Source organism: Arachis ipaensis, chromosome B3 (assembly GCF_059453495.1).
Source record: "Arachis ipaensis isolate K30076 ecotype BB chromosome B3, ASM5945349v1, whole genome shotgun sequence".
NCBI lineage: Eukaryota > Viridiplantae > Streptophyta > Magnoliopsida > Fabales > Fabaceae > Arachis > Arachis ipaensis.
In genome coordinates, this window is record NC_142438.1 from 146,785,942 (window position 1) to 146,837,010 (window position 51,069).

General features: G+C 33.8%; 7 protein-coding genes across 16 annotated transcripts; 6 read left to right on the forward strand and 1 right to left on the reverse strand.

Annotated features, from left to right (window-relative positions):
• Nucleotides 1-355: 355 nt before the first annotated feature.
• Nucleotides 356-4,889, forward strand: LOC107632014 (uncharacterized). 2 transcript variants are annotated; one of them, XM_016335636.3, is made up of 7 exons: nucleotides 356-719; nucleotides 1,444-1,618; nucleotides 1,719-1,855; nucleotides 2,466-2,818; nucleotides 3,177-3,273; nucleotides 3,357-3,638; nucleotides 3,757-4,889. In XM_016335636.3, the coding sequence occupies exons 2-7, from the start codon at nucleotides 1,483-1,485 to the stop codon at nucleotides 4,744-4,746; spliced, it is 1,995 nt and encodes a 664-aa protein (XP_016191122.1). In that variant the 5' UTR covers nucleotides 356-719; nucleotides 1,444-1,482; the 3' UTR covers nucleotides 4,747-4,889. The 2 variants fall into 2 exon arrangements, with proteins under 2 accessions (XP_016191122.1, XP_020975661.1); XM_021120002.2 differs by having other exon boundaries at nucleotides 417-719; nucleotides 2,483-2,818.
• Nucleotides 4,890-12,180: 7,291 nt separating this feature from the next.
• LOC107632013 (uncharacterized) lies at nucleotides 12,181-15,743 on the forward strand. 2 transcript variants are annotated; one of them, XM_016335635.3, is made up of 3 exons: nucleotides 12,308-12,570; nucleotides 12,948-13,651; nucleotides 14,334-15,743. In XM_016335635.3, the coding sequence occupies exons 2-3, from the start codon at nucleotides 12,962-12,964 to the stop codon at nucleotides 15,570-15,572; spliced, it is 1,929 nt and encodes a 642-aa protein (XP_016191121.1). In that variant the 5' UTR covers nucleotides 12,308-12,570; nucleotides 12,948-12,961; the 3' UTR covers nucleotides 15,573-15,743. The 2 variants fall into 2 exon arrangements, with proteins under 2 accessions (XP_088364332.1, XP_016191121.1); XM_088508206.1 differs by having other exon boundaries at nucleotides 12,181-13,651.
• Nucleotides 15,744-16,699: 956 nt separating this feature from the next.
• Nucleotides 16,700-20,517, forward strand: LOC107634810 (Transmembrane amino acid transporter family protein). Its single transcript, XM_088508819.1, has 7 exons — nucleotides 16,700-16,795; nucleotides 18,806-19,189; nucleotides 19,348-19,741; nucleotides 19,837-19,942; nucleotides 20,035-20,126; nucleotides 20,254-20,322; nucleotides 20,419-20,517. Exons 1-7 carry the CDS (start codon nucleotides 16,743-16,745, stop codon nucleotides 20,515-20,517), a joined length of 1,197 nt encoding a protein of 398 aa, XP_088364945.1. The 5' UTR covers nucleotides 16,700-16,742.
• A 383-nt stretch (nucleotides 20,518-20,900) lies between these two features.
• LOC107632011 (3-oxoacyl-[acyl-carrier-protein] reductase 4) lies at nucleotides 20,901-23,748 on the reverse strand. Of its 2 annotated transcripts, none has more exons than XM_016335631.3 (11): nucleotides 23,470-23,748; nucleotides 23,244-23,392; nucleotides 23,023-23,076; nucleotides 22,651-22,731; nucleotides 22,535-22,580; nucleotides 22,328-22,422; nucleotides 22,214-22,246; nucleotides 21,753-21,887; nucleotides 21,569-21,662; nucleotides 21,386-21,468; nucleotides 20,901-21,229 (listed from the first exon to the last, which is right to left on the reverse strand). In XM_016335631.3, exons 1-11 carry the CDS (start codon nucleotides 23,636-23,638, stop codon nucleotides 21,197-21,199), a joined length of 972 nt encoding a protein of 323 aa, XP_016191117.1. In that variant the 5' UTR covers nucleotides 23,639-23,748; the 3' UTR covers nucleotides 20,901-21,196. The 2 variants fall into 2 exon arrangements, with proteins under 2 accessions (XP_016191117.1, XP_016191118.1); XM_016335632.3 differs by having other exon boundaries at nucleotides 23,244-23,389; nucleotides 23,470-23,745.
• Nucleotides 23,749-33,955: 10,207 nt separating this feature from the next.
• On the forward strand, nucleotides 33,956-39,362 carry LOC107634003 (uncharacterized). 3 transcript variants are annotated; one of them, XM_088507737.1, is made up of 7 exons: nucleotides 33,956-34,095; nucleotides 34,467-34,713; nucleotides 34,805-34,913; nucleotides 35,137-35,257; nucleotides 35,397-35,948; nucleotides 36,603-38,397; nucleotides 38,564-39,362. In XM_088507737.1, the coding sequence occupies exons 2-7, from the start codon at nucleotides 34,512-34,514 to the stop codon at nucleotides 38,998-39,000; spliced, it is 3,216 nt and encodes a 1,071-aa protein (XP_088363863.1). In that variant the 5' UTR covers nucleotides 33,956-34,095; nucleotides 34,467-34,511; the 3' UTR covers nucleotides 39,001-39,362. The 3 variants fall into 3 exon arrangements, with proteins under 3 accessions (XP_088363863.1, XP_088363864.1, XP_088363865.1); XM_088507738.1 differs by lacking the exon at nucleotides 33,956-34,095 and adding an exon at nucleotides 34,302-34,405 and having other exon boundaries at nucleotides 34,508-34,713; XM_088507739.1 differs by lacking the exon at nucleotides 33,956-34,095 and having other exon boundaries at nucleotides 34,656-34,713; nucleotides 34,813-34,913.
• An 804-nt stretch (nucleotides 39,363-40,166) lies between these two features.
• On the forward strand, nucleotides 40,167-47,386 carry LOC107632010 (DEAD/DEAH box RNA helicase family protein). The gene is made up of 20 exons (XM_088510063.1): nucleotides 40,167-40,348; nucleotides 40,438-41,856; nucleotides 41,949-42,002; nucleotides 42,221-42,333; nucleotides 42,420-42,632; nucleotides 42,729-42,807; nucleotides 43,045-43,098; nucleotides 43,191-43,265; nucleotides 43,417-43,470; nucleotides 43,593-43,637; nucleotides 43,724-43,818; nucleotides 43,891-44,020; nucleotides 44,288-44,386; nucleotides 44,535-44,590; nucleotides 44,848-44,950; nucleotides 45,208-45,336; nucleotides 45,557-45,729; nucleotides 46,014-46,038; nucleotides 46,152-46,267; nucleotides 46,705-47,386. Exons 2-20 carry the CDS (start codon nucleotides 40,546-40,548, stop codon nucleotides 46,790-46,792), a joined length of 3,012 nt encoding a protein of 1,003 aa, XP_088366189.1. The 5' UTR covers nucleotides 40,167-40,348; nucleotides 40,438-40,545; the 3' UTR covers nucleotides 46,793-47,386.
• Nucleotides 47,387-47,875: 489 nt separating this feature from the next.
• On the forward strand, nucleotides 47,876-50,494 carry LOC107634002 (Acid phosphatase/vanadium-dependent haloperoxidase-related protein). Of its 5 annotated transcripts, none has more exons than XM_088510065.1 (5): nucleotides 48,015-48,255; nucleotides 48,417-48,573; nucleotides 48,828-48,878; nucleotides 48,969-49,061; nucleotides 50,066-50,494. In XM_088510065.1, the coding sequence occupies exons 1-5, from the start codon at nucleotides 48,143-48,145 to the stop codon at nucleotides 50,135-50,137; spliced, it is 486 nt and encodes a 161-aa protein (XP_088366191.1). In that variant the 5' UTR covers nucleotides 48,015-48,142; the 3' UTR covers nucleotides 50,138-50,494. The 5 variants fall into 5 exon arrangements, with proteins under 5 accessions (XP_088366194.1, XP_088366190.1, XP_088366191.1 ...); XM_088510066.1 differs by having other exon boundaries at nucleotides 48,130-48,255; nucleotides 48,409-48,573; nucleotides 50,066-50,271; XM_088510067.1 differs by lacking the exon at nucleotides 48,015-48,255 and adding an exon at nucleotides 48,282-48,293 and having other exon boundaries at nucleotides 50,066-50,271.
• Nucleotides 50,495-51,069: the final 575 nt, after the last annotated feature.

A 51,069-nucleotide genomic window follows, 5' to 3' on the forward strand; every position in this document is an offset into this window, starting at 1 on the left:
TTTAATGAATAATTATTATTAAATATTTTATTAGTTGAAAATTGTGACTCTTATTTAATTCTAACAATAATGCTACAGTATCTAAATTTTTTTATGAACATAATCCAACTAAATTAAACAATAAGATTTAGCATAATTATCAAATCCGACTTGACCTGGCTGGTTCGATCGAAAACTCAGTTATCTGGCCGGGCCAAATCACCCGTTGGATCGATCATGTATCAAACCTGCTGAAATCTGGGTTGACTCGGCCGGTTTTCATCAAAACCAACAATCCGACCAGTTTATTTGACCCGACCGGATCATGATTTTTTTTTTCTTTTAATGAACGGCGTCGTCCCCCCCCCCCCCCCCCCTCCTTTTTCCCTCTCTTAAAGCCCCAATTGCTGAAGATCACCCCCAACCCCCAACGTATCTCCTCTCTCCCACGAGCTCAAGCTCTCGTCAGCTCGTCTCGTCTCCGGTCTGTCAAGCTCTCGTCAGCTCAATCTCTCCCTTACCTGCGCTTCGCGGTCTCGGTCTCGGTCTCGGTCTCGGTCTCGGTCTCGCACCTGGTCTCGATCTCTCCCTTCCCTACGCTCTTCGTCGCCGGTAGCAGAGGCAACAATCCCGGTGGGCTGGTCTTCGTTGTTGTCTTCTTGCTTCGAGCCTTGCCGTCAGCTTCTCCCTCGCCATCAGCTTCTCCATCGCCGTCAGCTTCCTTCGCGCAACTCGATTTGGTGAGTTCCCCCTGTTCTTTCTGTTCCAATCTTGTTGCTGCATCAATGCACTTTGATTTTTTTGCTGAAAGTTGAATGTGTTGGTGAAATTTGTTACTGATTATCATGAAGCTTGAATTTGTTGTTGACTTGCTAAAATAATCACTTAGCTTAACTTAGCTTAAGTTCGTTCGTTGCCGAAAATCATAACTGAGTTTATTGAACCTTGAATTTGGTGCTGTTTTGCTGAATAATCACTTAGTTAATTTTTTGTTGTTGTAAATCTGTAAATCATGTTGAATTTGTTACTTATTATCATCACTCAAGATTGAATCTATTGTAGTCTTGCTGAAATAATCACTTATCTAAATTTTTTGTTGTTGTAAATCTGTAAATCATCTCTTGAGATAAATTTTGTTGTTAAAAATTATTTTAGTTGAATTTGTTGTTAAAAATGAGGTTCTCTGCAATTGTTCAGTTAAATTGTTGTCCCATACTTTCTGTTTGTATTATTATGGATTATTTTTGGTATTGATTTGTGAAAGATACACAAAAGTAGATATAGATGCAAATCAAAATGAAGGAAATGTTGGTCAAGCTTCAAATTTATTTTATGAAGATATATATGCCAACTTTCAGTTCCCCTCTTGCATTTGATTTACTGATTGTGTTATCTTTTGTTTTTTCTTGTTCTTTAAATTGAGAAAGTATTTCTAAGCTGCTATTCCACCCAAACATTATGCAGATAAAATCAATAGCGAAGGCAGTGGCGTGATTCTAACCTATGGCTCCGAAGGCAAAACCCGCCGCCGCTGCTGCGGCATCTCAGCCTCCTCCTCCCCTGGAAGATCTGTTCACCACCCTCGACAGGCACATCAACTCCTTCTCCTTTGAGAACGCCGTCAAACTCGCAGACCAGAGTCCGTTCTGTTTCCACTCTTCTTCAGCTTACGCGTCTTCCGTTCTTCTTTTTGCTTCTGTATTTTCCCTAATCTGTGTTGCTGTTTTGATCATTGTCAGTTTTGGTGGTTGCACCTGCCGATGAAGATGCCCTCCGATGCAAGATCGTGGCGCTCATCAAGGACGACCGCCTCGACCTCGCACTCTCCGCCATTCGATCTTCTCGCACCCATCTCCCTGATTTCGATTTCCTTAAGGTTCCTGCTTTTGTGTTTCGTTCCTTATTTCTTCTGTTATTTAGCCTGAAACTGAGTTCATTGAACTGTGATTTTAGATTTCTCTTGACAGATTTTATTTCAAGTTTGGCTGAGAGATAGAATTGCTCAAAGATTGCAAGTTCTAGGATGTATATTTTTTAGTGGGTAAGGTTTGAATTAAGCAAAGACTGGAATTCTGAATTGAGGGATACAAGTGAGATAGGGAGAGAAAAAATGAGGGTCCTTATGAACTCTTTTAGAGCAATGCTATATGACCAGCAAATATTATAATTTTTTCTAGCACTAGGCCAGCAATAATTTGCACCTGTATTTACACGGGTTTTGCGCACAGGGACATATAGTTTGCACCTATATTTACCAGAGTTGGCACACATGCACCCACATTATTTTAGAATTTACACACATGAATTAATAAAATTTATTTGTTAAAGACAATTTAATGTTTGTGTTGGTCAAATGATGGCCAAATATACTAAAAATTGCTAGCCTCCAAGAGTTTCTCTTCGTTTTATACATTTTTACATGATCTTAATGGAATATGTAAATACTCACATTGAGGATTGTATTTTCCTTTGCTATTTCTAAATAGGCATACTGCTTATACAGACAAAACAAGTTGAATGAAGCTTTGGAGTCTTTGAAAACACAAGAGAGAACAACTGAAACTATGCTTTTGGAAGCTCAGATTTTGTACCGTCTTGGGAAGATGGATGCTTGCCTGGATATCTACCAGAAGCTCCAAAAATCCAAGATTGATAACTTGGAAATAAATTGTGTTGCCAGCCTAGTTATGGGCGGGAGGTCATCCGAAGTTCAAGGACTTCTTGATTCACTTCGGGTTAAAGCAACAAGTAGCTTTGAATTAGCATACAATACTGCTTGTTCTTTAATTGAAAGGAAGAAGTACACAGATGCAGAACAACTCCTGTTGTCAGGCCGAAGGTGATATTATCTTTTCTTTTCCCAAGTTAGGTATTTAAAACGACATTGATTATATCTTTATTGAATCCCTTTTGGAGGGAAATCCCTTTTCGAGGGCATTGTGCAACAGTAATACTTGAAATTTTCAATTTAGAGTTGCAGTATATACTGAGTAGTCAGTAGCTAAGCATAAGAAATGAAGCACAAATAGATTATATGGTTTGATTGTTTTAGTTTTTTCTTTGATCTGGTCTTTGTTTGTATGCCTCAGATACTGGTGTATTGTTTGGTAGTTTATGACCTATTAACAAAAGTTTATTGACTGGGGAATTATCCAAGAGTAACATATACTTATCTTTGTTAATGTATATTGGATCAGAATTGGTCAAGAGGTCCTGATGGAAGATAACTTGCCTGATGATGAGATAGAAAGTGAATTGGCTCCTCTAGCTGTACAATTGGCCTATGTCCAACAGGTAAAAAGAGAATGATTTTGCAGTTTTCAAGCATATGTTGCTATTGAACTAGCCAGGAATATTAATTATTCATTGATGAACAGCTTCTTGGGCGTAAACAAGATGCTATTGAAGCTTATATAGACATCATTAAACGAGATATGGCTGATGAATCATCAATTGCAGTGGCAGTGAACAATCTTGTTTCACTGAGAGGTCCAAAAGATGTTTCTGATAGCCTAAGGAAACTTGATCGGCTCAAAGACAAAGAGGCACAGAACTTTCAGCTAGCTAGTGAACTGGACTTGAAACTTCCAGCAAAAGAAAAGGAAGCAATATATGCAAATAGGGTCCTTTTACTTCTTCATGCCAATAAGATGGACCAGGTCTTTCATCTCTCTGTCTTGTCTTCTCCTCCTTGAATCATCAATTATTAGTACTTAGCTTTAAACTTTTTGTAAGGGAGCATACTCTTTATACATTATGTACTATCAAAATTTACAGGCCCGAGAACTTGTTTCCAGATTGCCAGACATGTTTCCAGAAAGTGTGATACCTATATTGCTGCAAGCTGCTGTCCTAGTTAGAGAGAACAAAGTTGGAAAGGCGGAGGAATTACTAGCACAATTTGCTGGGAAGTACCCTGAGAAGTCCAAGGTTGTTCACTTGGCCAGGGCTCAGGTGGCTGCTGCTGCTGGTCACCCACATATTGCGGCTGATTCCGTGGCTAAGATATCAGACATCCAACACATGCCTGCTACTGTTGCCACCCTTGTCTCTTTAAAAGAACGTGCTAGTGACATTGAGGGTGCAGCTGCTGTGCTTGATTCTGCTATCAAATGGTGGTCTAATGCTATGACTGAGGACAATAAGCTTAATATTATAATGCAAGAGGCTGCTTCATTCAAGATCAGGCATGGCAAGGAAGATGATGCTGCTAAACTCTATGAGGAGCTAGTTAAAAGCCAAGGAGGCATAGAAGCACTGGTTGGGCTGGTAACAACAGTTGCACGCACAGATGTCGATAAGGCAGAACTTTATGAAAAGCAACTGAAGGCCTTACCTGGTTTAAAGGAGATCGATGTGGACAGCTTGGAGCGAACTTCTGGAGTGAAACAGGTCGATGGTCCTGCTCATGTTGGGGTCACTGAATCACACGAGGAAGGAAAGAATAAGACAAAAGCTAAGAAAAAGAGAAAGAGAAAACCAAGGTATCCAAAAGGGTTTGACCCCGCAAATCCAGGTCCTCCCCCGGATCCTGAAAGGTGGCTCCCCAGGCGAGAGAGATCAACCTATAGGCCCAAGAGGAAGGACAAAAAAGCTGCTCAAGTGAGAGGTGCTCAGGGTGCTGTAGTCCGAGAAAAGCATGATGTTGGTTCTTCTTCCAACAACTCTAATCCAAAAGCAAGCCTGGGTGCTGCCTCTAAAGGAAGTAGTGGACCTTCTCAGCAAAGCAAGCCTTCATCCAAGTCAAGAAAGAAGTCAAGGAATTAACTAGAACTTTAACTAGAATTCATGTTTTTTTTTTCCCTGAATTTCATTTATTTACGATAATTCTACTTTCAATGCCTAAGCTGAGAATATTATTTGGGTTCAGTTTCGAAACCGTAAGTTTTGGTTCAAGCATATCTTTTTTTCCCATATGTCCATGTGCAAGTTAGTCATTCACAGTTTGTTGCTCAATTTTGTTGGTATGACAAATTCTTAGGTAATTTCAACTCTCTGCAGAGATTATGCTAAGATATTCCCCAAATGATGATTTTAGGATTGAACTTTAAACACTATGTGATCAAAATTTAAAATGATTATAGCCGACTTCTATTTTGATAAATCACTTTGGATTTTGTTGCTTAGCTCTTGTGATGATTCCATCTGTATGGGTTGCTTTTATTAATGTGGCTTTCAAATGGAGCTTGATGAACTGTTTGCTTAGACTCTTCCAGGTTTACAAACCTTTATATGAATGGCAGGACCAACAATCGTCATGTATTATCTGACTAAAAGCTGGAGAATTTAAATTTTTTTTAAGGAGGAAAAAAAAAACCAAATTGTATTAGTCCTTTTTTTTTGGTCTTAACTCTTAAGCATTAGTCTTTATATTAATATTAAGGGTAAAGTACTAAATTGGTCCCTTAGGTTTGGGCGTAATTCTGTTTTGGTCCTTAAAGTTTAAAGTGTTCTATTTGAATCCAAAACGTTTTCATTTAGCATCAATTTAGTCCCACAGTGAGGTCAAAATTAAATAATTAACAAAATGTCCTACATAACAACAGTTCAAGAACAAAATCGATAATTTGGAGAACAAGTACAAGCTCCAGAGGCATAAAATCAACCATTGATACATCAATACATTTATTTATTATTTTTTATAATATAAATAAAATATTTTCTATAAAACTAAAGAAAATGATAAATAAATGTATTGATGTATCAATGGTTGATTTTGTGCCTCTAGAGCTTGTACTTGTTCTCCAGATTATCGATTTTGTTCTTGAACTGTTGTTATGTAGGACATTTTGTTAATTATTTAATTTTGACCTCACTGTGGGACTAAATTGATGCTAAATGAAAACGTTTTGGATTCAAATAGAACACTTTAAACCTTAAGGACCAAAACAGAATTACGCCCAAACCTAGGGGACCAATTTAGTACTTTATCCTAATATTAATTAATAAATTGACATTGCTTTAACTTGTATAGTACAAGGAAACCGCTATATACGCGTGGAGGTTCCAAATAATACTATCAGCAATTCAGCTTGTGTGCATATATTTTTCACAGCCTAAATAAGCAGGATAATAAAACAATCACCTTTAGGTGTGTGTTTAGATTGTCGTTTATCAAACTGGAGTTGAATGAGTCATTTTATAGAATTGATTTTGGGTAGAAGTAAGTTTGTATCAACATGATTTATGTTTGGAAAATCAGAAATTTTTCTATAGAAACATTGTCACCCGATTTAAAATTCCTCACTCAATCACCATAGATAATAGAACTCAATTTACTGCCAGTTTCAAGATAAAACACCAGTTCACGTAGGTAGAACACCCTCAAGTCAACGGATAAGCTGAAGTTGCAAACAAAATCATATTGGTTGGATTGAAGTGCCGACTACAAGATGCAAAGGGAGTATGGATAGACGAGCTTCCTCAGGTCTTATGAGCATATCGGACAACTCCCCACTCAACAACAAGAGAATCACCTTTTCGACGTGCCTACGGCATGAAAGCCATGATTCCTAGAAAAACAATTGAGGAATCTCCAAGAGTCAGATTCTACGATGAAGTAGTCAATGTCCAAGTACAAAGGGAAGAACTCGACTTCCTCCTAGAGGTCCGAGAAAAAGCTTGGATTAAAGAAAAAGCATTGAAACAAAGAATGGCTTTGAGGTACAACCAGAATATAATCAAGAGAAGCTCTACCACGAATGACCTTATACTAATATGAAATAATATTGGAATTCAGAAATCGGGCGAAGAAAAGCTGGCTGCAAACTTGAAAGGACCTTAGGAGATTGTTGAAGTCTTAGGGAAGGGTTACTACAAATTGTCCGACTTACAAGGGAAGGAGCTCCCAAGGTTGTGGCACGCGTGTAACTTAAAGCTGTACTACAGCTAAGAAACACACATTGTTTTCTGGTACATTCTTTTTCCCAACTTAGTGGTTTTTCCCGAGAAGAGTTTTCCTAAAGGGGATTTTAACGAGGCACCATAACAAAGGCTAAGGGATAATAACTCTTAGTAACAAACGTAGAGTTAATACTCAAAATGGTCCCTAAAATTTGGGCACAAACTCAATTTGGCCCCCTGAAATTTCAATTGACTCAATTTGAACCCCCAATTTTTAATAAGTTACTCACGTTAGCCCTTTTATTAATCTCTATTAACCGCAAGCTTACCTGAAACGTTAAGTGACACGTGGGTCTGACACCTAGCCATATTAAACAACATCGTTTCTTCCTTGGAGCGTATTCTCTCTTCAAACGATATTGTTTTAGCCATTTTAGGGTTAAAATTCAACAACACTTCATTGCTAATGATCAAACTACTCAAACAGGAAAACTCTTCTTCTTCTTCTTCATTCTCTCGCATGCACCATACTGTAGAAGATCAATGTCGCTGCTAGTGTAGGTCGCCGGAAAGCTCATCGCACACGTTCCCGTTTGCTAGGATGAAGAAGAAGAACCTGTGCACCACCGTTTCTCCCAAAAGGTTAGTAACACAAGCATTCTACGTTTGGGTTCAATGTTATGTTTTGTGTCTTCTCTTGGGTGGGGTTTACAGGCCATTGATTTGTGCTCTATTTGATACTCAAATAGATTGGGTGCATTGTGAAAGTAAATAGTTTTAGTTATTAATCCTCTTTTGTTAGGGTTCTTTTTTTTTAAATGACTGGTTATGATTAATGTTAACTGTGTTACAGAAAAGAAATCACATCCAAGTTAGTGAAGTCTACCACTTCTTTATGTACCAGTTTCTCCTTATAGATAATTTTAATAGCTGAGCTTTTACTGTGATTAGTGTTAACCGTCTTTTTTGACAAATAACTTGGTTAAATTTTTTGTAATGATATTTTTTTCTAAAAATATAAAATGATAAATTCATGAATGAGTAAATAGATTATGTTTGTCAATGTGATAATGCATAACTGTTAATTATAGATAGCAAAAAATTGTGTAACTGTTGTTATAGGGATCACTTTTGTATATGAATTTTTACATTTTCTGTTCTAAAAAAAGATTGCTTGGCATGTTAATGTAGAGTCAGATGATGCATGATATAAAAGGCCTTGGATGTTGAAGTTAAGTTGCTAATTGTTTGAATTATATTTGTAGATGGGTGATTTGATAACTATTGTCTATCATCACAGAGGCAGCTTTGTTACAAAGAATGATGGCAGTGTAGTTACGAAAGGGTACGGATGAATTAGCTGGACTACATGAAGATAGATTGGATGTATTTTTATTGAGGGATTACTATAAAACATTGTTGAATGTTGGTAGCTTATTCCTAGTAGACCTTTAAAGAGTGGACTGAGAGCACTTTCACATGACAAGGAATTATTAGAGATGTGCTATCTTGCAAGAATGAGCCAAGAAAGAGTCCACTTATATTTTGAGTATAGAGTTTTCCAACCCCATGATGATGAAGTACCTAAGTTAATGGAGTTTACTCCCAATGCTCATGAAGAAGACAAGGATGCACCTATCACCACACTAAATCCAATAGGAAGCCTAAATGATGTCTCAGCTACAAAACCCAATGAAAAACCAACAGTTCAGATCTAACCCGAAGCACTAGCCCAGGCCCAAGGAGATCTACCAACCTAAGCCCAACCCGAATCACCAACCCAGGCCCAACCTAATCCACCAGCCAAGCACAACTTATCTAAACCCAAGCCCACCTCAACCAATTCCACCACCACTAACATCAAACCCAAACCCAAACCCAAACTCACTACATCCAACACTACCAAGACCAACCACACGTCATCTAAATCTGCAACCAAACCCAAACCTAAGAACAAATCCTCATCATCTAAAGTCACAATCACTAAGCCTACAAATAAGCCCCAACCCAAACCCACTTCAGTTAAAACTAGGAGAAGGCCAGGAAATTTTAAGAAAAAAAAAGGAGAAAGGACACTGATGAGGAGCCTTCGAACAATAAGAAGTCTAAAATTGTAACAAAGTTAAAGAGGGTTTATAAAGAATTCACTTGTACCTACTGTGGTGTTAAAGGACACACTAAAAGAAGCTGTGCTCATAGAAAAGCTGATGATATTGCCTGTGCTCTTGCTATTGCAACAACAGCTGTTGTAGCTAAATCCAAATCCCAAGATGGAGCAAACACAAATGCACCCAATGATGCTGCGACAACTGCTGGTATACAAACTGTGGATGCTCCACAGGCTTCAGAGATTGACATCACCCAACCCACTATTTCATAGCAAAAAATTATAAAGCAGGTAACATTATATAACACATTAATTAATTACATTTATGAAAATATCATGTGTTTATTCTTAAACTATCAAATACTTCCAATTACATGTAGGTGCCTCCATCTCCACCTCCACTCACAAGGTTGGATAAGTTGCCGCATAAAAGAAGAGCAACTCTAGATGTGGACCTAATGCAAGGAGCTAGTTTTGGTACAGCGTCAAAGTTGATAGAATTTATGAAATTTGTCCCCACTCTGGGCTTCAAAGCACCAAGGAAGAAATAGAGATTAAATTATATTGTCTTTTCTGGATGAATTGATAAATATAATTCGCACTTGTGTGTTTTGAGGTTGTTTTGTTGCTGTTTTGTGGCTGAAGTTTGTGTCCGTGGTTGTTTATGTCTTTTGTCATGTCTTGTATAGGATTTTGTTTTGGAACCTTTTAAATAGCCCTTTTGTTTTGTGTCTGTAATGATGATACTCTAGACATTACTGATTTAAGATTTATTATTATAATTTATTTTGCAATTTAAAGATTTGATATATATATATATATATTAGTCTTTTGTTTATTCTTACCATTTTACTTTTACAGGTTTAGTTACAACTTTCAATTTACAGAATCATACATATTTGTAATATACTCACTGAATTTGCAAGTTTAGTCACAACTTACCATTTACAAAACAGATTTGTATTGAAAAAATATAATTGTAGTGACATTAATTTAATTTCATTCATCACTTTCCTATACCCAAGCCATAGCTAATGACTACAACTACAAACAAAACAAAAGAAAAACTCAAAATACTATTCCATACTTTTAAAATATTAATTTCAGCTTCTATTGCACTAATCCTCCAGCATACATTCATCTTCCAATGCTCAATGTTATTTTCATTTTCATGTCTCTCGGTCATGTTCTCTTCTTCCTCGTCATTTGTCTACACAAAAAGTCCACACCATCTATTTTCAGAAGTCTGTCACAACAACCACAAAATAAATTATGCATATATTACAAAAAGAAGATGTAAATTTAAGAAGAAAGCCATTCAAGAACTTACATTATAGTTTCGGCATCCAAAAAATAATCTCTCTGGATTTGCTTATGTTACAGACCAGCAAAGAACATGACGCATCCCACAACCACACCAGTGTGAAACCTTTCCAGCTCTAGTTCGATTTGGATTCTTTCCCAAACTTCCATGTGAATGAGACCTGTTGCAGCTTTTGGAATTTTGGCTGATACTCCTCATCATCTTCTCCAACACCCAAACAATGATGTCAATTTGGGAATTTGGCACTTGTTAGGATTTTATATTCATTAAAAGGGGCTAAATTGAGTCTAAAAATTTTTTTTCCATGTCAGGAAAATTTTATCAGGCCATGTAATGGGTCCACGTGTCACTTATCGTTCCAAGTAAGCGTGTCGTTAATGGAGATTAACAGAAGGGCTAACATGAGTCACTTATTAAAAATTGGAGGTTCAAATTGAGTCGATTGAAATTTCAAGGACCAAATTGAATCTGCCATCGAATTTTAGGGATCATTTTGAGTATTAACTCAACAAACATATGTCAATAATTTTTTATCAATAACAATCCATTTTCTTTTTTAAGTTTTCCATTCAAACGCACTAATTTAAGCTTGAAAAATCGCAAAAATTGCTAACCAACTTATCTGGTCGGCAAGATAAAGCGACGAGGTATAAATTAATATAAGAAGTTATGTAAGCAATTCGTAAACTGATCTCAAAAAATAAGTCGGATCAAAAAACAAAATGTAAAATTAACTTGAGAAAAGTACCGATTACACAAAGTCAGAACTCACAAAAAGAAAAACGATACTTGCATACAAAAGCCCGGCAAGGGCCGACCTACCGTGCTGACATCTTTCCAAAACTTAAGGTTATCAAAATAACTTAACAAAAGTGCTTGAAGTTGTAATAAAACGACAAAGCCACATTTTATAAACTACCACCTACCAAAGGTGGGGACAAAATTTTTAAGTAAAGAGTTCAAATTACGAGCTATTATAAAACAAATATGTTCATAAAAGATTTACAGGTCGGGCCATACACAGAAAAATTACAAAAGGTGGAGCTCAGCGCCAATGATAACATCTTCAGACCGAGCAGAAGAGGACGGGATCGATTTAGAGGGAAGAGGTTGTTCCTTAGGAGGGTATCGGTTGGTTTCATCATCCGTTTGAGTAGTTCCCTGATAAGTTCCCTCAACCTGAAGTCCTGACATTTTAAGGTCGGACATGGGAGTATCTTTATCTTCCTCAGGGGCTGGGACTATTTTTCCGTCCACTACAGTATTATCGGCCGATATGAGGAAAAGGTCAACCTCGGGAGTAAGAATTCGAAATTGAGCCTTCAGGTTTTTCACCATCTCATCTATCCCTTCAGTAACACTATTTTCTAATTCCTTATAGTCATCCCTTGCCTTAAAAAGCTCGTCCACCAAGTCAAGCATTCTCCCGAAGTCTTGGTCAAATTTTTGTTTCTATTGAATTTTTTTTATAAGATTTTTAACGAGATCACAAATGATATTACACTCTTTTTTTTAATTAATTTTTTTATTAATTTTTTTTAATAAAATTTTAATGAGATATAATTCTAAATTGACATTCAAGAGAAGTCTTGTAATATAGATGGATACCCATTTAATGATATGTGATTTTTTTATTATATGAGCGGTTTAATTTTTTAATAAATAAAAAACTCAAATTCATTAATTTAATAAAGTTTAAAAATGTGAATTTAATAGGTGTATAAATTAAAAAAAAAAGTATGAGACAAAATACATAATAATAATATATAAAACACTCCTCTCTGTCTATTATACACACACAAAAAAAAAAAAAAAAAAAAAAAAAAAAAACTCGGATAGATTTGCACCTTAAACTAGGAATAAAAAATTTTGTGCACTCTGTGTTTGATCTTTTTTCCCTTATGTAACCGGCTACATGTGTGCTCCATGGTCTGCTGTTAAATGACAGAATCAAGTTTCCTCAAGTGAAAGTGAATGAAGACAAGCACCATAATGGTGGGGTCTATGATTCTTATAATAATTTATTAAAACATTATTTTGGCCTTGGTATTCACGGACCAGAGAATCATAATCTTCCTATGCCTTCCTTTTAACTTTTTCCTCCACCACCATGGATGAACAGTTGCATTGAACCTCACCCACAATTCCTTTCCTTTTGTCATCTAATGCACTATGCCAACACTTTATACTTGGTATCTTTCTGTATTTTTTTGCACTCTTTTTCCTTGCTAGCCACCAACTTCTTCATGCTATCCAGTTACGGCATCCTATAGTCCATAGTTTGGCTACCAATCTTGCACTATTCACTCTTCACAAGGTTAATCTCATACCTTTGTTCCTCTTTTTTACTCCCCTACTTTTACTTTTCGACCTACTAGCTTTTCAGCAACTTTCAATCCAAGAGAATAAGCATATATTACTAGCTTTTCAACAACTTTCAATCCAAGAGAATAACTGAATAAGCATATATTTGCTTCTCTTAGTGCTGTGTGGTTTCACTTTATTCATTTATGTTCTGTTAGGTAAGTGCCATATACTAAACATAAACAAGATAGAAAATTTGTGTTTGTGTCTCTACCCCCCATTATGCCCAGTTTTCGAGTGAATATAGAAGATTATGGTGAGTTTTGTCTGAAGATATAGAATCTTGCCTGTTCTATTCTCCAAATAAGTTTGTGTCTTTCAATGTTTTAGTTACTGGGGGTGTCATGGCTTCTCCATCATGCTTCCCTCTTCGTTGGGAGAGCACAGGAAACCAGTGGTGGTATGCAGCCCCCATTGATTGGGCTGCAGCAAATGGCCTCTATGATCTTGTTGCTGAGCTTCTCCACCTTGACACCAACCTCCTCATCAAGCTCACTTCCCTCCGTAGAATTCGCCGCCTCGAAGCCGTTTGGGATGACGAGGCTAACTTTGAAGACGTTGCAAGTTGCCGCTCCAAGGTTGCAAGGAATCTCATGCTTGAATGTGAGAACGGAAGAAGGGAACACAAGTACAACTCCCTCATCCGTGCTGGCTATGGTGGATGGCTTCTCTACACTGCAGCCTCAGCAGGGGATGTGGAATTTGTGAAGGAATTGTTGAGTAGAGACCCTTTGCTTGTTTTTGGTGAGGGAGAGTATGGTGTCACTGACATACTCTATGCTGCTGCAAGGAGCAAGAATTGTGTGGTGTTCAGGCTCTTGCTTGATTCTGCACTCTCTGGGAGTGAAGAACATCATGGTGATGGTGGTGTTTTCAAGAGAGAGATGGTGAATAGAGCAATTCATGCTGCTGCAAGAGGAGGGAATTGGGAAATGCTGAAGGAGCTTGTGGAAAATGTTTCTGAGATTTTGTGCTACAGAGATTCTCAAGGGTGTACTGTCTTGCATTCAGCAGCTGGCAGAGGCCAAGTTGAGGTGAGGCCAAACAAAATTCATGAGTTCTTCTACTTGTTTAATGTTGATCTTGGAAGAGAAATCATATGGGACATTACATATCAGATTCTTAGTGATTGTTCAAAATCTTATAATAATTTTATGGATTACTTGAATACAGTTTTCTTCATTTGACCAGCTCAGTCTGAATAACCTTTAACTGTAAAAGGGAAAAAAAAAGAAGTGAAAAGAGATGTATAATAATTCTCAAGAAGTATGCATTAAAACCTGCTCAGTATGCTTTAAGTAGCAGCATGGTCCCCATAAATTGTGGTCTATGACTCTGGACCTTTTATGTAGAAAGTAGAAACTGTCCCACCCAGTCAAAGATCTTAAAAATACAACTTTTGCAGTAAATCTAAGCACATCAAAGTGGTTAGAACTTGCTAGGAGTTTTGGGTTACATTTTGATGCTAATGTTACCATCCCTTTGGGATTATCACAAAATTTCTTACTTAGGGGAGAATGAAAAAGCATAAATCTTTTCTTGTTAGCAACATTGAACAGTGATCAGGTTCAAAGTTGATAGCGAATTGTATGATTTTTAGTGCAATGTTCTAGTGTTCTTCTAATCCCGTAGAAATTCTTGTAATATCTTTTTGCACTTGATTTGGGGTTAGAAACCAATCATCCATATAACCTTGTACTTATTTTCATGATACAGGTAGTGAGAAACTTAATTGAGTCATCTGATATTATCAACTCAACTGATGTACAAGGCAATACAGCATTACATGTGGCTTCTTACAGGGGTTACTTACCTGTGGTAGAGATTCTGGTTCAAGCATCACCCTCATTAGCATCCCTAACCAATCATTATGGAGATACTTTTCTTCACATGGCAGTGGCTGGTTTCAGAAGCCCTGGATTCCGAAGACTAGACAAGCACACTGAGCTCATGAACCAATTGATTAGTGGAAAGATTGTGGACATGCAGGACATCATAAATATCAAGAACAATGATGGAAGAACAGCTCTTCATGTAGCTGTGATTCATAACATCCAATGTGAAATAGTGGAATTACTGATGTCTATTCCATCAATTGATTTGAACGTCCGCGATGCGGATGGCATGACCCCCTTGGATCATTTGAAGCAGAGGTCACAATCAGCATCATCTGAAATCTTGATCAAGCAGTTGATTTCAGCCGGTGGCATCTCTAATTGTCAGGATTATACAGCAAGAAATACTCTTGTTACTCATCTGAAGAATCATGGCATTGTAACAAGTCCTGGCATTTCATTCAGGGTACCAGATGGTGAGATATTCTTGTACACAGGCATTGAGAAATCCTATGATGACAATTTTGATCAGGCAAGTGTGGAATCAAATTCATGGTCAAGTGGTGAACCGCATGATTACAAGCTAGCCGATTCTCCACATTGCAGCAAGTCTAGTCCTATCAACGATGCGAAAAGGCGCTTAAAGTTCCTTTTCGGGAGGCCTAGAGGAAGAGAGACTAAAAAGGCAGTATCAGAAATTCAAGATGACGATTCTGTGGCTGCTTCTTGCATCTCAAGTAAAGAGTTGGAAGACATTCCAATTCCATTAAGACAAAGATACTCAAAACTGTGTTCCCTTCCAAACAACAAGAGAACATTACCTATAATGACCAATCTCCCAAGTCCATCCAGTAGAAGTTATTTTGCTGCAGGCCTAATGCAAGGGGTAATTCAGGTAAAGCCATATGTGCCTATTGCTAATGCTGCTGCTCATTCAACTCAAAGTCTTCAAGAACATAAGGGTGTTGATATAGATTGTGGTACACGACAGTTGAACTTCAGGCAGGGTTCCTTCAATAAGAAAATGATGAATAAGTATTTTTCTTTTGGAGCACAAGAGCAGGCTTTTGAGGGTGCAAATAGCTGCACTAGGACAAATCTCAGTTCTTTAGTTACATAAATGATATTCAGCATGAATCATTTTGTCAAAAAGAATATATTCTAGCTCAAGTTGTAATCATTTATGTTTGTTGGAGCTTATGTATTGATGATATAACATGTGCTCAATGTTCAACTGTATTTGAGAAGCCAACTCCAAATATGAATAGGAATACTAATAAATGCTTCTCAAGATTTACTTGTTGAAACTTGAAAGTTAGCTTTTGTATTTATATTCCTCATAAAATTTAAACTACAAATGAAAAATATAAAAACTAGTAAGATGAACAATAATAAAAACTTAAAAAAGTAATTCATTATTTTATATAAGAGAAAAGAGATAATAAAAGGGAAGAGAATTGCATTAAAATAATGAATTGAAGTACATTTCAATATATATATTAGACATTTGTATATTTTAATATAATTATAAATAAAATATATGCATCTATATTTGTGTTGATTTTGACATACAATTATTTTATTTTTAATGATTTCTACCGTTAATATTTAATCGAATCTTCTGGTGTTTTATATGTCTACGCAAGGCATACAATTCTAGGTTGCCATTCATAATATATGAATACATAGATTCACATATTAAAAAAAAAATTAGTAAATAAATTCATATTAAAGCATTATCATTTATAGCAAACCAATTAAGCAACTAGTAGTCAAGAAGATTAAATACAAAATCAACCACCAATAAAACCATACAAGTAAAGTTTAGTTAATCAATACTAATACTTTTTTTTTTTGGGTCACCTTCAAGAAACTCGGATAAATGTGACCATAACATATCAAAAAGGATCAGAAGTATGACACTTTGATCAAAATGTACGGTAGACCAAGCAATAATAAATAACTGAGAGAGAAAATAGGTGATGGTAGCAAGAAGTAGTAGTGCATCTGTTTTTCTATGTTTAGCTTACATTATCCAACTACCAGACATACTTTGCTACGGCAGTTACAGAATAACAGAACTGAAGACCGCGTCTTTTACCCGATTATAAAGATCTGTGAACTTATCCATATTGCATACATAGCTTTACTAGTTTAGTTTGAACAAGATTTTGATTGCAAATTAGAAATGACTGACGATTCAAGAAAGTCTGCCATTGATAATTGGCTTCCTGTCACTGCTTCTAGAAATGCCAAATGGTGGTATTCTGCTTTTCACAATCTCACCGCCATGGTTGGTGCTGGTGTCCTCAGTCTTCCTTATGCCATGTCAAAGATGGGCTGGTAATAATTATGTCCTAACTATTACTCATTAAGTATGCTATCCACTAATTTTTAGTCATTAAGTGTGTATCATATTTAAGTATAAGTTCGCATTTAGTTTGTCTTCGTATAAAGTAAAACTGTTAAATAACAATTTAATCAAACATGTTAAATTATACATCGACTATCAACTTCATATGAATGCAACCACACATGAGTCTTCATCTATTTATGTAGTTACAAATGAAATATTGACCATGATATCTTTTATACATGAAAAAAATATATATTTGTTCCCAAAATAAATGTCAAGCATCTCTTGTTTATAAAATAATTAGATATTCCTAGACAGTGATGAAAATCGATGTATTAATAATGGTTGTGAAGTTCTTTCAGTAGATCTATTAGTACAAATGAAAACTGGCACATCTCACGAGAATAGATCCATCATAAATGCGTGAAATCATTAGTTGTTCACTTGTTTAGTTTGAACTTGAACTCCCATGTCTGTGTAGGTGTAGCTAAAACAAAATCGAATAAAAATGTATTTATATGAAAATAATTAAAAATAATTAGATGGTTTAATATATTTAATTAAATTATTTAATATAATACGTTTTCATCTTAAAGTTCTTTAAAAAACAAAGTACTCTTCATATCTTGCAATCTTGAATTTGATATACCTCCTCCTCATCACACTAACATAAATAAGGAAAGGGATAAAGATGCTTAAAACGTCTTTTTTTAAAGATGTATTTTAGTAATTAAAATTTAATATATAATTGATTAAATTATGTTATTTTTTTAAAATTAGATCAGATAAATTGATTTGACAAAAAAATTGGTGAATTACACCTTAAACCGATCTAAATTAATATTTTTTTATAAAAATTACTACAATATCTCTATTATAAAAAATAACTAAAATATATTTTATTATTATTGTATATATGTATAAATTTTGAGAATCCTAAATTCTAATCCTTCTCTTCTCTTTTTATCGTCGTAGAGTTATGATTTATGGTTCTCAAAATTTAAAAAAATATATATGTAATAGTAGTATTTTAGTCATTTTTTATTTTCTATAATAGAGTTATTGTAGTCATTTTTTATAAAAAAAATATTAATTTAGACCGATTCAAGATTTGGTTTACCGATTTTTCGGCCAAATCAATTTATCTGATTTAATTTTAACAAAAATAATACGATTTAATCAATTATATGTATTGAATTTTAATTATTAGAAAACATCTTTATAAAAAGACGTTTTAAGCGTCTTTATTTAAGTGGCTCCCAATAAGGAAAAAGAAGAATACTAAAAAGTCATCAAAATTTATTATTTTTAGCCATTACTTTTAGCTATTAATTCAATTTAGTAATTTAACAATATATTTTTGTCTACACTTTTAAATATTGATGGCTAATTGATGGCCAAAAATAATAAATTCTAATAAATAGAATTAGAAGAGTGCCAAGGGGCTAGCAGATTTTGTGATTTGTATCCATCAATTAACTATCATTAATATTTTTAATAGTGTAAGATTATATCTAATAGTGTGAAATTACTCATTTTTCTTTTACTAGTTAAGTGCTGACCAAATTTTAATAAAAATGATAACCCTTAGACTTTCTCATAGAGTTATTCTTATAAAAAATTATCTCAATAATAAAGATCGAAAATAATATAATTGGATAGAATTATTCTTATAAAAACTAAGAAAATTCAGCTGAATCAAATTAATATTACATTATTCTATTTTTTTAAATTATATTATTATGGATAAAAATTTCAAAAAATTACATAATAAATATCGTGAATAAATAAATATTTTAAAATTATACAAATTGAATATCTATTATCTAAACTATGTTAAGTGTACACTAAAATTGACCATCAAAATTAGCCACAAGTATAAAATACATGTTGGAATATAAATATATATTGAAAATAAATTGAACGACACATATATTTATGCATATATCTGAAGCATGGGTATAGTTTACCTTCTTAATCTTGGTGTTTGAATTTAGGGGTCCTGGCGTGGTTGCACTGCTATTGTCATGGATCATCACCTTGTTCACACTATGGCAAATGGTTGAGATGCACGAAATGGTTCCCGGCAAGAGATTTGACCGGTACCACGAGTTAGGGCAGTATGCCTTTGGTGAAAAGCTTGGCCTATACATCGTGGTTCCCCAACAGCTACTTGTTGAGGTTGGCACATGCATTGTTTATATGGTCACCGGAGGCAAATCTCTTAAGAAGTTTCATGGCAGCGTTTGTCCCACATGCAAAGACATCAGAACCTCCTATTGGATTATGATCTTTGCATCTGTCAACTTTGTACTCTGTCAATGCCCCAGCTTCAACTCTATTTCTGCTGTCTCTCTAGCTGCAGCCATCATGTCTATTGCGTAATTCAAATTCCTTTATATATCATCAATCTTCTTATAGTGATATTGTTACTCTGCTTAACATAAGACATTTTTACATCTTGACTATTATTTTTACATGAAAATGATTTCAACATCTTCATGTGAATAGTTGCTTATGTAACATTAATACATTACAGCTACTCAACTATTGCTTGGGTGGCTTCACTTATGAAGGGAGTTCAACCAAATGTGGATTATGGCTACAACGCAAAGAGCACAGCAGATGGTGTGTTCAACTTCATGACTGCCTTGGGAGATGTAGCATTCGCCTATGCAGGCCACAATGTAGTTCTGGAAATCCAAGCAACGATGCCTTCAACCGAAGAAGTGCCTTCCAAGAAACCAATGTGGAACGGAGTTATCCTTGCATACATAGGAGTGGCAATCTGCTACTTCCCTGTTGCCTTCATTGGATACTATGTATTTGGAAACTCGGTTGAAGATAACATCCTCATCACTCTTGAGCACCCTATTTGGCTCATTGCTGCTGCTAACATGTTTGTTATTGTCCATGTTGTTGGTGGCTACCAGGTGAGTTTCATTTTTCAGTTCGTTGACTTCTTGTGCTTTTTATTCAATCAGCATTCTCAGGTTCTACACTTCTACTTTGGATATGGAAACAACAGGTATTTTCTATGCCAGTGTTTGATATGATGGAAACCTTATTAGTGAAGCAGTTTAAGTTCCCCCCTTGCTTCACACTTCGATTCGTTGCCCGCACTCTATTTGTAGGTATGTGAGGTGATTGCTTATGGACCCTTTTTTTCTTAGCTTGAATTTTGAACTGCTATCTAGATTAAGTACATTTTATCCCACTGTTACAGCATTCACAATGGCAATTGCTATATGCGTCCCATTCTTTGGTTCACTTCTTGGATTTCTTGGAGGATTTGCCTTTGCCCCAACATCATACTTCGTAAGTATATAAGCAAAGCATTTATTTTTCCTTTTCACATATTATATAATCAAATCACCTACGAAAGAAGACCTAGTAGTCATCATATATTATCAAATACTTAGTGTTGCATTCTTCCTACTTGCAGCTGCCTTGCATAATATGGCTTAAAGTTTACAAACCTAAGAGATTTAGCTTGTCTTGGTTCGTAAATTGGGTATGTTAACTGACCCCTGTCAATAATCCTTGAACAGTCTCCTCTTAGTTTTAGTAATTACGCTCAGACTTTGACCTGATTTTTATTATATTTCAGACATGCATTGTGATTGGGGTACTTTTGATGACAGTATCCCCAATTGGAGCACTGAGAAACATCATCATTTCAATCCATAACTACAAGTTCTTCTCCTGAGCTATTGTTTCAAGGGTAGCACCCTCAATGATTGCTTTGTTCGAATAATCTATCAGTTGATAGCTAGGCAGCTAGCTATAGATTCTAGTTCAAATCGAGTAGGAAATATTAGAGCATGCTCGGATCTTTTACAATAGAATGTTACACCAGAATTTAAGTTAGGGTGCAAAATCTTTCATGTTTTTTAGGCCTTTAAAAATCAATTTTGTTTAGGATTCTTTACATATTTTGCCATTCGTCTACACAACACATACATGAATTCTGTACATAACATGTAGTTTCTTTGAGATTTGCAATCCATCAAGATGAAGAGTTGTCTGTCACAAGTGATTTTTCTATTTTATATGCAGACAACCATATTATTCCCACCAAGAATGCAATAATGGTACGGCATATTATTATTATTATTTTTATTATAGAAGAAGATAAGATGAGTATTCATATGCATTAGGATGAAGACTCACCAACATGTAGTAAGATGCCAAATTCATCCGAATTAGAAGCCTTTTAATAGCTAAACAAAATTGATAGGATTAAGTTACCAAGTATAACACTGGAGCAAAAATCAGCATACAATGAACTATCACCATATGAAAGAAGTTGAATTTCTGTGGCTATTGCCTATTGGTATGAACTTTAAGCGTAGAACTCAAGTTGCTAAAGGAAGCATATTACTGACTTACATCACCATGCCTCCATCAATAGTGAACACCTGCAATAGAGCAGTTCCGGTTTATAACAGCACATAAAAGATGAATGGGAAAAACATTACATGTAAATAACTTAAGTCACATAATCTACTATATATAATGGGATAGTTTATCAGACTAGTTCTATATCTAGAAAAACCACTGAGGAAATAAAGGACCTGGCCAGTGATGTAACTAGCAGAAGGATTGAGGGCCAAGAATTCCACAAGTCCAGCAACTTCTTCTGGTTGGCCATATCTCCCTGAATATAAGGTTGAAACAGAATGTTACAAAGCATTATCAACTGTTTTAAACTGTTGCTACATGTGCTTCGGGGCTAAAAATATTTTGGTCATGCTCACCTAAAGGAATTGTCTCCAGAATCTTTTTCTCAATGTCTTCGCTTAGCTTGGCAGTCATGTCAGATGCAATAAACCCTGGGGCAACTGCATTAACCTGAGGAAATGCCGGTGTTTTCAGTAAAATTCCATCAACCTATATAAAACTGCATATTAGACATCAGGCAGAAAATTATTGTAAAATTACAGTGAGGCTTCTGCTAGCATATTCCTTTGCAACTGTTTTTGTCAGGCCAATTACTCCTGCTTTTGCAGCACTATAATTGGCTTGTCCAACATTCCCAACCAAACCAACAACTGATGCAATATTGATTATCCTTCCCTGCAAAATCACCAGTGAACAGAGATATAAAAGTAGAGTGCTTTAGCAAATGCTAGCTGTAATTTTTCAAATTATAAAGACTGCAGTGGTTGACTGATAACTTTTTCCAAAATACAGCCCCCTACCAATAAAAATTAAAAACAGAAGAAAAAGAAAGAAAAACACTTCTAGCTATTTTACACAGGAATTTTAGTCAGGACTGATGATTTGATGAGGACAAAGGTCAAGTTGAAGCCCATAGGGCTGTATCCAACAACATTTCTTCCCACCATCGACAAACATATGATATGAAAAGATGTAGGGAGGAGATTGAAGTGTGATGTCACCTTCTTCTTCTTCATCATAATTTTAGCTGCTGCCTGCAAAAAATAAACCATGTCAGCTCCTCTAAAAGAGAAGTATACTTAATATAACATGTACTCAAATTCTGAACTTAATACCTGGGTGCAAAGAAAAACACCAGTGAGATTTAGATCAATAACCTCCTGCCATTGTGATTTCTTCATCCGCATCAACAAGCCATCTCGAGTAATTCCTAAAACAATGAGATAGTATTTTGAGTATGCAGTTTCATTTCTACTAGATATGAAATTTGAAATTTGTAATTATGGAAAAGAGTCCTAGAACAAGAGATTTATCTAAGTTACCTGCATTATTTACCAACACGTCAACTGTTCCCCAAGTATCAACAGCCTGCATACATTGAAGTTATGAAACAGCCAAGGTAGAATGTAAATCCAATGCTTTATAAATATTTGCTCACAGTTTTAATCATAGACTCCACATCAGCCTCATTGGAAACATCTCCACCAAATGTAAGAGCTTGTCCACCGAATTCCTGGATCTGCAAGTAATGATCAAAGAAATTACTACAGGTCAGTCAGTGAGTATAAACAGGCTGAGGTCGCAGGATACCTCAGTTTCAATATTATTGCTTGTGAATAAATATATCAAAGTAACCGCAGCACAGGATTGTCATCTCTTGTCCCAAGGATCAACTCAGACCATGACCACTATATGTGTTTAACACAAAAAAGATTCATAACATAAACATCAACAACATAAAAACATAGACAGTGCATGGTTTCAAACCGAATTACAAAATTAAACATAAATTTAGATGGAAGCCATGTACCTGCTTGGAAACCTCCTCGGCTTCCTTGGATGACCTTGCGTAGTTGACCAGCACCTGTAATAAAAAAAAACCCCCAAAATAGCTGAATTGCAGAACTGAGAGAAAGCTATGCCAATATTACATCTATGGAGGCAAGTTTGCTTGTTATATAGATATAAAAAATAAAACGAAATTTTGTACAAGATGAGATTGAGGGAAACAAACAAATGCGAATGAGTAACCTTGCAACCAGATTTACCCAAGGAGAGAGCAATTGCTCGACCGATGCCTCTAGAAGCTCCGGTGACCACTACAACGGGCGCTTCCGCATTCTGGCTAGCTGGAGTTCCTGCTTCCGCCTCAGTTGCAACCTGAGCTCTTACACCTCCTACTGTATGTGCGCGCGATGTTCATACTAATCAATTTAAGAATGAAAGAAAGTGTTAGGAAGATGATATTGATAAGTACCAGCAGTGGGAGAGGAGGATGTGTTGCAGTGTAGAGAGAGGGGGTTGAGTTTGGTTGCGTGGATTGGAACCCATTGGCGTAGGAGGTGGGTGCGGCAGTGGGCAGCAATTCCAGCTCCGGCGCCGGCAGTGTGGAGGAGGAGGGAGTTTGAACGGGCCAGGGTTGCCATCACAAGACACAGATTTGAAGAACCGTCTTGTTCTGATTTTGATTTTGTGTTTGATTTGGGAGCTCCGACCCCGAGCCTCCGTGTGACTGAGTGAGGGAGAGTGTGTACTGTGTAGCAAATAGTAGCAATTATGATTTATGACAAATAAAAAATAACCCCGTGATGGATGAATTTGGATTCTCTAAAGTTTAAATTTTATTTTTAGAGGGTAAAGTGTAATTTTTTATTATTTATTTTATAAGTGGGACTAAGAATAAATATGAGAGAAAAATTATTTAAAAATAAAAAATCACATTTTATTTTTTAAAGTACAAATTTAAAATTTAGAGGATTCAAATTTAGGATGGGTAATTGCATTTACAGAAGCTCTATCGGCAGCAGTGTTTAGTAATTTTAGATATTACTTGTTTAGTATAAATACTAAATTATTTTTAATAAATAAATTTTATTATTTTATATATATAAATTTTATAAAATAAAAAATATAAGTATCAATTATATTGATTTAAGTATGTAAATTATAATAAATATAAATATAAATATAAATATAAAAATATTTTTTATGCAAATACTTATAAATATGAATGTAAATTATTGTTGGTTGAATATTAATTTAAAAGAGATAATGTCTAAAATGATTTTTAAAATTCTCAATTTGTTTTAGATTAGTTCTCCAATTTTTAAAATGATTAAATAAGTCCCTCACTTTTAGAATTATAAATTTTCGTTACTCCAAAAGTTAATGGCGCTCTTTGTCTCCACTCCTTCTCATTGATCTTGTTCATATTGTAAAGTTCTGAAAAGTCATTTTTTGAGTGAGGTATGATGGGGAGCAGTAATAGAAGTCAAGGAAGCTTAAGTAAGAACAATTCTAACGGGAGAAATTACAGTAACAGTAGAATTTAAATCAGGAGTAAGTGTAACACCTTAATTTTTAGCATCGTATTAAAAATAAGGCGTTACTAACTCGTTTTTCTTATTAACTATTAAATATTGAACCTTTAGTTCGATGTCGTGTTTCAATTTATAAGAAAATGCCTAAAAAATTTTATTTTTATTAATTAAAATCATATATCAAAGATCACCAAGTAATAGTAATCACATAGTTATTACTAAGGGGTAAGTATTGTTTTGGTCTCTAACGTTGAAAGGCAGAATCGAAACCGTCCCCGATGTAATTTTTGATTTAGAATAATCCTTAACGTTTTTTTCGTATTAAAATCATCCTTTTAACTTTTTTTGGACAAAAATACCCTCCACCTCTATCAGCACATTTTCTTCCACCACCAACCCATTAGCACTTCCTCCACCACCAGCACCAGCACATCCACCACCAAGAATAACAACATCAATGAAATCAACCCAAATTCAATAAATCAACACAAATTCAACAACCAAATTAACACACAACAACAATAAAATCAGAAAAAGCATATGAAGAAGAAGAAGGAAGCAGATTCAGAAGAAGAAGCAGAACCACCGGAGCAGCGACGTGGTCGAATAAAAAATTACATCAAAAAAATGTTAAGGATGATTCTAAATAAAAAATTACATCGGGCACGGTTTCAATTCTGTCCCTCAACGTTAGGGACCAAAACAATACTTACCCCTTATTACTAATAATAAATGCCATACAAATAAATTCAATATAAAACTCGAATACATTACCTATCCCTCTAGGTAAAATAAAATCCTAATCAATAAAGGCGAGGGAACTCTATAAAAACAACTTAACTTTTAAACAATTCCAACTATTCGTTCACGGCCTCATCCTGAGTCTTCGAACGTGTATCACTAAAAGGGTGGAAGATTTTGAGGTGAGAACAAACCACACGTTCTTAATGGGGAATGGGAATGCCGTAAAAGTAATGAATAAAATGCGAATAATTAACATACTCAAGGAAACTATAGTTTTATCAAACTTTTTTAAAATACTCTTGGTTTTACTTTAATTAATTAATTACCTCTTTCAAAATTTCTAAACCCAAAACAAATTTTAAATCTAAGACTAGTCAAATTAACCATTTCTCAACCACATAATTAATTCTCAATCAAAACATCAGTTCCTAATCACATTATTAATAGTACAAATAGGAGCTTCAGTTCAACATACAGGCAAGTCGCAATAAGACAAGCAGCATAATCATAACGAAGTAATACAAGCAAACACAATCAAATGCATATGCGCAAACATTATGATGCATGTCTGTCCTAAGCAGGCCATGAGCTCATGTGTCGGTTGCCTACCCGCTCCCGACATTACCCGGGCACAAGTCCCAGATATGGCTTTCCAGATGCATACAGTGTGCTTATAAGTCTTACGGCTAGGCCGCATACAGTATGACTTTCAAATCAATGAACTTACATCTGGAAAACAGTTCTCAGTGTGTGGGCGTCCCTACTATACATTTGGCACTAAGGCCCAAACAAAATCGCATCTGCTCTCCTGTGGCAGACATTCCTTTAATTAATATATTCCTTTAATCTTTGTTCTCTACTCTCCTGTGGCAGAGATTCCTTTAATTATCTCTCTTTTCTTTACTTTTCGTTCTTCTTCTTTTCTTTCTTATCAAACCAAAATCAAAACATAACTTAAAGCAAAATTCCTTCTCAAAATATTGAGTTTAAAATATTATACTTTTCTTAATAAATCGAATTGAAAACAAAATTCTTTTCGTAATAAATTGAAATTAAATAATATTCTTAAATCAGATTTGCTTTTAAATAACACTTTAAATAAAATTTTAGAGTTTTATAAAAATTTGGCAGCATTTCCTCTAAAATTCGGGGTATGCCACCCTTTCAAGATCCTAACTAAACAATCTCTAAATCATTTCGAATATCAAATCCTTTGCTCTTGAATCAAACCAATAGTTACTAACGAATCAAACCAATATTTTTCTCAAACTCTTTTCAACAGTTTCAAATTCAAGTCACCCTGTAATATAATTGTATAACTCAAATTTTGAATATAGAATTTTTTACTCAATATAAGTAAGTGTAAAAACTAGGTCTTTTCTAACATAGAATTATTTTTCAGATCAACAATCCAACCAAGATATTGGCATAACCAGAATTTCTAACATCAATTACAACCTCAATTCAAATTTAGTTTATATTTTTCATTCAATAAGCAATACCAAATTTATCACCATTCACAACCATAAAATTTTTTTAGAGAGAATTAGTTTAATTATTCATTTTAAATATTATATTTTTAGAATTAAATTTGTAGGCACGCGTACAAACGATTTTATTATCAAATCTTGTATCCGGTGGAAATTGAACCCCAACACAAAAAATAATCATGACTTTTTGTTCTTGTTTAGCTAGCTAGTTGATCTCCTTGTATAACATAACACATTCTCCTTAGAATAATCTCAATTTTTTTTGGTAGCATGAGTATACTTCAATTGGGAAGAACACATACAAAAAAAAAAAAAATCTATGGTCACGGTGAAAAACCGTTACCATAGCTATAGCTAGTGAAAAGGTGATCATAGGTCTATGATCACGGTTTTTGACCTATAGTCACGATTTTTTTACTATGGCCTATTCTACCGTGGTCATAGACCTATGGTCATATTTTTTTTTTATCTATGATCACAGTTTTTATTGTCACAGTTGTAATATTAAAATTTTGGCACTTTAAACTACATTTTTTTACCGTCATCATAAGTTAATCTATGGTCACGCGTAAAAATCGTGACCATAGTCTCTATGGTCACCCTATTTTAAAATCGTGACCATAGCCTCTATGATCATCCCACCTAAAACCGTGATCATAACCTTATTTATGGTCATGATTTTCACAGTGACTATAGTCTCTATAGTCACTTCTTCTTAAAATCGTGACTATAGATAAAAAATAGATATTGTTATTCTCATTCTAATACTTGAAACAAGTTTTCAATTAAAATATTAAATTATGATATACTTATAAAAGAATTAATACTGCTATATTAATAATGTCATTTCCTTCCTTCTCACTTAAGAACCTCATAACAAATAGAAAATAAATAAGAAAAAACAAGAAGAGAAAAGTATAGCCATCATATACTTAACAAAATAAGTAGTTCACAATAAGTTAGGATTAGGATTCACATTCTTCCACTCCGATCCCCGGGCGGAGTTCTTTTTCCTAGCTTTTTTTTCCATGCTTTGAGAATTGATTCAATTTCTCCAAATAGATGGGAGTATAGGACTTCAGCAGCATTTTGAATAATTAATTTGCCACGAAATAAGATAAAAGTGGGTGATTTGGTTACTATAATTTGGTAACTATAGGTTATAATTCGAAAATTTGATAAAAAAAATGTTAGAATTTTCATGACTTATAAATAACTACTATTTATGTTGTTAATATAATTCGACTGTTACAACATGATCCATCCCGTATTATTTGATAATTGTCACTTATTATTTGAAGAACAAAATTTGATCCATTACTTATAATTCAGCTAATGAAACTTTTAATTCGGCCCAAAGAATTGAAGTTATAATATAACTCGTCTCATAACTCAAAAATATGATAATACTTAATACAACGGTATAATGACTCCATCATATGTCATTATCAATAATTTAATAAAATAGTCAAAACAAATACTAAGAATATTAAGATAATCATATGTTAGTTCTGATCACAACTGTAGCTTATGATTCACTAAATGAGCATATTCAAAATGTTTAGTCTCTATTCAGTCTATATAAAGTAACATGTGACGGATTTAAGGAAGGGCTTAAGGTGGCTATGGTCCCCCAAATTTTAAAAAAAAAATAGTACTATTAGTTTATTATTATTATATAATTTATATATATATATATATATTATTAAATATATTTTTGTATATTACACACTAAAAAAAGTTTACACATTAATAATTTAATATATATAAATTATGATGTGTATTATAATATATTAGTAGCAATTAATAAATAGGTTTAAAAAACAATAAAAGCCTATAAATATATAAATAATTAAAAAGTTATTGAAAAATATAGGTTTAGATTAATGTAAAAAATAATAATTATAAAAAAAATTATTATTTTGACTCTTTCTATAACAACAGTAACAACTGAATAGATTTTTTAAATAATAAAAATTATTAAAACAATACTTTAAAACAAGATTAAAGACAAACTTTTAGCATATTATATGATTGTATATGTTAACAAAGAGAATGCTTTAAAATTTATTTTAGATAGTAAATTAATAATTTTAGTTATATGAAGTATCGCAGACCAAATTCAAAAATACTAAAATTCTAAAGTACGTAGTTGAATGTTAATTTTTATATAATATAATTATTAATTTTTATCTATATACTATAAATTATATTTTGTTGACTTTTTATTATGTTATATTTTAATTTATTTTGTATTTAATTTAGCTTCACTCTTATAAAATTTCTGGATTCACCACTGGTCATGGCAAAAGATATCCAAAAACTTAATACTCACTTAAGTTATTATCATTCTCTTCTTTAAATTATTACTAATTTAAGTGTTGGAATATTTTTTGTAGATGCTTATCCGAGTGTTCTTTGAAATCCGATATATAATTCATTTGTGAAAAAAATAGGATGACATTTCTCCTTTTACAAAAAACCATATTTTGGACAAATCTCTTAACTGCAAGAAGAATGGATATATATATTGGAATGACATATTATCACTTAAGTATTGAATGTAATCACTTTTTTTTTGGATATCAGTTAAGATTATATGTTAAAATAATGGTAAAAACTCATATATGGCTATTTTTACATAAAATTAATAATTAAAAATTATTAAATAATAATTTAATTAAATATATTAAATTATTTAATAATTTTTAATTAATAATTTCACATAAACATAACTGTGAGTTTCACCTAAAATAATCGGACACTATTGTTTATAGCCAACATTTCGTAATTCTTGTTGTACCAACTTCATAATTTAGACAAATCTATCATTTAAGCTTTACTTGTTTAGTTGTATTTCAATTTGTAAATTTAGATGTTTTTAATAATAGATATATTCAGCACTTCACTCTGGCTGCGTCATGTTTCTAGTTATAGGAGAGATTCTATTCGTATCTGACAGCACATCTTCTTGTTTTATTATTTATTTTTTTTCGTCGGTAAGCGTTGGAATCATAACGAACTAATTATAAGTAGTTTACAATCATTTGAGACATTATTATGTTATTTTGGTATGATAAATACTGATGTGTAAATGGATTATTAATGATGCAGGAGAATTTAAGAATGACAAATTGACAATTTATTAAGACTACATTAATATAATTTTGTACTATCATATTATATATAAAAAAGCAACTATATAATAGATTAACATTTTGACATAGTTAATAATTAACATCTGCATTTGATATAGAAATTTCTTATATATACATCCACTCTTGCCATATGTTTATGAATATTGGCATCTTCTGAGTTGGTAAACTAATTAAGATATAATTGAAACTTTATATGATTTGTTGACGCTACCGGTACATTATAAATTCTACATATTTACAAGTCAAAGGTTTTAACTTTATTTCAATACATCAAAATCTTTTAAAATAAAAAATTAATAAAATAATAAAATAAAAAATTAATTACTCTTATAACCGTTAAATTAACTCAAATAATATAATCTCTCCTCTTCATCTAAAAATTTAAGATTTGAATTTTACTTCTAACTTAAAAAAAAATTGAATATACAAAAAGAAAGAAATATCAAATGCGATTTATGAAGATAATAAAAAAAAAAGTGGCAGGTCCAAATCATTAATTAATCAATGCACCATCGTTATATTCCATCAATTACACTTTTTATTTTAAAAAACAATGAAATTTACAATAAAAAAAAATTTTTGGTCTCTAAATTTTAATTTTTATGTGTGAGACTGTTTAACATTTCTATCAATATTTTTTTTCATATTAATGAAATAAATTTATATAGTATGTTAAATTGTTAATTTATTCATTAAGAGCCAATTAAAATTGATAAATTTTTTTGTTAAGAATATCGTTGTCTTTTAAAAATAATTGTTTGTTTTTTTTTATTGTTTTTTGTAAATACATTATTAACTAAATTTATTGTGTAAAACTAAAAAATATTAATAATTTTTAAATTATTTTTACTTATAAAAATTAAATAAATGATATATTAATAATTAACGAGTTTTATAAATATATTCTAGTGAGAAATCGTTGACAAAAAGACTAATTAATCTCACCAAGTTAATTATAAGGAATCAAAATAAAAATTTGTTTTTTAAAAAATCTCATAATCCTTCAAAAAATTATTAAGAACCAAAATGGATATTCATCCTAATATAATTTTATGTTATCTAAACTCCATTTTTAAAGTTAAATTGCTACTGCTAAAAATTCACGCAGGAATATTAGCATGTATACAGTGGCGAAATTTAGTTTAGACAAGGGGTCATGCCCTTTCCAAATTTTTTAAGTTTTTATAAAAAATTTAGTAGTACTTTTTTAAGTTCAATTGACTTAAATATTTTACAATGACTTAAAGTATCTAATAAGTTTAATAAACAACATTCTCTCTATCTTTAAGTTTAAATATAAAAAATTAGATATTTTTTATTTATTTAATTTAATATTATTTTATATTTTACTATTTATTTAATTTAATTTTTATATGATAAAAAATAATAAAATATTCAATAAGTATTAATATTATTGTATTTGTATAAATTGATAAAAAAATTCAATAAATATTATAAATTTTAATATTTATCCTTCTAATTTTTTCTTTATATATTTTATAGGATATATATTCAAATTTTTATATAAAATAATAATAAAAAATCAAAGAATTGATACATTTTTTAAGAGAAAGACTAATATTTAAGAAGGAGAACATATAACTTTTACAATATCAACACCTGTAGATAGTTCTTCTACTTTAATGAATAACGAAGAAAGTGAGATATAACCTTCAAAAGTTCAAAAAGTTACATCTGATGATTTTAACCTTAACTTTTTGGAACGAGATCTTGAAAAATGGTTTTAAATTTGTCAATATCACCCAAATCAAAAAGATGAAATTAGACGAACTTATCTTAAATGGAGTTCATATCAAAAATATTTTAACAATTATTTTCTATCTGTCCTCCCTAAAATTTTGTTTCAAGTTCCGTCACTGCATGTATATATTAGTTTACTTATTTGTTCACAGACTACTTTAGTCCTTTTGTATTGCAATATAGATATTAGATGGCATGTCCATTGCCGTTGACAGTAATATAGCAATTAGTAGTAGAACCAAAGACAACTGAAATCATTGACAAATATACTTCTTTTAAGTTTCTCTCACCTAACAATTTAAGTGGCTTAACTCAATAATCTGTGGATTATTAGTAACAAAGCCAGCTATTAGTTAATTAATGATCGATAATTCATCAGTTGTTATGTTGACCTTATTCCACATTGCCCCCACAAACTTCTGTTATGTCTCAAGTTTTTTTTCTTTTGCCCCCCTTTTTTGGTGTTCAAGCTTCGTACTTATATCCACATATAAAATATTATAAAATAGCATATGCCTTACTAATATAAAATTTAGTTAATGATATAAGAATATGTTAAGACTATTAATATTAAACATTTAAATTTTATATATTTTTTATAAAAAAAATGTTTCAATTGATAATCTTAATTTATATTTTTAAAGTATATTAATTAAATCCAATAAAAATATATTAATTTCATGGGAGTAAATGAAACCTTAGGGTACAAATAAACTAATTAGGACATATCACTTGTTTAAAGTGTCAAGCTCACCAAAAATTTAGGGTTGTGAATTGTGAGTTGTGACTGTGATTGTTCATTTGTTCATAGCTCGGGAGAGGGCCAGTTGGGGCTGTAGGCGGCGGCGCTATCCTTTAGACGGTGTCACAGATTGGCTTTGGTTCGTTTATTGTACCTGATCAAGTCTAAAGTTTTTCAAGTTAAATAATTGAATTCTAATAGATAAAATATAAGTAACCAAATTCTTTTTATTCAAGATGTAAGCAAAGCAACAACATGAGTGTTCCAATCCAAATGGACTCGAATAAAATTGTTCCTCCAATCTAATTCAAACTAAAAATTATTAAAATTGTACTAATTTAAATTAGGTTAGATTTTTTTTTTACCAATTCCATAAATTTGATCGAAATATTATTCTTTTATTATTAAATTAAAATTTATTTATAATATATTTAATTTCTTACATATTTTTATTCATATATTATTATTATTTAGTGAGTATTTATTAAATATAAAATAAGACTTATTTATTTCACCAACTTAAAATTATTTTTGTTTTTAATAATAAAATTTAAAATTTTTATTTTTTAAAAATCAAATAGACCGATCTAATCCAACTACAATAATTTAGATCGAATTGGATTGGCCTTAAAAATAAAATAAAACCGATCCAATATAACTACAACAAATTATATATTCAGATCGGATTGAATTTTTTTTTGTCAAAACCGTTTCAAATTATATTGCAAACATTCCTAGTGAACAACAATTCTTATTTTTCTTTTTTTTTTAAATATATTAATTACAAAAATTATTGGTTACTATATCATTTAATCTTTACAAAAGTAATTGATTAAAAAAAAAGGTGAAAATTTACCTACAATTATCTTCATATGAAGTTGCTAATGAAAAATCTTTAAATAATAATTTAGTTAAAAATATCAAATTATTTAACGATTTTTAACTAACAACTTTATCAACTAACAACTTTATAAAAGACTTTTATGTGAGTTTCCACCAAAAGAAATTGATTTGTAGCAAAACAGATTTGAATAATAGAATTTTAAAAAGGTTGAATTATTATGCTGGTTCTATAGTTTTGCAAAATTTTCGATTGAGTTCCTATATTTTTTTTCTTTTAATTGAGTCTTTGCACCAAATTTTTTTTTAGTTGAGTCCCTATACCTTTTTTTTTCCTTTTATTTAGGTCCATGTATTAAATTTTTTTTTAGTTGGGTCTCTATAAAATTAAGCCAATTATTACTAAGAGTGACTTAATTGAAAAAAAAAGTTGGTGCAAGAACTCAATTAAAAAAAAAAAAAAGCATAATAACCTAATTAAAAATTTCACAAAATTATAGAACCAATAGAGTAACTAAAGCTTTTAAAAATGAAATGTTTAGCATGCGGAGGCGGAGACGGAGACGGCATAATATAAAGTATAAACTATGAAGTGATAGTGACTAGTAAGCACCCCCTCCAGGCCTCCACCATCCTCTAACCATAACCGTAATCCACCACGTCCTCACTTCAATTAAACCAATGTGTTGTTCTAGTCAAATTCAGTTATTTTTAGAATCTCCCTTGACTTCATCCTTTCATTCATTCTACGGGTTTTGCAGTCCTGCTTATTACTTAATTTGAAGTTCGGAATTGCTCTATGCCTCAATATATAATTTATTGTGTCAGGTAAGAAATTCAACAAATTAACGTAAGTCAATTACTAATACCTGTACATGTTGCCCACATTCATGCAATTGAAGGGTCTAAATTAAACTTGAACGCAGACAACACACAAAACTTGTAAGCAAAGCTACGAACGGTTCAAAAGTTACCGCACTAACCAATAGTAATAACCATGGTCCTCAAATATCAATATTATGTATTAGTTGGCAGAAAGACCCATTTGCTTTGTAATTTGACCTTTCTGGAGTCTGGACCTGTTATCTCCCTCTAAATAAGTTTCAGCTAAATCGATCAATGCCTTCAATTTTATATGGTAATATTTTTAGTTAGTATATTCCATTGCTAAATAAATTTGATTTTGGCTTTGTATGCAGAACTTGAGGCGTTACCTTTTTTGACACTGAATTTTGGGTAGGGAGATGCCACCTTCCTTAGCAATGAGATTCTCTCCGGGGAAAGAACCAAGACAAGACATTCACAAGCGTGGCCACTGTCTCGGAGGCGGATTGCTATTCAGGGAGAGACGAGATGATGATGATGATGATCTTGCTTTGTTCAATGAAATGGAGTCCAAAGAGAATTTTCTACTTCAGCCATCGGATGACTTTGAAGATCCATTTTGTAATCTTCTATATCTTTTTTCTTTTTAATTGGTTTATTTAGGTAATACTCATGAATTCGTTCCTTTTATCTTGAATTTTAATTCATACAGCTATGCAGTTGAGGCATTTTCCGGATACCAAGGTTAGGATTTCCATTCATGGCCAAGGAGAAACCAGTGACTTGCTCAATGCAGATGATGACAAAAATGACTATGACTGGTGTGTTGTCTTTTCTTCTGCTATTTCAACTCTACTTGTTCTGTTATGTGAACATATGTTGTGATTCTGGATCCACCTTGTGCAGAATTGGTTTTTCTTCCGAAGAAAATATTTAAAGCTAATTTCTTGATCACAAGGCTTTTGATACTTAACATGTGCATAAGTTGATTACTGGTATTGGCTCATTACTAATGTGCTAAATGTCTGTTTTATTCATGTATAGGTTGTTCACACCACCTGACACACCACTGTTTCCTTCATTAGATGATGAACCACAACAAATAAATGTTGTAGGCAGAGGAAGTCCTCAGAGTAAACCCATTTCCATATCAAGATCTTCTACGGTGGGACTTTGAATCCATTTATATAGTAATGCTTATGAATACTTATGCAAATTCATCTAAACTTTGTTTCATCCTTTTGAAAAATGCAGTAGTTGTTATTCTTATAATCCATCTTATGTTGGATAGCCTTTTCTTTCAGATGGAGAGAAGTTATGTAAGCAGGAGAAGTTCAACTCCTACCCCTCGGAGGACCAGCACTGGCTCCGTTGGTCCTGCAATCTCATCAGGGATTAGAGGAGCTTCGCCTGTTAAGACAAGCCGTGGGAACTTTGCTTCACCAAAGATAAGAGCATGGCAAACTAGTTCTTCCAATTTCTCTTGTGCTGCTCCTCCCAATCTCTGTACTTCTTTGGCTGATCGACCAAAAATTCCAGCATCCCGAAATGGTAGGGATTCAACCAGCAAATTCAGTAGGCAATCAATGTCTCCTACTGCTTCTTGGAGTAGCAGCTCTTTTCTCAGTCAAGATCGAGATCAATTCAGTTCATACAGCAAGGATTCTGTTGCATCATCTGGCTGTGATGATGTAGACTCTCTTCAGTCTATCCCAATGGGAAGTTTAGATAGAGCAAATTCAATAAAGGGGGGTTCACATTCCAATGTCAAATATCCTACTTCCAAGAAATCGTCCAGCATGGCGTCCCCAAATTCTGCTCCTAAAAGATCATTTGATTCTGCTCTCCGGCAAATGGTATTGTATTGTCTACTTCTCTCAAATTCCTCTTCTCAATACTTGTGTGATTTACTGTCTGTTTGTAGCGATTATGCCATTTAGACCTTGATTTGTCTTAATAAGGTTGTCATTCTTGCTTTACAATATCATATTTGGAATTAGTTTATCTCATTTGTGCACTTTACTTTGAATCAGCCGTCTTAGATCATTCTATGCTGTTAACAACCAACACTTCAATATAATATTTGCTATATCTATCTTTGAGTAATATGTTGTACAATGCTTTTTTGGTTCTTTTCTCCTCAACAAAATTTTAAATTACTCTTGAATATACAACTCTTCCAAGTACATAGTTTCATGTTTTTCATCCTTGACTTTGTCTGGATACTGCTAATAATGTTGAATGCTTGTACTAGCATGATTGTTACAAGTTATAACCAGGTTTTTCTTTCGATTGGTTAACACATCTTCAGTTCCTAGTGATAGAGAATATCAATATGTGGTTATGTATGGTGTGCATACTATTGTTTATAATCCTCTGTTTTCCTAAGAGTTGTGCATTCCTCCCTACATATCGCCGTCTTTTGCTATTGTTTTCTTTATAGTCTCTTTTTTATCGTTGTTTATGATCACTCTACAAACTCTTGTTAATTACCTTGTAATGGCATGCAGGATAGAAAAAGTCATCAGAAAATGTTCAGACCACTTCTATCTAGTGTGCCAAGTACAACTTTTTATGTTGGGAAAGCAAATTCGGCAAAATGTTCCCTTGTATATAGCGATTCTTCTGCTACTTCAACCAGCAATATGAGCTCTGATCATGGAAGACGTTGTGCACAAGATACCAAAGGGAGTGACCAAAATCAAGATGACAGGGTAAAGGGAACTGAGAAGATATTATATTCTGATATTCATGAAGAAGTATTTTCCTTTGATGAAATCGATATATTAAATGAAAATATTGGATGTGTAATCAAGGATGAATCAATTGATCTCCTGCACAATGAAACTATACAGCCTAAGATTAATTTAGATCCTGCTGAATCTAAAGATTCTACCCATCATGATATTGATACAGAATTAAATGTAACTTCAAAAACTTCCAATGTCAGAGGTGATATTTCTGAACCTGCCTGTTTTGAAAATATAGCAACTTGTTCTAGTTGTGGTTGTTGCTATGAGGTCACCGAACAAGCTGAGAAGTATATCAAGCTTTGTCCGCAGTGCAGCAGGGAAAACACCTTATTGAGACATAACATTGCAGAGACAAATTTGGAAGTTTCCAACGACTCTTCAGAGAGTTCTACAAATTTCCCTGCAGAACAAAAACCATTAGCTGAAATAGATCAACAACCAGTTGGGTCTGAACTGCCTCAAGAGTCTGATGCGGGTAACATGAGAGTTTTTCTTGATGAACAAGAAGCCAAGGGAAGTCAATCTTTGTCCCCTGAAGTAATTCAGGGTCACTTGCAACAAGGTCCTACTCCAAGTTCATCTGTGGAGGAAAGTGCACAGATGCACTCCTGCCAGCCAGAGGTGGATCAATCAGGGATTGATTACAAGAAGCCAGATAATCATCATACGGATCAAGAGTTATGTCATTCCCAGGATCGCCCAAATTTGAAAGTGAACCACCTCTTGGAAGGCAATGGCATTTCTGTATTGTTGAGAAGGTCAAGGAGCAGCAGAGGAACCATAGTTCAGGGCAGGACTGTCACTGCCGCAACCTTATCTTATGATGATCTTTATTTTCCAAGAGGCAGTGTAAATGGTATAAGAAGATCAATTGGGCATCATAGTTATTCTGCCTTATCATCTGTTGATTTCAGCCCAGCAAAACATTCTGAATTTCATGTTCAAAGGCAGTCAATTGGCAAGAAATTCGATGTTGACCGCAAATATGACCCAAGGATCAAGTGTCCAAGCACTGCTTCATCTATCTCTGGAACGTCAAACCATTCTCACCATGGTTTAGATTTTATGGTACCAGAAACTTCTATCAATACAGATTATAGCAGAGTAACTGATGCTTCTGAAACAGAAATGTTAAGCCAGGTTATTGGTGTACGGTCAGATGACAATTCGGTAACATCTTTTCGAAATTATGGAGATTGTATTTCATACAGTTATGTTGACGACCATCCAGATCATGCTAGCAGCATCTCAAATACAGAAGCATCGCTTAAGGATCCAATGTCATCTCTTGATGAGAAAAATGGTGTCAAAATCACCAATGTTGATGGAATGGATGCTTTGGTTAGTACCAACAATTCTGCAATTATAAAATCAGAAATAGAAGGAGAAAACTGTTGCCAGAATGATAGTGGTGTGGCAGATGGGAATCTGTCAATGGTATCAAAGTGCACTGTGGATAAATCTCAGGAACATTCTGTCCTACATTCTTCCAATGATTCTCCTAGAGATTTTGTTTCTGAGCTCAATACGGCAGAATATTCCCATGGCATAGGTATGAATATAGCAATTTAAGGACCTACATGAATTCTTACAATGACATTCGTTTGTAGCTTCATCTGATTTAGAAGGCTTTTTCGTGGATCAAGTTAAGAATAAGAGTTCTATTAGTGTAGTTTCTAACTTTATTATGACATATTTTTAATGCTTTATTATGGCAGAGGGATCAACAATTACAGTGGAGTGTCAAGGTGCTGGCAACACTAGAAGCCTTACACTTGAAGAAGCAACAGATACCATACTCTTTTGCAGCTCTATAATCCACGATCTTGCATATCAGGCTGCAACAATAGCAATGGAAAAGGAACTCTTAGACCCTCTTGAAGGTTCTGAACCAACACTGACTATATTGGAGAAGGCCAATTCTGATAAAAAGGATTCTCGAAACCCAATGGATAGCAAGCGCCCTTCCAAACCCCAAAAAGTGAAGCCAACACCACCGGAAACTGATGTAAAATCTCTTTTTGCTAATAAGACTGAGAACGATGAAAACGTGCACAAGTCTTTGCCACGCACCATTGGGCTTCTCGATAAGGTAGACGGCCTGAAGCCACCCCCTAATAAGCTTGAATCAAAGTGTAATTGCATTATAATGTGAGTGCAAAGTTGAGCAGCATTTTCGGAATTTCGGCTCTTCAAGTTTGACTATATAATATACAATTATACACTAGAGCTTAGCTAAGTGCTTGTGCAGAATAGCCATTTGGTTTTTATGTTGGTTACATTACAACCCTGTTTCACACAATTGTAAAGTTAATTATTTTCTTTTCCCCATTTTTATTGGAAGGCCGATCAGTTAGAGGCATGTAGATGATTGCTTTCCCTCCGTGTTCTGCATATTATTGTTTGATTTGATTTCATTCTCAATTAAGTGATCCACTATTGACCAGTGGAAGTGTGCATTACAAACTCACTTGTACATATTCATTAAGATTGTGATAAAAGTTTATGTTTTCCTTCCTTTTGAGTTATTCTTCATTATTTTTGGCATTATATTCTATATTGTATATAACTATATATACATAACATAGCACAAGTACAATATCAGCTGAAATTTAATTTTGTTCGCAAGTATTAGTAGCTGTAAGAAGAAAAAAATTGGATGTACTTTTTGTAAATATATATTGGGGAGAAAATAGATATACTAATTGTCTAGTTTGGATAAATTTAAATATTGATAAGAGTTTAATTTTTTATATGTAACTCTTAAAGAAGTCATTAAGATCTTAGGGATGATGATTAATGAATAAGAAATTTTTTTATCCTATTTAATTTGTAATTAGTTTTTTTTTTTTGAATTTTTTTAATCCTGTTATAATACCAACAAAAAAGATAATTTGTACCTTTTGAAAAAAAAAGGGTATCTACCATAAATATGAATGGCTAAAAAAGTGTATGCATAATTGTTTTCTAAACAATTTTAGTTAAAAAATTAAGATTTATATATATCTTAGGAGAATAAAGCTTTTATACAATAATATATTTATAGCCATTAAATTTTTTTTTTTGGGTTAATGTAGATGATTAAGATTAGGCAATTACCTTTTTGGGGGCCGGGGGGGGGGGGGGACAGGAGCAATTACTTATTAATGGGCTTAGTTTTGAACAAATGCACTAATAAATTTGGAAAGCCCGATGTAGCCCATAATTTAAGCCCCAAGGGAGTTAAGTCCGCTAAGCTCCCGGTAAAAAGGAAAAGATCCGACCAAAAAAAAGAAAGGGCAAAAACGAAAAAAGCAAGAAATTGGCGGGAACGTGCCCTGTGAACATTGAAAATTCTGGCTCGCCTGAAACAATGGTATGGTAGTATGGTAGAACTACCGCGTAGGGCAACGACAATCACTCAGAGAGCTGAGTCATTCAGCCCATCCCGCAGCCGCTCCCCGCCTCGGCGCCTCCCCTGCATTCTTCTTCTTCGTGCTCCAGCCGCCACCATCCACTCACAGGTAAACGTTGATTGCAATTTGCTGAAGTTCAAGAATTGTTGAATCTGTTGTGCTTACTCCATCAGTTAATTGATTATGTTGTACTTTAGTTCTTACTCCAGCAGCTGAAGATTTAATTTGTATGGGAGGAGACCCTGGTTGTGTTGCAACCCTGCTATTTAACTTCTTACGATTGTGCTCCGACCCTACCAACAAAGATGGACTCCGATTCTGACTCTGACGGATCCCATGTCTCTGCAACCCCTCCACGACGAGCAACTCCATCACCGCCGCCACCACAACCTCCGCCGCCGCCACAACCACCTCGTGTTCCTTCCGGAAAATCTAGAATCAGAACCAAAACCTCGAGCTCCAAGAAGCGCCCTTCTGCACCCGATAAAACCCAATCCAAACACGATCCGCTACCCGAACCAACCCACCAACTCCAAGACTCTTTCTCCCTCCCGACCGCTCTACCGTTTCAAATTCGTCGGTCCTCCGAGTGTGACCCCACACCCCCTTCCACTTCCCAGCCCCTCGAAACCCTCCCGGCGGGGTTCTTCTCCAAATCCGCTTCCTTCTCGAAGATCCGAAGACATTCTATAAGTTTTGAAGCTTCTGGAAACGAACCGCTACTCAATTCTACGTCCAATCTGGGCACCAATGTTGGACTTGATTATGCTCGTGCTTTCCCCGAAGGGGAAAAGGGGAAATGTGGAAGGAGAGAAGAAGAAGGACTCGGGTTTGGTTCCAGAGATAAGAGGAAATTTGGAAAGATAGAAGAAGAGGAAGAAAGAGGAGGACTTGGAGCTGTTTCTAGAGAAAAGGAGAACTTTGGAAAGAGAGAAGAAGCAGAAGACAGATTTGGAGTTGGTTCTAGAGTAAAGGGGACATCCGGGAAGAGGCAGCATCCTAACCTGATAGGGGCAAATGCACCATTGCCAGCCGTGAAGCTGCGAAAATGTGGTGGGGAAGGGAACTTTGTGAAATTGAACTTGAGTGGTGGTGGTAAGAGGAGGAAGTTTATGAACAAGGGGTACAAGAAAAGTGGGAGATTTTCTGGCGGTAGAAGGTACACAAGAAGAAGTAGAGGTAAAGTGGGACGTCAAGGGAAGGAGGATCAAGAGGAACTTGGTTTTGATGATGAAGAAGGGTTGGTTACAGAGAGTGGACAAAAGAAGCAAAAGCGGACTTGCAGAGCTAGTGAGGTTCAGTTGAAATTGGTGGACGAGGCAGTGTCTGCTGCTCAAGCTGAGCCTTCGGATGAGAATTTGGTGAACTTGCTGAGCTTGGTTTATGGCTATGATAGTTTTCGAGATGGGCAGCTGGAGGCAATCAAGATGGTTCTTACCGGGAAGTCTACCATGCTTATTTTGCCAACTGGTGCAGGGAAGTCACTCTGCTATCAGCTGCCTGCCTTGATTTTGCCTGGGATTACCCTAGTTGTCAGTCCATTGGTGGCCTTGATGATTGATCAGCTAAGGCAACTGCCCCCTGTGATTAGGGGTGGTTGTTTAAGCAGCAGTCAGGTATTTCATCTGATATAATTTACTTATTCTGATGGATGTATGGGACGTGGTTATTTAATCTTTTTGTTTGGTTCGTTGTTAAACAATTGTAGACATCTGAGGAAGCAGCTGAAACACTGAACCAGCTTAGACAAGGTGCAGTGAAGGTGAGTTTCTGCAACTGAATGCTACTTTGGTTTGGTTTTGATAGTGAAGAAAAAAGTTGAACTCTTGCAGTGTGGTTGCTTTTATTGCACAAGATGCAATAACTTTTGTTTTTAGGCCATTGCAGATGATAGATTTGCATGCCAGTTTTATTTACTGGTGATGGTAGTACTTGTTAGTTGTTACATATGGCTAATGTTTGCAATTCTAATTCATATAGGTGCTTTTTGTTTCCCCAGAGCGCTTCCTAAATGAGGAGTTTCTGTCTGTTATTTCTGGTATGTCAGGCATCTCACTTCTTGTTGTTGACGAAGCACACTGTATTTCTGAATGGTGAGGGGTTCGGATGTATTTTGTTCATATTAATGTTTCCTCTTTGATCTGCTTCCCTGTTGATCTTGTGATTAACGTTTCTACAGGTCTCACAATTTCCGACCATCATTCATGAGACTTAGAGCATCTTTGCTCCGTAAAAGGCTTAACATAGGTACTATTCTTGCAATGACAGCAACTGCTACAAACACAACTTTAGATGCCATCATGTCTGCTCTAAATATTCCTTGCACAAATCTTATTCAAAAGGCACAACTAAGGGACAATTTTCATTTATCGGTGTCTTTGCTGAAAAATAGGCAAGTTAGATGCTTTGATTTTCTGCTTTAACCTGCATTTTTTCCTTGCCTTATCTGAACTTTGGTTAACTTATACATACTTACTGAACATAATAGAATGAAAGACCTTCTGGTTCTCATGAAGTCTTCTCCTTTTGCCGAAGTTCAAAGCATTATCATATACTGCAAATTTCAGGTGTGTATATGGATTGCTTTATTCCAACTTTCAACTCCAGGATACTATGAATGTCTTGAACCCATTTGTCAGTTGTAAATTATCCCTTCTTCCATTCAGTATTGAAAATGTGTAGTATTGCTTGCTGTTCCTAATTGTTCAGTTAGAAGATAGTTAATTACATAAGTTCGCTTTCTTTAGTGGTGATGTTATAATGCTTTTCTTGTTGGAAATCAATTATTTCTTTTCTTGTTGCAGTCTGAAACTGATATGATTAGCCGATACTTGAATGATAACAATATCTCGGCAAAGGTTAGCTGTGCATTTCTCTTTCAATATATAGATAATTCTGTTAAGCCTTGCTGCTGAATTATAAATCTGATGCTTGACTTGGATTAAAATAGAGTTATCATGGTGGTATGAGTTCAAAGGAACGCAACTATGTCCAAGAGTTGTTTACCTCCAACAAGATCAGAGTGGTAAGATAAAAATTTTTGTTCTAATTTCCAGTTTTGTCAATTTTGTGGTGCTTAAATTCATTGTTCTATAATATTTTCATCATGTTTTCTCCTGTTGGTGCTTCAGACACAAATTTATTTGCCAACTGACTCCTTGTGACTTTTTATGAAGGTTGTTGCAACTGTGGCATTTGGTATGGGACTGGATAAAAGTGATGTTGGAGCTGTAAGGATTATTAACATATTATGCTTTTCTGCATCAATTTCTATGAATATTCACATTCCTATATAAATATCTTGTATGTCAAACTAAATCATTCTGGAAACCCATGTCATATTTGTGTTCAGGTAATTCATTATAGTCTCCCTAAAAGTCTGGAGGAGTATGTGCAGGTATATGATTTTTTTTTTAAACTAGTAAAAATATAGCAAAATGTTCTTTCATAGGTCTTTTTGAATATTTGGATTGGCCTTTTTAGGAGATAGGCCGTGCTGGAAGGGATGGGAGGTTGTCCTATTGTCACCTATTCTATGATGATGAAACATATTTCAAACTTCGCAGTCTAATGTACAGGTAATAAAATTATTTTTTCTTTCTTTCTTATTGTCAAAGTGTTCTTCATTTAATCCAAATCTTAATCCTCAGTGAAGGAGTAGATGAATACACAGTGAACAAATTTCTGCATGAAGTGTTTCCTGCTGAGAAGAGCTCCTGTGGGAGAATATGTTCGTTAATTAAAGAATCTTCTTCACGCAAGTTTGATATGAAAGAAGAGGTCTCTCCTCAGTACTATTGTGTCTTTCAATTTATGAATTTGATACTTCATAAGCCCATATGATTGATTTTCTGTTAAAAATTAGAAAGCATTCTTGATAGCCTGTTGCAGAACGAATTGTGCTAATAATGACACATCTTTTTATATTTTTATTTTTTATGCACATACTTATAACAAAAATGGTTCTTGTAGGGCTTGTTATTTATGCATTACCTTTGTCGAGTATTAGTCTACAGCTTATCCGTCTTCAATATTTTCATTTACCAGGTGATGCTAACAATTTTGACACGCTTGGAGTTGGGAGATGTGAAGTACTTGTATTTACTTCCACAGATAAATTCAACTTGCAATTTGACATTTCATAAGGTGTGTACAGACTCCCCTTTGACTGCACATAGATGTCATATGAGACAAATAATAAAACATGCTTTTTATATACATTAATTTATAAATAAATCCTGTATGACCTTCTAATCACATGGTTACTTATTTTGATTTTTGGCCATTAATGCAGACTCCCCCACCTATGCTTGCCCAAAGGAATTCTGCTGTTGCTGTTATTCTGAAGAGGTGATAAGAAGCATATTCGGTTTCTTGGCTTTTCTCTGTTTCAAATGTTTTCCTGTTTCTACCAGATGGTCATTGCATTATTTTAATGTTCATAACGTCAACTCTCTAGATTGAGTTTGATTCCAAACGTTCAATTCCCATAAAGTCCTACTCCTACCTGCTGATGGCTCTTGGTTGTTGAAAACAGTTTTGCAGTTGTTCTCTGCTTTCCCTCATGCATTTCTTGTTTATCTGAATTATTGCTGTCACCCTTTCAGATCTGAATATAAGCAAGGGCTGTATGTTTTTGATATTCCATCCGTGGCAAATGACGTGGGGGTTACAGCAGTTGAGTTAACAAATCAGTTGTACAATCTCAAGGTTTGGATTAGTGGTTATATTTTTTCTTGTGTTCACATGCACTCAGAAAATGTCTATATTGTGTATGAGGGAGCCTTCTTTGTTTTTATTTAAATAAATTTGAGTATACTCTAAAGCAATTATCTTATTTGGTTCTAGTTTGGAACATAAAAAATGCAGTAATCTTTGTTCTCTATTTAGTTAGCTCTGGCTGTTGTATGTGTATTGAAAGCAATGTATATATTTGATCTAACCATGTCATTCGTGAAAAATTTCAGTTAACGGGAGAAATAACTTATGAAATGAAGGACTTGGCCTACTGTTATAAGATTGTTCAAGTCCCGACGGACTTTTTCTCGCTATCAACAGCTGTTACCCAATGGTTATCAGATGTTGAAAGTTGTAAGGTATGTAAACTTTAGTACTGACAGATCAAGCTTATCACACATTTATTCCTCCGCATGGTTGTCTTTTGTTTTATGGGATTCAAACACACAGATTATGGCATTGACTCGTTGTGATGTCCCATGTTCTTCTCAATAATCACATATTCTGAACCATGCATTTGTTGTAGTTTTACCGTCTGAGTTATTACTGATTGATCATTTTCTGGCGGCTTTACTATAGGTACAAAAGATAGATGTAATGCTTAATGCTGCAAATTTTGCCATAAATTTATGTGACAAGATGCATGGTTGCAGTGATAACAATCACACACCATGCTTGCAAACGAAAATATTGGATTACTTTGCTGGAGTTGATGATAACAATGATTCCTGCAAGAAAATTGGTCAAAGCAGGTGCTTATTAATTATTATTACTAAATTTTTTAGTATTGAGCTTATGTAATGACAAGGTTATACTTCTTCCTTGGGAGGACAATGAATTTACACACTTAAAAATGTTTACAACCACTCATTTTAATTTATAATGTTAAAATATTGAATCAAAATGAGTAGTTTTAGATATTTTTGGAATGAATATTAGATATATTACAAGAACATATGAAAATCGAAAATTAGATACTAAGATAAGATTGTTATATGTGACAACATACTTACTGATTCTCTGTTTACGTGTGCAGCCCTTTCCTGCGGGCTGATATTAAGGTAAGTTGTCATTTCACTGATGGCATCAACCATCAGGCATGGGCATTCTTTGAATCTTTGGTAAAATTTTTGGAGAAAAATTGTAAAATAACTTGTTTTTTGGGAATCATCAGGTCTTTCTTCAGAGCAATTCACAAGCAAAATTTACACCAAGAGCTTTGGCCAGGATAATGCACGGAATTGCAAGCCCGGCATATCCTTCTACCATTTGGTGTAGAACCCATTTTTGGTACATCGATATTTGAACTTTTAACTTGGATGACTTTTTAATACTTTTTATCGGTAGTAAGTGGTAACAAATAAAACAAGAAAGTTGGCTACTTGAAATGGTGTGTTTTGTTAAATTTCTGTACAGACACATGCACCAATAGCAATGTAGGTAAACCTAATTCGATAAAGGTATAGTTAACAAGTTTCTCTTCGTTAACTGCAATATAATATAGTTTCTTTTTGTGACCAACTTCAGTGACGGAGTCTATTTTAACATGCGCTCACATGCAGAGTAATAAATATATAGTGTTAAAAAAAATTCCTCCTAAACCTTATCCTAATAGTAAATAAAATTCGTGAATATGATTGATATTTTTGGAATCTTAGAAAAGAGGGGTTTTAATTTGAATACACTGGTAATGTTTGTCATCAATAAACTTTTAATTGTGAATGCAGGGGAAGGTATACACATATAGACTTCAAGGTGGTGATGGAAGCAGCAAAGGCAGAACTGAAGAATTTGGTTGGAAAAGATACGCTCTAGCCATTTAGCCTTATACTTTAGATTTGGGGTCTTAATATTAAATCGAATCCAATCCAAGGTGGTCAGAAAAAGCTCCTTCTTTATGTCCTGTCCGTGGCTTAATGTTATAGTGGAGTGTGGCAGCACCTCTACTCTGTTTCCACTGGTTGAGACAGAAGGCAAACAAAATTTGAAGCTCTACCTCATTTATGATACAATTATCTTCCTAGGGCGGGAGGAATCAGTGATTTGCAATCCTAGAGAGTGAACTCTCAGGCCTAAAGAAAAAGGAAAAGCTCTTTTAGGATTGTGTGTTGGAAAATTATCAACTGTGTTTGCTAGTGAACAGGAAAAATAAATTCCCAGTCATGTATATAAGCTCACTTGAAATTGTCCCCATTATTGTGGGAGTATAATGGTCCCTCTTCATTATTATCATAGTCTTTACATATAGTTCAACCCTTTTCTTAGATTTGAAAAAGGCTTTAAAAAATGTTCCATTATTGTCACCGCCATGATTATTACCACTGTGCTTGTCTATTTGTCCTTTTAAATTACCTTGGACATCAATTAATATTGTATTCTTTTCTAAGTGACTACTTATTTTATTTATTTTTAAAATATTTTTTTGTGCTTAAAAAGATAGAAATATAAAATAAATATTCTTTTTTGTATTTTTTGAAAAGCAATTGAAGAGAGATTTTATTTAGAAAAAAGTTACGATTACAAATATATTTATTATCCTAAAAAATGGTATGTGATTTTTCTATTGCATTTTTCTAAAAAAAAAACGATTAAGTTATGTTATGGACTTATGGTCAATATTTATTAAATCTAAAAATTTTATTTCATTTAAAAAAAAGTGTACTAGATTGTGTGTATACACTCAAGTGGGTGTATACATACAAATACAATAATCTTGGTCGAAACACGTGTACTAGATAGTTTTTTCTTGATCCAAAAAATTTCAGTTTTCTTGCGAGAAAAATAAAATTCGTGATATTTTTCTTCACGAAAATATTCTTTCATTTTAAGAGAGCAATCAAATATAGATTTTTTTTTTTCGTCATAAGAGCCGGCTCGGCAGTTGGCGGCTATAGACTTATGAAAGAGAAAATAATTTCCAGAAATAATATTCTAGAAAATCCAATAAAAATAATACAACACTATCGAGAAAAAAAAAAGAAAAAGAAAAAAAGGGGAGTGGATTCAGTTATGATGAGAAAGGTAAGGTATGACCGTTAGTTAGCCTTTGATGAATGAAAGAACAAGTAACAGAACTAAACTCTGAGAAGGCGTTGATCATCGATCATCATCATGAATACGATTTTAGCTAGATCCCTTATCATATAAGAAACCTCAGTGCATGCAATGCATTATTACAAATTCCCAATCATGCATTCATCAATCTTTACCAATTATCCTCTCATTTCCTCCATCGTTGCTTTCTTCATTGCTCAATCCATCAAGTTTTTCACCACTTGGTTCGTTTCTTTCACTCTCTCTCTCTCTCTCTTGATCCGTTAAGTCCTCAAGATCCCCTCATATGTCTCTCATATTCTTGGACACGTGAATTTTTCTTTTAATTTGAAAACGGATTACAATTGTTAATTAATCTGATATCTCATATTTGATAGATATGCAGGTACAAGGAAAGAAGATGGGATGTGAAGCAATTTGTTGGGTCTGGTGGAATGCCATCTTCTCATTCAGCAACTGTCACTGCTCTCACTGCTTCCGTTGGCTTCCAAGAAGGATTTGGAGGACCTCTTTTTGCCACCGCCTTGGTTTTAGCTCTTATTGTAACAATCTCTTCTCTTCCCCTCAAACAATTAGGGTTACGACCATTCATGTTTACTAGATAGAAAGGTTAATTGTTTTATAATCCAAATCTCAAAAATGTTAGTGTATAGTTTGATGTAAAGAAGGATCAATCTATTCTTTATTATGCATAGCTCTACTTGCATGACTAGCTAGGCATGTATGTTTAGAATATAAATCAGTTTCTAAGTTAGGATTAAGAAATGTTTAAACAAACAGGTTCATATTTTGGCAGGTGATGTATGATGCCACCGGTGTAAGATTGCAGGCAGGACGCCAAGCAGAGGTTTCATTCATGTCTATTTCTTCTTTCTTATTTATTTGTTTTGAATGGTTTTAACTTTTAACTGAATTGAAATGGCAAAAACTTTCACAGGTTCTGAACCAAATTGTATACGAACTTCCTGCTGAACATCCCTTGGCCGAAAGCAGACCACTTCGTGAGCTTCTTGGACACACACCCCCTCAGGTTCATCATCACTTTTCATTTGATTTCCCTGTAACCAACCATTTGGTGGATCCTAACTTAAAGGAATTTATGCCACCATTTCAAAATTAAAGGCTAAGGTTCACGGAGCTTATATATTTAATTTGATTGATTCCTACACAAGTACACATTAAGGATTCCATCACATTCAATGCTGCCAAGAGAATGAGACATTTTAAGTTATAAATAGAGTTTAATTTTGATGCACTGATAGTATAAAGTATTTTACACAGTTGTGCAATCACATTCGTTATTTTGAAAGACTATTCACGCGATCAATGTGAAAGATATTTATTATTACTCATGTGACATTATGTAATTGGATGCACATGTAAAACTATTTTATACTCACAATGCATCAAAAAAAAATTTTTGAATGAAAAAGCTCAACACAACAAATGGAGCAACGAAAGCAAAGAAACAGGAAAAACACCAGTTAAAGGCATAAACTATTCGGCAAAACTACATGATATCCCTTGTCATCTTCGGAATTACCATATCCACACCTAATCACTCCTTAAACTTCATGAAAGACTGGTGAATAATATCAAAATTAAATTGTTATAAATATGTGTTCATCCTAGTATATAATTATAATTAGGTTATAGCATTTGCTAGATTATACTTTATTGCACAGATTCCACATGTGTCACTGTCTTTCTTAATTCATTGTCTATCATTGAAAGAAACAAATATAAAAGACCAAATAGGCGTTTCTTTTAATTTTATGGTAAGTAATGAAAGAGAGAAAGGAAGAGAGGGGGGGGGGGAGGTTTTAGAAATAAACATTAAGTTGGAATAATAAAAAATCTTGGTTCTTTTCTTATTACTTTTGTCTATCATGGTGCAGGTCATGGCCGGTGGGTTACTTGGAATATTAACTGCAGTGGGGGGGGGGGGGGGGGGAGGTTTTAGAAATAAACATTAAGTTGGAATAATAAAAAATCTTGGTTCTTTTCTTATTACTTTTGTCTATCATGGTGCAGGTCATGGCCGGTGGGTTACTTGGAATATTAACTGCAGTAATTGGTCACCTAATAACCGTGGCTAGTAGTTAAAATTCAGGTCATGCCATAGTATAGAAATGGAAACGCTACTCTCTAGTCTTAAACCGTCTTCACTCAAAAACAAGTCACCATTTTCATACACTTGACATATTACAGTATTTTCATGTAATGGAAATATCTGTTATGGAGCCATTTTTTTTTTAACTTCTCTTCTATTTAGTGTGTTATGTTTCATAAATTTACAATGGAACTTTGTGCTTACCTTGATTAAGATTAAGTAGTCCCTCTTGTATTCCACTCTGGTTACTTTGATTAAAGACAGAATGTAGTTGTTTGCTTCTCCACAAAACTCATTTCAGTATTTTGTGGTTAAGAAAATGTGAAATTTGGATACAAATTGGAAAACCAGCCCATTAAACGGTTCAATGGTTCATGGTCCTTACTTTTTATGTTATTTCAATTAGTATCAAAGATTGTAAGGTGTAATATTCAATCTGACAAAACAACCATGTGGCTTACTTCAGTAACTTCATGTATGAGAAATTTTACTCATTATTCTATGTGATGGAAAAGGACTATAATTGGCTAGACATATAACAAAATGACCAAATGGATCACCAGTTTGGTAAGGTCAACAAGAGACAAGCATTGTAAGGTGAAAGAATAAAAACAAATAAATAAAACAATAGAAAGGTCTTTTCATCATGGTTCTTAGAATTGGAATGAATGAACCAATTCAATTGGATTAACTCAACTGAGAACCAACCATCAAACCGATCCGACTTAAGGTAAAAACAGTTGCAAATGAACGAATGAAAAATCAATAAAACCATTTTAAAAATTGGTAAATCTAATGGAATGGTCTGATTTTTTAGCTGATAAAATAGTTTAAATAATAAAAAAACAAAAAGTTCTTTTAAAAAAAAACATTATACATATTATTTTATTATATTCGATTTAATCTGATTAGATGTTGAATATTG

What these genes read in the sequence shown, in the direction of transcription:
- LOC107634003 (XM_088507737.1), top strand. Translation starts at nt 34,512, where the DNA reads ATGCCACCTTCCTTAGCAATGAGATTCTCTCCGGGGAAAGAACCAAGA. An exon ending in TGACTTTGAAGATCCATTTT is followed by an intron (nt 34,714 to 34,804) that starts GTAATCTTCTAT and finishes TAATTCATACAG; the next exon opens with CTATGCAGTTGAGGCATTTT. An exon ending in CCATATCAAGATCTTCTACG is followed by an intron (nt 35,258 to 35,396) that starts GTGGGACTTTGA and finishes CTTTTCTTTCAG; the next exon opens with ATGGAGAGAAGTTATGTAAG.
- LOC107632011 (XM_016335631.3), bottom strand. Translation starts at nt 23,638, where the DNA reads ATGGCAACCCTGGCCCGTTCAAACTCCCTCCTCCTCCACACTGCCGGC. An exon ending in TTATGATGAAGAAGAAGAAG is followed by an intron (nt 21,888 to 22,213) that starts GTGACATCACAC and finishes GTGATTTTGCAG; the next exon opens with GGAAGGATAATCAATATTGC. An exon ending in CTAGTTACATCACTGGCCAG is followed by an intron (nt 21,230 to 21,385) that starts GTCCTTTATTTC and finishes GCTCTATTGCAG; the next exon opens with GTGTTCACTATTGATGGAGG.
- LOC107634810 (XM_088508819.1), top strand. Translation starts at nt 16,743, where the DNA reads ATGGTTGGTGCTGGTGTCCTCAGTCTTCCTTATGCCATGTCAAAGATG. An exon ending in GCCATGTCAAAGATGGGCTG is followed by an intron (nt 16,796 to 18,805) that starts GTAATAATTATG and finishes GTTTGAATTTAG; the next exon opens with GGGTCCTGGCGTGGTTGCAC. An exon ending in GCAGCCATCATGTCTATTGC is followed by an intron (nt 19,190 to 19,347) that starts GTAATTCAAATT and finishes AATACATTACAG; the next exon opens with CTACTCAACTATTGCTTGGG.
- LOC107632013 (XM_088508206.1), top strand. Translation starts at nt 12,962, where the DNA reads ATGGCTTCTCCATCATGCTTCCCTCTTCGTTGGGAGAGCACAGGAAAC. An exon ending in CTGGCAGAGGCCAAGTTGAG is followed by an intron (nt 13,652 to 14,333) that starts GTGAGGCCAAAC and finishes TTCATGATACAG; the next exon opens with GTAGTGAGAAACTTAATTGA.
- LOC107632014 (XM_016335636.3), top strand. Translation starts at nt 1,483, where the DNA reads ATGGCTCCGAAGGCAAAACCCGCCGCCGCTGCTGCGGCATCTCAGCCT. An exon ending in AATTGGCCTATGTCCAACAG is followed by an intron (nt 3,274 to 3,356) that starts GTAAAAAGAGAA and finishes ATTGATGAACAG; the next exon opens with CTTCTTGGGCGTAAACAAGA. An exon ending in ATGCCAATAAGATGGACCAG is followed by an intron (nt 3,639 to 3,756) that starts GTCTTTCATCTC and finishes CAAAATTTACAG; the next exon opens with GCCCGAGAACTTGTTTCCAG.
- LOC107632010 (XM_088510063.1), top strand. Translation starts at nt 40,546, where the DNA reads ATGGACTCCGATTCTGACTCTGACGGATCCCATGTCTCTGCAACCCCT. An exon ending in ATAACAATATCTCGGCAAAG is followed by an intron (nt 43,099 to 43,190) that starts GTTAGCTGTGCA and finishes GGATTAAAATAG; the next exon opens with AGTTATCATGGTGGTATGAG. An exon ending in TCCTGCGGGCTGATATTAAG is followed by an intron (nt 46,039 to 46,151) that starts GTAAGTTGTCAT and finishes GGGAATCATCAG; the next exon opens with GTCTTTCTTCAGAGCAATTC.
- LOC107634002 (XM_088510068.1), top strand. Translation starts at nt 47,876, where the DNA reads ATGAAAGAGAAAATAATTTCCAGAAATAATATTCTAGAAAATCCAATA. An exon ending in CCTTGGTTTTAGCTCTTATT is followed by an intron (nt 48,574 to 48,827) that starts GTAACAATCTCT and finishes ATATTTTGGCAG; the next exon opens with GTGATGTATGATGCCACCGG. An exon ending in AGGCAGGACGCCAAGCAGAG is followed by an intron (nt 48,879 to 48,968) that starts GTTTCATTCATG and finishes AAACTTTCACAG; the next exon opens with GTTCTGAACCAAATTGTATA.